Here is a 70690-nt window from a genome sequence, read left to right on the forward strand (position 1 = left end):
CCTTGGCCTATATGGGCCAAGGGCACCAGCCCCAAGAGGCCCATGCGCCAAGAGAGAAAAAAAAGGGAGAGTCCTAAAAGGGGAAGGCACCTCCGAGGTGCCTTGGGGAGGATGGACTCCTCCCCACCCTTGGCCGCACCCTTCCTTGGAGGAAGGGGCAAGGGCTGCGCCTCCCCCTCTCCCTTGGCCCTATATATAGTGGGGAAAAAGGAGAAGCAAACCAATCTAAGGCCTGGCGCCTCCCTCTCCCTCCCGTGATACATCTACCTCCTCCCGCAGCGCTTAGCGAAGCCCTGTTGGAATCCCGCTACTTCCACCACGCCGTCGTGCTGCTGGATCTCCATCAACCTCTCCCTCCTCCTTGCTGGATCAAGGCATGGGAGACGTCTCCGTTCCGTACGTGTGTTGAACGCGGAGGTGCCGTCCGTTCGGCGCTAGGATCATCGGTGATTTGAATCACGACGAGTACGACTCCATCAACCCCGTTCACTTGAACGCTTCCGCTTAGCGATCTACAAGGGTATGTAGATGCACTCTCCTTCCCTCGTTGCTAGTCTCTCCATAGATAGATCTTGGTGATACGTAGGAAAATTTTGAATTTCTGCTACGTTCCCCAACAAGGAGCTCACACCACCGCGCCCAGCCGGTAGCCGTACGGTGACCGGGGTCACCAGCAGCTGGATCCGTCGGCGGCAGAGGCCAGAGGAGGTGGACGGGCGCCATACTTCAGATCCAGGCACTGGAGGCCGACGGCGCGACCCCGGGCCACAGGAAACTTCTGTCGGAGCCTCGCCGCCCACGCGGCCGAGGAGCCGATCCAGCATCCGCGGGCGCCCCTGGCGAACAAGCGGGACCGCGCCACCACCCGAGGCCGCCGCCCCGGCGCACCAGAGACCCTCCGCCCGAACGACGAAGCAGCCGAGAGCCTCGCCGTCGCCCTCCTCGACGGCCGCACGGGCTTGCCCGGCGGTTGCCTCCGACAACGGCGAGGGAAAGGGGATCGATGAGGGTGGCGGCGCGGCGGAACCCTAGTCGCCCTCGTGTCGCCCGCGGGGCGACGCGAGGGGGGGGATCGCATCGGTATTATCTTAAAGAATGAATTAGTGACATTGGTGCTACCCTTAGAGAAAAAAGGAAATAAAACAAAACTTAAAACAAAATCAAAATAATGAAGTTTTCTAAAAAAGAATGAATAAGTGGCATTGGTGTTATCCTTAAAGAAGAAAGGAAATAAAACGAAAAGTAAAACGAAATCAAAATATTGAAGTTTTCTAAGAAAGAATGAATTAGTGGTTTTGGTATTACCCTTTAAAAAGAAAGAAAATAAAACAAAAACTAAAACAATCAAAATAATTAAGTTTATGAAAAAGGAATGAATTAATAATATATTGATATTATCTTTTAAGAAGAAGGAAAATATATTTTTCTAAAAGAAATAATGAGAAAATTGACGCACTATTTAGCCCGAAATTGCGCTTTTTTATAACATATGAAAGAATAAGCATAATATTGATTTTTCGTGTTGGGCACTGTGTCTGTTGGTGATGGCAACTGTGTGTGCTGGTTGTGGATGATGCATGGTTGCTCTTCATGTCAGTGGGTGGTCTGTATTAGTTGTGTAATATGTGTGTTGTTTTGGCAGGGCTGTAGGTTAGGATTTTTCGTCATATGACAGATTTGATGTCGGGTGTTTCAGATCTTTTCAAGGGTTCAACAACGATGAATGCGGCTCCAGGCGCTGGTCCTTATGGTCATGTGCATGAAGACTTTCCGGTTGTCATCGATAATGTCATGCCGACTCAAGTGATGACAGCGGCGTATCGACGGCTCGTTCTGGTGGCGGTAGTTGTAGTTCGATGGTCTTGAAGTCTTGATGTGATTTTTATTATGTTTAGGGTGTTTTTTACTACCAGTGAACTTTGATGATATATCGGAATCATTTTTGAAAGGAAAAAAAAACACAATGCCCAACACCAAAAATCAATATCTTGTCTTTCTGGCGTCGTCTTTAGACTTCCTTCTCGTCATGCGTTACACTGATCTGGAGACTATCCACGAACCTCGTCCCTTCAGCCAGTGCCGTGTAATTCCCCTCGAAATACTCAGCATACTCGATAGCTCTGTACCTCGCGTCGCCGAGCCCCGGGAGCGGCCTCACCATGCCGCCGACGCAAGCCTCCTGGAACACCACCGCGGTCGCCCGGCCTCTCTCGGCGTCCGCCAGCACCCTGTGCTCGGGGCTCTTGTATCTGCCGTTGGTGAGGATCTGGAGCATGTCGCCGACGTTGATGACGAGGGCGCCCGGCAGCGGGTCCAGCGGGAACCACCTGCCGTCCCTCCTCACCTGCAGGCCGGGGGTGTCGTCCACGTGCAGCAGCAGCGTCAGGCCGAGGCCGTCGTGGTGCGGCGTGATGCCCAGCACCTTGTCCGGGTGCTGGCACGGAGGGTAGTGATGCAGGGCCACGGTTTGCTTCTTGCCCCGGAAGGCCCCGGCGAGCGCCTCCGGCTCCACCCCGAGGTCGCTCGCCATGAACGCCAGGAGCCGGCTCGTGAGCTTGGACATCTCCAGCGAGTACTTGTCCAGTGAGGACCTAAATGCTGCCGGATCGGCCGGCCAGAACTCCATGCTCCTCTCCTCCATCAGCTGCGTCTTGAGGACCAGGCTCTCTGCCCAGTCCAGCTTCCCGCGGGATGCTCCGAGGAAGTGGTGCCCGAACCCTTCGAACCCGCCGGCCTTGGTGGCCACTGCTTTCTTCTTGTCCAGCGGCAGGCGGAAGAACTGCGTAGTGCTATCTTTCATGTCTTGTGCAACTGATTCCTCAACTCCGTGGTTTGTTAGCTGCAAACGAAGAATACTCTAGTAAATTCGATACACACAGTCCCGTAGACAGATCAACGGAGTATATCTTCCAGTGCAGATAGTTTTTGGGCGAGTGAATTGTAAAAAACATCGACACTTCAGGCTAGGTTTACAGGAACCATATATTTACGGAATTGTGTCAAAAAACACTACTTTCTCTGTTCATTTTTGTAAGACGTTTAAGACAGCTGAAATTGAACTGTTTTGGGTGTTGTCTTAAATGCCTAAAATGTCTTACAAAAGTGAACGGAGGGAATAATTTTTTTCATATTTTTTTTAAAAAAAACACTAGTCACTGGCTTAGACCGTTTTGAGCACGATTATGACAGGTGGGTCCTGCCAGAAGGGATGACGTGGCACAACATAACGGTTCGCAAATAGACAGAATAACAGGGACTGATTTGGAAAAGAGCCTGAGAGGATAAGGTCATCTCCTCAGCTGTGCGCACGAGCTCCCGGCCGGCGAGCTCGGCATGGACGACGGCTCCGCGACGCCCCGCCTCCTTCTCCTTCTCCTCCTCTATTCCCCCGCCCCCACCTTCCTCCCACTCCCCGGCCTCGGCCTCCCCTTGTTGCTCACATGCATCGGCTCCGGCGAGGAGAAGAGGATGCGCGACGGCGGCCCGCGTAGGCGTGAAGAGGAGGCGCGACAACGACGGCCATGGATGAGCTCCGGCCGGAGCTGTGCATCAGCGGGGCAAATCCACTAACGGTGGGCATGGAGGTGCGGTCCATGTCCCTCGACCGTGAGCTCCTCTGCCGGCGGTGCCCTCCCCTATCTCTCCCATCTCTCTCTCTGAGGTCGGTGCCTTCCTCAATCTCTCCCATCTCTCTCTGATGCGTGCCTGATGCTCAAGCCGACGGCGCCGGAGCTCAATCATGGCTGCTCGATGCCCAAGCTGGATCAGCCGGAGCTCATCCATGGCCGCTGATGCTCAAGCCGCCGCTGGAGCTCCGTTGCCTCGCCGTCCTAACCGACACCGCCGCTGGATCCACGCCCTCTTGCCCGTCCCAGACAACGCCGGACCTCCCCTGTGCCCCGCCGCCGGCGTCCACCACCGGGGCGGTGAGAGATGAAGGTCACGATCTCACGGAGAGGACCCGATTGCTTTTTTTTTTCTCAGGGTCCTTTTGCAAAAAAATTGTAACGGGATGTAATTGACTATTTTTTTGCCACGTCACCCCTTCTGGTGGGACCCACCTAATAATCGTGCTCAAAACGGCCTAAGCCAGCGACTAGTATTTTTTTGCAAAAAAATTATAAAAAAATTAATGTTTTTTGGCACAATTCCGTAAATTTGTGGCTCCTGCAAACCTAGCCTAAAGTGTTGATGTTTTTTGCAATTCACTCGTTTTTGAGCCCCCGCTTTCAGTGCCAAAACTTTGCAAAAATTCAGGGGAAATCCTTCCTTTTGCCCGACTGATTTTCTACCCGAAATCAACCGCCTCAAAGGATCGCCACGTGTCCCCGTGTGGGCGCAGGAATTGCTCAACCTCCTCTGCCTTATCTCATGCAGCGAAGCCCCTCCACTCGTTCTTCTTCCACCCACACGCGTTGACTACATCCTTTTGGACGTCGCCGGCATGTCTTCACACGCTCCTCCGCCACTACTCCCTCGCTCAAGCTGACTTGCGCTGCATGGACTACAACGAGAGCACCGTTGCTACAAAACCACGCTGCAGTGCTTTGAGTGGAGGAAAAACATTTTTACGAGCGCCTCGACACCAGTGCGAGTTGACGTTCGCCGGTGCTCGCGGGAGGTGACGGCAGGTGGTGAGATGTCGCGGCGGACGCTGCTGCGAACGAACGGGACTGCAACCAGGGGCTCTCCGGTGCTACCATGGAGCATCCTCCGGCCGCCGTTTGCTGTGACGGAGCATCGTCAGAACGCCAGAGCTTCACGGTGCTGCGATGGAGCATTTGTCGTGAGACCTTTTACGGTACATTAAGATAATATGAGCCGTTTATTTTTGTGCATGAAGGGTTTAGATGAAGTAATACTACACCTGAATATGAGTAGTATTTTTGAGACAGAAGGGTAAATTTGGCATGTTCAATTCCGCTGGCGGACATGGCAACCGGCGCCGCTGCTCCCGTACGTCGTTTCCTGGAGAGATGTGCACTGGTACTGGCTAGTACGTAGCAGATCAACTTAGCAGCTAGCTTCGTATGTGAGTTCATCAAGGATTCCTGGAGATCAATTTGTATGTTTGTCTGTATCTCGACTATTCCACCTGCCAGGTTGCTTTGGGAGATCAGCTTGTACGTTTGTGTGTGTCTCTCGATCAAAAGCATCGGCAAATCAAGTCGTACAAGTATATGCCGGAAGGTATTTCGTGTATGGGGTTGTGCTAACAGAGATTGATACACCAGGAGGGCTGAGCGAGACGCGAGCAGTCGAGCACGCCATGGTTAATCTCGCAGGGCTCCTCGAGGCGACATGCCATCTTGCCGTCGTGTTGGTGCTCCTTGTATCATGGGAGGTTGGTAGAGGGAGGCAGCTGCCTGATGGAGGCGGGCAGGCCGCGTCAGGATTTCGGCGAGGTCGCTCCAGTGCGTGGCGTTGTGAAATGACCAAGGGAAATTACATATCTGTCCTTCAGTTAAAATTAAAACTGCAGCATAATAACCGTTGGATCGACTTAATACTACCCACTAATTTCAGTAGTATGATGTACCGTAAAAAATCTCATCGTCGGGGGCCGCCGGAACATCGCCGTTGCAGGGATGGAGCTTTGCAGAGCATCACCGGAGCATTATCGAGGCCGCCGGAACACCATCATTGCTGCAATGAAGCATCTCCGAGCAGTCAGAGCATCGCCGCTGCTACAACAAAGCATCGCCGGTGTTGTTTTGGGGCATTGCCGGGCTGTCAGAGCATCACCGATGCTGCATCGAAGCATCAGCGGTGTTGTGTTGGAGCATTGCCGGGTCGTCGGAGTATCGTCGGTGTTGCAACGAAGCAGCACCGGTGTTGTGTTCGAGCATTGCCTGGCCGTCGGAGCATCGCCGGTGCTGCAACAAAGCATCACCGTTGTTGTGTTGGAGCATTGCCGGGCCGCCGGAGCATCGCAGGTTCTGCAACGAAGCATCACCGGTGTTGTGTTGGAGCATTGTCGGGCTGCCGGAACATCGCCGGTGCTTCAATGGATGGTTGCAGCAGCGTCGTTGTCGCAACCTGGCGCTGCACCTGTGGCCGTGCATGGCGACCTCGTGGGCGGTTTCCCGTGAGATGACCTGTGAGTCTGTGACGGGGCTGCCGCAACCTGGAGAAACGAGGATGCTGTGCACATAGCCGATAGCTAGCTGGTCTAGAGATCAAACGGCCCAAGTCAAACCAAATCAACGGCTGACAAGGCGGTTTATAAATCCCTAACATCAGCCGGTTTACTAGCTACTAGGAGCATGCCAAAATATTTGCATTTTCGTCAAATTAAACTTCGAAATAGGGATGACTGACCTGGAAGAAGCCCCAGTCTCGACACGCAGAGCCGAGCTTGGCCGTCTCCGCCTCCGAGGAGTCCGGGTCGAGCAGCCTCGCCATGTCTACCAGCGGCACCTCGTAGTTCTCGTCGTCGCCCACGACGACCCCGTCCCTGACCTCGTCCGGCCGGGCATACCTGTCGGGGAGCACAGTGGAGTCCGCGAACGTGGCCGCCGTGGCGTCCGTGATCTCGGCCCTGCTGAGGACGACCTCGTCGACGACGCGCTCCATCGGTCCTCCCTTGCTCGTCACCCACTGCAGAAATGCTGAACTGCGCTGTACTACTCTCCTGCGCTGTACTACTCTCGTTGATGTCCCATATACTACCTTCAATCATCAAAGAGTAAATAAAAGAGAGAGCCCCTACATAATGATGGTTTTCACCGGAGGAAGACTACATTTCCGGTGCGAGTTGTACAATGTTTTCCCTTTCCTGAATAAAGTCACATGTTGCGTGTCTCTGGAAGAGTTGACGATGTCTTGGCGTTGTCCATGACGTTTGGGAAACACGTGCGCTTCACGTTCGTGGAAAAGAATAGCACCGTGGGACGTAACAAAAGAAACGAACAGACAAAAATAGTTGTACCGCCGTTGCCGGGGATCGAACCCGGGTCACCCGCGTGACAGGCGGGAATACTTACCACTATACTACAACGACTTGATTGTGCTTGCATCGAACTGAAGCTAACTTGACTGTTATCAACTAGCTCCCTCAGGCCCCACCAAGCAGCTAAGCACGCTGGCTCTGTTCTTGCCTTCACTAGTAGATTCCGCCACAGACAAAGTCCCCCTTGTTTTCTAGCAGCACCGTGCTCCACGTGATCTGTGCCTTCTCCTTCATGAACTCCCCCATCATCAGAGAAATCTTTCTCGTCCGCACGCCGGGGACCAGTACACCACCACCGTAATAACCTTTTTTTTCAGATTCCGCAATATAACCCTACTCATGAACGCCAGGGACCGAGCACCCTGAGTTGTGGGAGCTATGGACGTCTACGCAGAGCTAAGCCAGACTCTCGGGATGTGGAGAAGAAGGTTGGACTTGGAGTTGGCCTAGAGATGCCATGCTCACTGCCACATACCAAGCGCTAGTAATCATATTATTAAGATACTGAAAATGGTGGCAGAGATTAACGATTACAGTGTTCTTGCCAGAGAGCTCCATTCTATATATGTCCTACACAGATCACATAATCTAAGCTTTTCAAGGTAGAATGGGCACTTTGTAGGCATCTGATTAGCTGGTATATACTCCCTCTATAACAAAATACTCCCTCCATCCTGAATTACTTGTCTTGCATTTGTCTACATAGGAATGTATCTAGACACATTTTAGTGTTAAAGCTACGACAAATTTTTGAGGGTAGAGGTAATACAAGACATGTTTGAAGTTCAAAATTAAAAAACATCTTATATCTAGTTGCAGAGATCGTACCTTGGAGGAATCTTGGTATTTTGATTCACCTACAACATCCTTCACCCAATCTGCCTTAGTAAAGACAAAGCAAAGCCAATCGAGCTTGTTGAGTGTGCTAAAAATTTGTTTATACTGGGCCTCCAGCTCTTCTTTCTTTCATTCATCCTTTGCATGTTGGAACCCACAAATGATCCTCAAAGCACTGCCAAACCTAATAGCCTGAGTTTGCACCAATTCTAACTTATCGTTTTGAAGGCAGACTGTCTAGACCACTAGGGATCTCCGGAACTGATAGAAAATGACAAAAATATGCAACTCAAACACAGAAATTGCTCAAAAGATACAAGCACATATACACAACTAAAAGATTTAACATACAAATAAGTAAACGCAGCTGTAACCAGACATATATACAAATTGAGCACTAGGAAAGGTTGGATAGTCAAACACCGAAACATGACAGCCGAGCTGGAGCTATGGTAGTAACTACTCGGAAGCTATATGCAGATGTAATCAGATCTACAGATGATCGGATGGTGGTTGTATGTTAAATCATGAATATACTCATTCCACTACTCAGTATGCCTCTTGGCTATCGTCTCCTTGAGACCTTTTACGATCTTGGAGAACCAAAGCACATTCATCAGAAAGATTATACAAGGCGCAATAAATACTAGAAAATAGCCAAAGGGGTTCATCTTCTTAATCTATCAATGAACAAGTATAACTTGGAATTATGTGTGCAGTACCTGTGGTGTATAGTGAACTCGGTTGAATCGTAGTGTACCTGATCATAATGTACAAACATGTGATGGAACAAGTACATGAACAGAATTATCCTTGCAACCTTCATGAAGACATTTGTTTCGAGATTAGGAACCAATTGGTGGTAATAAAAATATATAATATTTGTTTTTTAGACATACACATCATAATACTAATTTAGCAAATAGATTTGAGTAAATCTAAGTGTTTGCATCACTGGTCGTGTTACGGTTGTAAATTTGATAAATTTATCTCAAGTCCCCCAGGAGTTACAAAGGCCACGTTTGCCTTACAAACAATCCAATACTTATATGACCTATCAAAACTTATGTGATGTATGCTACCAATTTGAAAAGGTGAAATTCAGAAGATCCAACGGATAATTATTCCCTTTGTGGTGTGCAACAGCAAATTCCAGTTTCTAATGTAGGACAAAAAGACTTATGTATCAGTAATATACCCTCGAAGCCAGCCACTTGTCAGATTCAAAGTAGTCAACAGTCAACACAACTACACCGCGTTGTGAATCAGAAAATTGTAGGACTACTGCAGTCAACAATCTTGGATGCGGTTATACAAATTCAATGTTTTTCTAGACATGTATATGATGTGTCATTATAAGTGAATAGTGTCTTGTGCTTATCAGACAAGCAAGAACAATTACAAATAAATGTCATTTATAGCAACTAGTGTCGTGTGCTTACCAGCCAAGTAACAACCATTGCAACTCCGTTAACAAGTAAGCTTTGGAGTTTTTCATTCCAGCAACATCAAGGAACGTTGATGAGATCAGGAGACATAATATCAGTTTAGACGGATTGAAGTATGACAATATATAAACAACAATTGTGTAATTTGTTCACATATCCAAGTTACCATCTTAGACCGATTCCTCGTTGTAGTCTCACTGATGAGACCCATGTATATGTATACATGTGCTTCCCCAGAAAGCATAGCGTACATTGTAGACATAAGTGACAACATGTGGTGGATAACCTAACAAGTAAACAATAGAGACAGAAAAGACAGTTTAGAAGAGTCAAACGAGAGTAGTAGGCAAGACTAGTCAGTTCAAAATGCTAAACAGGAGGTAGAGAAGGGAAGGCATGGCAAAAACATATTTACTAACATACTCCATTCCACCAAGGGCAGGGTAAAGCCAATATATCATGGCATATATGTAATGAAATACCCAATAGAGACCTGGCAAACATGAGATTCAGCTCACAACGAGGCACGGGGAAGACACATGTGCCAAAGAAAAGCTTTTTGTGCATTCTCTCAAGAAAAGTAAATGAAGTAATAGCATACAGATACCCCTAACGTAAAACTGGAGAGGCTTGAACTTCTAACCGTTACTGGTCCATCCTGCCGGTCAGAAAACAAACCCAGGAAGAACACTAGGTATACTGACATAACTGTAATGAATATTGCATGGACATTGGACATGCCCCTAGATCCCGCAAAAAAAGTGAACATGCCCCTAGAACATAAAAGAGTCATAAAAATTATGCATAACAAAGGAGGGAGTTAGATATTACTCCCTCCGTCCCATAATATAAGAGCGTTTTTATATTATGGGACGGAGGGAGTAAGTTGTAAAATTAATCTGACCTGTTGTTCCATTAGATCTTTTGCATCTTGTTAAGAGAAGCATAACCTTTGAAGTTAAATGAACCGATAATGCGCGTGAAATCATAGGCCTGAGCTAGCAAACACAAATAGTGTTATGTGATAGTACATAAACTGTTACAATGATTGGAGTTCAGGTATGATAGATGTACTTAGGACTGTGATATTTGTCAACTGTGTGGCAGATTGCAAAACTACCACACGACCCCCTCCTCTCAAACGAATCACTCCCTTCGATCCTACCTCCTCTCGCGGGCTCCTCTTGATTCTGGACTGCCAGCCTTTGATCCCACCTCCCCTCGAACAAACCAACTCTTAGTTTGCGGGGTCCACCCGATTTTTTGGGCAGTCAGCTGTTTAAAAATAGGCGAAAAAATGGAACAAATGGGGATCGAACCTACACTATCACATATACAGAATGTAATGACATCCAGCTGTGCTAGCCACCTTTATTGATTAGGTTCAATCTACATGCTAGATGTATCTACTTGAGACGAGATTAAACAAAAAAAAGACAACCAACAGTAACTGAAAATCCAAAACACCAGCCTCATTTGGTTGGGTTTTAGGACTATGCATTCTAGTTCCATCTTTTTTTCTGCATGTTACATATCGATTCACACGGTTCACAAACCCGGAAGTCCCCTTCCTCCTTTTCAGATGCAAATTACCACGGTGTTTGCACTTAAGTTATCAGAAATGAGGGGCATATATTACCATACTATTTACATAGAAATTATCGGGGTATATTCGTAAACAACGTTTTCCCTTTGTCAAATGTTACTGTGGTGACTGTTACTGCAGTGTTTGTACTAAATTGTCAGATATGTGGTTCGTATATTACCGTGCTATTTTCACATAAATTACTGGGGTACAGTTTTCAGTAACTTTTTCCCCTTTGGACAAAGTTACCGCGATGCTTGTACATAAACTATCCACTATGCGGTTCTTATATTACCGTGTCATTTTCACATAAGTACCGGGGTATGGTTTTTCAATAACTTTTTTTCTTTGGTCAAAGTTACCGTAGTGTTTGTACATAAATAATCGGGTACGTATATTACTGTGCTATTTTCACATAAACTATGGGAATATTTTTCACCAACTTTGTTTTTCTTTGGTCAAAGTTACCATGGTGCCTGTATGTAAGTCATCGGGAATGCGGTGTTGTTTATCACATAAGTTACCGGGGGTGTATATTTTTCAACAACATTTTTCCCTTCGATCAAAATTATCGCGGTGTTTGTAATAAGTTAACGGGTATGCAGATAATATGGTACTGTGCTATTTTCACATAAGTTACCGGGGTATATTTTTAACAACTTTTTTTTCATTTGGTCAAAGTTACCGTGTTATTTGTGTCTAAATTATCACGTCTGCAGTGAATATATTATCATGCTATTTGCACAGAAGTTATTGGAGGAGGGTATGCTTTTTCAACATTTTTACCCGAGTCAAAAGTTACCGTGTTATTTGTATATGAGTTATCAGCTTTATTGTGTATATATTACCATGTTATTTTACACATGAGTTATTGGGGTATATTTTTCAATAAATTTTTTCTTGGTTCAAATTACCGTGGTGCTTGTATGTAATTTATCAGGTTATGGTGTGTATATTATTATGCTATTTGCAAAGAAGTTACAGAGGCATGTTTACAATAACTAATTTCCCCCGGTTCAAAAGTTACCACATTGTTTGATCATGAGTGATGTACACAAAAATTACCACGCTAATTTGGCTAAAAAGACCTGCTACTCTATTCTGCTCCCTCCCGATTAATTTTCATGAATACAAGTTCCCTGTTACCCTTGATCAGATCTTTCGCTTCAAATGGGTAAATGTTTTGTAATAGTTCTAAATAAATGTATTTTAGAATAAGCTTAATCAGCATGAACATAATTAGTGTTGCAGGACACACTCTCTATTGAAGCTCTTCCACATGAACTAAGCAAAATATACTGCTCACAGATGAGATGTAAAAGGTCAACAAAAGAGGTGCCTCATATCTCATAATTCATACTTGAATATAGGCTCTGAAAAGAAGCCCCAAAAATTCGTTCAAGGAAATTCCAAATGCTAATCACTAACACAAAAATGTGAGAATCCTCAAACCCAGTGACCAACTCATGTGCCCAAAGATTATAGATCATGGTAAACCTGATCCTGACCCCAACAAAATGGGGGAAAAGGAAGCCAAAAATCTGCCGATCAGTTTCTTTTGGTTATTGCTCGTCCACCTATCTGAGTATAACTTCTTGCTCGTCAGCATACTGATCCACTTGCTTCTTCTATCCTAGGTGATGTTAACAATTAAACTGAAGCAAGGCATGGGGAATTTGTTAAAAAACACATGCAAATATTTTTGCTTCGTTTTTTCCAGCAAAGTTTGCCTAAAATGTAATTCCTCCGTCCGGAAATACTTGTCCAAGAGATAGATGTATCTAGACGTATTTTAGTTCTAGTTACATCCTTTTTATCCATTTCAAAGACAAGTATTTCCGAACGGAGGTAGTAGTAAGTACTACTTGTATACTAACCATGTCTTCATCTCAATGAACCGTCTTGCAAAAAATAGAATTGTTCATTCAATCATCATCATCACCTTGCGGGATTCATCACGAGTGGTTAGTAGGCGCTGCTGGAACCAGCCACAGAACTAGTTCAGTAAGGTAAACTGAACCAAGGAGAACACACCATATTCACAGACGAATTCAATAGCAATAGTGGAGTGACGACGTTGTGTGCAGGAGCTGGTGGCTCGGGGCGTGAGTCCGTGGAGGCCATGGAGGCTCTCGTCGGCGGAGGTCTGTGGCTGCTTCGGGTATAGGAGCGACATGCCGCTGCCGATGGCCAGCGAGTAGGGCTGCTTCTGCGGCTCTGGCGCGTGCCTGGGCCCGTCCGCCGCTGAAGTGCTCCTTTTTCAGAATTGGATCGGCACGTGCGTCTGCAGCAGAAGCGCTTCTGTTCATGGTCCCCGATGTTGGATTATGGATGGGCTTAGGCCTATATAAGACAATAATCCCTGGTTAATTTTGAGGCCCATGCATGAGATGGCAGGTGGTGGGAAGTTTAGTCTCACCTTGCTAGTTGAGGAGAGTTGAGACCCCTTTATAAGGGCTGCTCTACCATTTGTCATTGGGAGCTTGGGAAGAGGAGTGGTACACGCGCGCTCCTCCTCCGCCGCCGCCCGCCTCGCCGCACGCGCGCGCGCACTGCGGGAATAAGCCGAAGCTTATTTTTGCCGCTTAGGAATGAATTAATTAATCAGGGATTAATTAACGAGTCGCTAACATGTGGGCCACTGTCCAAGGCGTTGGACTGTGGGCTGACTTGCGTTGCCGGGATTCGTCGACTCCCTTGCCGGGGGCGCGACCCTTGCCGGGACTCGCATATTCGTCGACTCCCTTGCCGGGAGTGCAACCCTTGCTGGGAACAACGACTCCCTTGCCGGGAGTGGGCTGACTCGGTCGTGGGCCTCGGCAAGGCCCACGACTTTCTTCCTTACGGACTATATAAGAAGGCTCTGGCCAGTGAAATAACCTAGTTCGGTTCACTCACTCCCTCTCGCGTGACCTAGCCGTCATCTACTGTTCCTCACTCCGTGCTGCCTCCGGCGATCCCATCCCGACGACCGCGTGCACGGCTGCTCGGGAGAGCAGGTGCCTCCAGAACCCTGTCGTTCGAGATCCTGCCCGAGAGAACAGCAATAAGGTTTTTGGGGAGCGTCTCGATGCGACTGCTCCCGATCCGTCCCCAACTCTGTTCGCCTCTGCTTCCACTACTTCCTCTGCAACGACACCATGGCCGACGATGCCGCCGCTAAGAAGAAGGCCACGGACGACGCCGAGGCTGCTGCTGCAGCCGCCGCGTTGGCCTGGCCAACCGGAGGGTATGATCTGTTCATCCCTCGTTTACTCGTACTTATGCTAGCCGTATATGTGCTGCTCATAGAAGGTTCGATTCTATGTTCTGTACGTGCTAGTATGCTTGGGTTTCGTAGTAATTTCAAAAAATTTCCTACGCACACGCAAGATCATGTGATGCATAGCAACGAGGGGGAGAGTGTTGTCTACGTACCCAACGCAGACCGACTGCGGAAGTGATGACACGACGTAGAGGAAGTAGTCGTACGTCTTCACGATCCAACCGATCAAGCACCGAAACTACGGCACCTCCGAGTTCGAGCACACGTTCAGCTCGATGACGATCCCCGGACTCCGATCCAACAAAGTGTCGGGGAAGAGTTCCGTCAGCACGATGGCGTGGTGACGATCTTGATGTACTACAACAGCAGGGCTTCGCCTAAACTCCGCTACAGTATTATCGAGGAATATGGTGGCAGGGGGCACCGCACACGGCTAAGGAATAGATCACGTGGATCAACTTGTGTGTTTCTGGGGTGCCTCTGCCTCAGTATATAAAGGAGCCAAGGGGGAGGGGGACGCCGGCCAGGGAGGAGGGCGCAGGAGGAGTCCTACTCCTTCCGGGAGTAGGACTCCCCCCCAATCCTATTCCAACTAGGATTCCCAAGGGGGGAAAGAGAGAGAGGGGGGCCGGCCACCTTCTCCTAGTCCTAATAGGACTAGGGGAGGGGGAAGGTGCGCAGCCACCTTGGGCTGCCCCTTTCTCCTTTCCACTAAGGCCCATGAAGGCCCATATGGCTCCCGGGGGGTTCCGGTAACCTCCCGGTAACCCGGTAAAATCCCGATTTCACCCGGAACACTTCCGATGTCCAAACATAGGCTTCCAATATATCAATCTTTTACGTCTCGACCATTTCGAGACTCCTCGTCATGTCCGTGATCACATCCGGGACTCCGAACAACCTTCGGTACATCAAAATGCATAAACTCATAATATACCTGTCATCGTAACCTTAAGCGTGCGGACCCTACGGGTTCGAGAACAATGTAGACATGACCGAGACATGTCTCCGGTCAATAACCAATAGCGGGACCTGGATGCCCATATTGGCTCCTACATATTCTACGAAGATCTTTATCGGTCAGACCGCATAACAACATACGTTGTTCCCTTTGTCATCGGTATGTTACTTGCCCGAGATTCGATCGTCGGTATCCAATACCTAGTTCAATCTCGTTACCGGCAAGTCTCTTTACTCGTTCCGTAAACATCATCTCACAACTAACATATTAGTTGTAATGCTTGCAAGGCTTATGTGATGTGTATTACCGAGAGGGCCCAGAGATACCTCTCCGACAATCGGAGTGACAAATCCTAATCTCGAAATACGCCAACCCAACATCTACCTTTGGAGACACCTGTAATGCTCCTTTATAATCACCAAGTTACGTTGTGACGTTTGGTAGCACCCAAAGTGTTCCTCCGGTAAACGGGAGTTGCATAATCTCATAGTCATAGGAACATGTATAAGTCATGAAGAAAGCAATAGCAACATACTAAACGATCGGGTGCTAAGCTAATGGAATGGGTCATGTCAATCAGATCATTCAACTAATGATGTGACCTCGTTAATCAAATAACAACTCATTGTTCATGGTCAGGAAACATAACCATCTTTGATTAACGAGCTAGTCAAGTAGAGGCATACTAGTGACACTTTGTTTGTCTATGTATTCACACATGTATTATGTTTCCGGTTAATACAATTCTAGCATGAATAATAAACATTTATCATGATTATAAGGAAATAAATAATAACTTTATTATTGCCTCTAGGGCATATTTCCTTCAATGAGATGCATACCTTTTATGCCATGCTTACTGTTTACTCGTGGATAAGTCTAATCGGAAAAGTGCTAATATTTCCAATAATCCTAAAACCTTATTTTAGGCACTTTTCGATTCAAGGCTTTGCTGCTACTGTGAAATCGAAAATTTTTACCGGGACGCATTTTAAGCGTTGGCAGACTAGGACCACGTTGTGGCTCACAGCGATGAACATGTTCTGGGTTGGTGGTGTGTCCCTCACAGAAACGATTGCTCCTGAATAGGAGAAGGCGTTTAGGGAGGCAACCACAATCTTTCTGGGAGCAGTTCTGAGTGTGAAGACAAGTTGGTTGACGCCTATATTCATATGGGCGTTGCCAAAAACTTGTGGGATGCGCTCGAAGTCAAATTCGGCGCAACTGATGCTGGCAGTGAGTTGTATGCCATGGAGCAGTTCCATGATTATAGGATGGTTGATAACCGTTCTGTATTGGACCAGGCTCATGAGATACAGTGCATTGCTAAGGAGCTGGAGCTGCTGAAGTGTGAGTTACCGGACAAGTTTGTCGCGGGTTACATTATTGCAAAACTCCCTCCTAGTTGGAGGAACTTTGCTACTTCTCTCAAGCACCTAAGACGTGAATTCTCTGTTGAGGATGGCATTGGTCATCTCAGTATTGAGCAGAACTCGAGAGCAAAGGACTCACACGTGAAAGGGGCAGAGGGTTCTTCTAGCGCCAATGTGGTGCAGAAGAACTTCCACAAGTTCAAGGGAAAGAACTCTGTCCAGCAGAATACTACCTTTAAGAAGAAGGGTAATAGGAAAGACAAAAACAGAGATGGCTGCTTTACTTGTGATTCAGATGAACATTGGGCAAACAAGTGCCCAAGCAAGTACAAGAAGCCAGCACAGGACTCCAAGTCTGTGAATGTCACTCTGAGCAACAATGATGCGGCATCTGGGTATGGTAATCTGTTTACCATACTTTCAGTTTGTCAGTCCACCGATGGGTGGATTGACACTGGGCCAATATTCATGTGTGTGTTGATGTGTCTTTGTTTTCTTCCTACCAGGTCACACGAGATTGTTCCGCCCTGATGAGGAATGGCTCGCATGCTTCTGTTCATGGTGTTGGCACGGTAGATCTGAAGTTTACTTTGGGAAAGATCGTGCAACTGAAGAACGTGCAACATGTCCCCGCCATAAAGAAGAATCTCGTTAGTGGCTCCATTCTATGTAAAGAAGGGTTTAAGTTAGTATTTGAGTCTAACAAAGTAGTCGTATCTCGGTATGGACTATTTGTTGGAAAAGGATATGATTGTGGTGGTTTGTTCGGCCTTTCCCTGGAGGATTTCTGTAATAAAGTCGTGAACCAAATTCATTCTAATGTGAACGAATCTGAGGTTTGGCACTCACGTCTTTGTCACATAAATTTCGGTTGTATGACGCGGCTAGCTAAGATGGATTTAATCCCGAGTTTCACTTTAGCCAAAGGCTCTAAGTGCCATGCGTGTGTGCAAGCTAAGCAACCTCGTAAGCCTCACAAGCCTGCGAAGGAGAGACACCTGGCACCTCTAGAGCTCATACATTCAGATCTCTGTGAGATGAATGGTGTGTTGACTAAAGGTGGAAAGAAATACTTCATGACTCTGACTGATGATTCCACTAGATTCTACTATGTGTATTTGTTAAATATGAAAGATGAGGCTCTACACTACTTTAAAGTCTATAAGGCTGAAGTTGAGAACCAACTTGAGAAGAAAATAAAACGAGTCCGGTCTGATCGTGGTGGAGAGTACTTTTCTAATGAGTTTGATTTATTCTGTGCGGAACATGGTATTATTCATGAGAGGACACCTCCCTACTCACCCCAGTCAAACGGGGTTGCCGAACGGAAAAACCGTACTCTAACTGATTTGGTTAACACCATGTTAGATACATCGGATTTATCCAAGGCATGGTGGGGGGAGGCTGTATTGACATCCTGTCATGTCCTGAATAAAGTTCTCACAAAGGATAATGAGACTACTCCCTATGAGCAATGGGAAAAGAAAAGAACTACAGTCTCTTACTTGCGCACTTGGAGCTGTTTGGCGAAAGTCAATGTGCTGATAATCAAAAAGCGCAAGTTGGGACCAAAGATCGTGGACTGTGTTTTTCTTGGCTATGCCAAGCATAGCGTTGGCTATAGATTTCTAGTGGTGAAATCTGAGGTACCTGACCAGAAGGTCGGTACAATTATAGAGTCTAGGGATGCTACATTCTTTGAGGATATTTTCCCCATGAGAGATGTGCAAGGCAATTCTAGACTGGAATCTGATGAGACTCCTGAACCTGCTATTTCGATGGAATATTATGAACATAAAAGTGATAAGAGTTCCACGGAGGATGACGAGGAAGCTCCTGTTAGGAGCAAGAGACAAAGGACTGCAAAGTCCTTTGGTGATGATTTCCTCGTGTACCTCGTGGATGATGATACTCCCAGCTCCATTTCAGAAGCTTATGCATCTCCGGGTGCTGACTACTGGAAGGATGCGGTACGTAGTGAGATGGATTCCATCTTGGCTAACGGGACATGGGAGATCACTGATCGTCCTTATGGTTGTCGACCATTAGGATGTAAGTGGGTGTTCAAAAGGAAGCTTAGGCCTGATGGTACTGTTGAGAAGTACAAGGCTAGGCTTGTGGCCAAGGGTTATACCCAGAAAGAAGAAGAGGATTTCTTTGACACTTATTCACCTGTGGCTAGACTGACAACCATTCAAGTGTTACTCGCTTTGGCTGCCTCGCATGGTCTTCTCGTTCATCGGATGGACGTTAAGACGGCTTTCCTTAACGGAGAGCTAGACGAGGAAATTTACATGCAACAGCCGGATGTCTTTGTAGTAAATGGTCAGGAAAGAAAAGTGTGTAAGCTAGTGAAATCTTTGTATGGCCTGAAACAAGCGCCTAAGCAATGGCATGAGAAGTTCAACACTACTCTGACATCTGCTGGCTTTGTTGTGAACGAAGCTGACAAATGTGTATACTATCGCTATGCTGGGGCAAAGGAGTTATACTGTGTCTATACGTCGATGACATACTGATATTTGGGACCCACCTCAAGGTCATTGAGGAGGTCAAGTCCTTTCTATCTCACAACTTTGAGATGAAGGACCTGGGTGTGGCTGATGTTATCCTGAACATCAAGCTACTGAAAATTCTGAGGGTGGAATTACACTTTTGCAATCCCACTATGTTGAGAAGATTTTGAGTCGTTTTGGATATTCGGACTGCAAACCTTCTGCAACACCATATGATCCTAGCGTGCGGATTCGAAAGTTCGAAGGCACAACTGTAGATCAATTGAGATATTCTCAAGTGGTTGGTTCACTAATGTACCTAGCATGTGCTACTCGTCCTGACATCTCATTTGCTGTGTGCAAACTGAGCCGGTTTGTTTCCAATCCGGGAGATGTGCACTGGCATGCTGTTGAGCGAGTGATGCGTTATTTGCAAGGTACTTCGAACTATGAAATTCACTATTCTGGGTACCCGACGGTACTTGAGGGGTATAGTGATTCGAATTGGATATCTGATGCTGATGAGATGAAAGCCACAAGTGGACATGTCTTCACACTTGGTGGTGGTGTTGTTTCCTGGAAGTCTTGCAAGCAGACGATCTTAACCAGATCGACTATGGAAGCAGAACTCACAACATTAGACACATCATGCGTCGAACCAGAATGGCTTCGAGAGCTTTTGATGGATTTGTCGGTGGTTGATAAACCAGTGCCGGCTGTCCTTATGAACTGTGACAATCAAACAGTGATTGCCAAGGCTAAGAGTTCAAAGGACAACATGAAATCCACAAAGCACATAAGAAGAAGATTGAAATCTGTCAGAAAATCAAGAAACTCCGAAGTAATAGCGTTGGATTACATCCAGACGGCTAAGAATATGGCAGACCCTTTTACGAAAGGGCTATCACGGATTGTGATAGAAAATGCATCGAGGAAAATGGGTATGATACCCACGTAAGTTGCCATGGGGGTAACCCAACCTATGTGATCGGAGATCCCGTGAATTAGGACATGAGAAAATAATCCAGCGGTCAACTAAGGAGAGTATCCTTAATTAACCCACTCCATTGGAGATACACAATACTCTCAATTTTGTAAGGCAGGCTGACTTTTGTCTTAATGTGTTCCAAAGCTTGTGTAAGCAAGATGCTAACCTACAGAGCATTCTTTGGAGGAACACACCTATGTAAGCCCGACTGCTGGTCACAGTCTATAAGATTGGATAATCTCTATTAAGCTCAAGAAGGTACGGAGTATGACTAATAAGCTCCACCCGTGGGGTTTAGCATTCGACAGCCATGTATCACCTGACAATAGGCGAAACTTCTGCACGCCAAACTAACAATTCAAGGCATAGTCCATTGTTTAGTTGTGAAGAAGTCTAATCCTGATGCTCTAGGTGGAAGTTCAACTTAACAGTCTCCACTGAAAATTCTGTTATATCAAACATTGTTTGGAATAGTTGACAAACTTATGTGCCTCGAGATCTGGTGGGGGATTGTTGGATTATGGATGGGCTTAGGCCCATATAAGACACTAATCTCTGGTTAATCTTGAGGCCCATGTATGAGATGGCACGTGGTGGGAAGTTTAGTCCCACCTTGCTAGTTGAGGAGAGTTCAGACCCTTTTATAAGGGCTGCTCTACCACTTGCCATTGGGAGTTTGGGAAGAGGAGTGGTACACGCGCGCTCCTCCTCCTCCGCCGCCCGCCCGCCTCGCCACGCCTCGCGCACACCGCTGGTTGTGGGAATGAGCCAAGCCGAAGCTTATTTTTGCCGCTCATGAATGAATTAATTAATCAGGGATTAATTAACGAGTCGCTAACATGTGGGTCACTGTCTAAGACGTTGGACTTTGGCGTTGCCGGGATTCGTCGACTCCCTTGTCGGGGGTGCGACCCTTGCCGGGACCCGCGTATTCGCCGACTTCCTTGCCGGGAGTGGGCCGACTCGGTCGTGGGCCTCGGCAAGGCCCACGACTTTCTTCCTTACGGACTATATAAGAAGGCTCTGGCCAGTGAAGTAACCTAGTTCGGTTGACTCACTCCCTCTCGCGTGACCTAGCCATCATCTACTGTTCCTCACTCTGTGCTGCCTCCGGCGATCCCATCCCGACGACCGCGTCACGGCTGGTCGGGAGAGCAGGTGCCTCCGCAACCCTGTCGTTCGAGATCCTGCCCGGGAGAATGGCAATAAGGTTTTTGGGGAGCGTCTCGACGCGACTGCTCCCGATCCGTCCCCAACTCTGTTCGCCTCTGCTTCCACTACTTCCTCTGCATTGACACAATGGCCGACGCCGCCGCCGCTAAGAAGAAGGCCACGGACGACGCCGAGGCTGCTGCTGCAGCCGCCGCGTTGGCCTGGCCAACCGGAGGGTATGATCTGTTCATCTCTCGTTTACTCGTACTTATGCTAGCCGTATATGTGCTGCTCATAGAAGGTTCGATTCTATGTTCTGTACGTGCTAGTATACTTAGGTATCGCTATGAGATGCATACCCTTTATGCCATGCTTACTGTTTATTCGTGGATAAGTCTAATCGGAAAAGTGCTAATATTTCCAACACCCGACGCCAAGGAGGTCCAGCCATGTCTGCCGCACTTCCAACCTATGCATATCGGCAGCGATGTCGGGAACTCGTGGCGCGCGCTCGGTCGCCGCCCTGGACGACCATGAACCCAATCGTTTCTTGTCGTCCTTGGGAACGACCTCCCCTGCCACCCTTGGACCGCACCTCGCTGCTGCAGCTCATCTCTGTCGGCGGCGCCATTCCCGCGGCTCGCCCTCCTTATCGTCGTCTTCCCCGGACAACGGCACCACGGTGATGTGGGGATGGTCAGCAGCATAATATGGATTGGAGCTTCATCGATGTAGGCGCGTGAGAAACAAGGAGGTGGCAGTGGGAAGAAGGGGATTCATGTTGGAGCACTCGCCGTGATTATTTATCAAAAGGAGCGGGCATGTTTTGAGGGAGATCGGGATCTGACAACGTTGGATGGATGTGATCGTTTTTGCAATCTGTCACACGGTTGCCATATACATATTTCGTTAAAAAATTCCAGTGAGAATTTAAGGTTCACAGAGACAACGCATGCCAGAAAGCATGTTCATTTCTAACACCATACTACTCTATTTCCGCGAGCTACTCAAAGAATACCTTTATATTGAGTTAGCTCAGCCAAAATTCGTTTGAGTTAGCTCAACCAAAATCCATTTGCGTTAGATCAGCAAGTGACGTAACAAAAAAATAGATCAGCAAGTTGTTCCTAGTGTATATGCGCACATACATATACAATACATGTAGTATAATTTTGCCGTTGACATCACTGGCTCCATGTCCTATAGCCGCCACTGTTTTGGACCGTTGTATCACGTACTACTACACCAACCCACTCACAACAACAACAATGACATGCACATGCCCACCCTCAAACCACCGGCAGCGATAAAAACTAGATTCCCGTCAGGGCGCACAACCCAACCAGCACAGTACCTAAAGTCCTGAGAGCAGGACGGAAGGACAGAAACCGGAGGACCGATGGAGATCGACGACGACGTCGTCGTCACCAGGGCCGAGATCACGGACGCCGCGGAGGCCACGTTCGCGGACTCCACCGTGATCCCCGACAGGTATGCCCGGCCGGACGAGGTCGGGGACGGGGTCGTCGTCGGCGGCGACGACGAGAGCCACGAGCTGCCGCTCGTTGACATGGCGAGGCTGCTCGACTCGGAGTCCTCGGAGGCGGAGACGGCCAAGCTTGGCTCCGCGTGTCGACACTGGGGCTTCTTCCAGGTCAGGCATCCTTAATACTACCCTTTTTCGTATAAGAGCGAATTTGCATTCGCATTATACTTCTCTGGGTATCCAATCTACACATTCTTCGGTTTTGCAGCTAACAAACCACGGAGTCGACGAATCGGTTGTGCAAGGCATGAAAGACAGCGCTATGCAGTTCTTCCGCTTGCCGCTGGAGAAGAAGAACGCACTGGCCGTCCACGCCGGCAGCTTGGGAGGGTTCGGGCACCACTTCACCGGATCATCCCGCAAGCTGGACTGGGCAGAGAGCCTCATCCTCGCCACGCAACAGAACGGGCAAACGAGCATGAACCTCTGGCCCGCCGACCCGCCAACATTTGGGTCATTTTTTCATTTAAACATTTGGGTCTTCTTTTCAAGCGTCACACGCCCATTACTGCTCTGTTTGCTTCGTCTCATTCGCCCGCCTGCTTATAACACCAGGGATGCGCTTGAGAAGTACTCGCTCGAGATGTCTGGCCTCACGAGGCGCCTCCTGGGGTTCATGGCGAGCGACCTCGGAGTGGAGCGGGAGGCGCTCGACGGGGCCTTCCGTGGCAAGACGCAGAGCGTCGCCATGCACCACTACCCTCCGTGCCGGCACCCGGACAAGGTGATAGGCATCACGCCGCACCATGACGGCCTCGGCCTGGCGCTCCTGCTGCACGTGGACGACACCCCCGGCCTGCAGGTGAAGAGGGACGGCAGGTGGTTCCCGCTGGACCCGCTGCCGGGCGCCCTCGTCGTCAACGTCGGCGACATCCTCCAGGTCCTCACCAACGGCGAGTACAGGAGCGCGGAGCATAGGGTGCTGGTGGACGCCGAGAGAGGCCGGGCGACCGTGGTGATGTTCCAGGACGCGTCCGTCGCCGGGACGGTGAAGCCGCTCCCGGGGCTCGGCGAGGCAAGGTACAGGGAGATCGAGTACGGTGAGTATGTCAAGGGGAATTTCAGGGGGCTCGCTGAAGGGACCAGGTTCGTGGATAGTCTCCAGACCAATCGGTTTTGCTAATGGGTATTCTGTTGGCTTTGTTTTAGCTGTGTTTTGTTTGCCTCGGCGTGTGCGTGTGTGTGGGTTGTGAACTTGTGGTTGTGTGTTCTTGCCCTAATGCCCTGTGTGTGTGCGCGCGCGCGCGCGCGCGTATATGTCTCCGTATGGAATTCATTTCTGTAAGTGATCTGCTTGAATCATAATAATATTAAAGTTGCACTACTATATGCTTGTTTCTTGCATTTTTGGAATAGTGGAAGTTCTATAAAATCTGCTATAAATTTAGTCTATCATTTTCTTGATATTTTTATTTGTTTGTTCTTCTTTTAGGTAATACCGGTACACTCATTTCATTATAGTAATAAATGTCCTTTTATTTTTTTATGATGTCTTTGTTTATTTATGCTTAGTCAAAAAAGTTTGTCCGTTGGATTTTCTCTAATATTTGTGCATGTGACAGTGTATTCGATGTCCAAATCATGTGTCACACATTAGTTTTGCGTTAGGAACTTGTATGTAATTTATTTTGTAAGTGATCTAATTCAATCATAATAATTGTTGAAGTTGCACTACTCTATGATTGTTATTGAAAAGGCTCAGGTAGAAGTTCTCCAAGGGTCACAGTCCCCTCCCGAGGCGCTCCCACGGGCGCCCCTGGGAGGGAACCCTAGCGCCGCCGCCCCCGTCCCTCCGCCCCTTCCCCCTTCCCTCGCCGCCGCCGGTGGCGTCGCCGGCCAAAGGCCGCGTGGCGCAGGCAGCGGCAGTGCGGCTCTCTCCCTCGCGCGGGTGGCGGACGTCGCGGGGCGGCCTCCCCTGCTCGGTGGCGTCGGGCGTCGGCTTGCCTCTGCTCCGGCTTCCCTCCTCCGCCTCGCTCCCTGGTGACCGGCCGGCGGCGCCTCCTCTCCTCCTCCCCCCTCCTCGCGGGGCTCTGGAGGCCCGGGGGTGTGCTGGCGGCGGATCTGGAGCCCCCTTCCCAGATCCGGCGGGTGCTGGCGGTTGGTGGCTGCAGGGGCGACCGGCGACCCCTTCTAAGGTGGTGGTGGTGCAGCCGGGGTTCTTCCTCTCCGGCGGGCTGGCTGGGCACCGGCTGGACCTGGCCAGGGCGTGGAGACGCGGGGGGGGTGTGCATGCGGCCGGTCTCTTGCTGGATCCGGCCGGATCTGGCGTTGGGGGCCTGCCTGCGGCGCGTGGTATCTGTGGTGCGTGCCCGGCGGCTCCGGCGCTTGGAGCTCGCCAGGCGACGCGGGTAGGGTAGCGGCCGGGCATGGCCGCTGCTTCGGCCGTGGGCCGCGGCGTGGGGAGGTCCGACGGTGGTACTCTCCCGGTGTCGTGGCGGCTTCACGGTGGTTGACGGATCTGCCCGCAGCGGCGGCCGGCTTCTCCGGCGTCGGCTCGTCTGTGTTCGGGCCGTCTCGGCCTTCGCCCCATCTCCTCGTCGCCCTGGCTTTACTCCCATGAAAGGGCTGGTCCTCTCCTAGCTGCGGTCTATCGCTCATCTCGCGCCCGGTGCTGCAGGACCGAGCTCGTCTCGCGCACGATGCAGCAAGACTGAGCTCGTCTCGCGCACGGTGCAGCAGGACTGCCCTCGTCCCCTTTTCGGTGCTGCAGGACCAAGCTCGCCTCGCGCACGGGGCAGCAGGACGGGCGGATGGATGCCAGTTCTGGCCGACCTATCGGGTCTCGGCGCTGGGGGTCGCCCAGGGGTGCGAAAGGTGGGACCTTTTCGCTCGTCTCTTTAGTTGGGGTTGCGGCGGGTCTCGGGTGAGGTGGTGTCAAGGTCTTGGATGCCGGGTGTAACACCCCATACGTAACATGCCATATTTGTATTCCAACCCTTGCCATTTGCGGCATTAAGTTATGATATTTCCTCGTTGTCGGGTTTTTTTCTTCGTGTTGCTTTTTTCTTTGTCATGCATCTCATATCATGTCATCATGTGCATTGCATTTGCATACGTGTTCGTCTCATGCATCCGAGCTTTTTCCCCGTTGTCTGTTTTGCATTCCGGCGCTCCTATGTCCTCCGATGCCCATTTCTACCTCTTTTCGTGTGCGGGTATTAAACGTTTTCGGATTGGACCGAGACTTGCCAAGCGGCCTTGGTTTACTACCGGTAGAGCGCATGTCAAGTTTCATGCCATTTGGACTTCGTTTGATACTCCAACGGTTAACCGAGGGGCCGAGAAGACCTTGTATGTGTTGCAGCCCAACACCTCTCCAAAGTGGCCCAAAACCCACCTTAACCTCCTCCATCATCTAGATCGTTCAATCACGATCGCGTGGCCGAAAACCGTGCTCAATTTGGAGCCCCCTAGCTCCTCCTACCTATAAATATAGCCTCTCCCCCGAAATTCCGGATCCCTACCTACCCTAACCCTAGCCCCCTTCCTCTCCGCGCGCTGGACAACGTCCGGGCCGCGCCGGACAACCGCACCGCCACCACTCCCCTCGCGCCACATGGCAGGCGCCCACATTGCCGCCGCTGGCCCGCCTGAGCCCGAGGGGAGCCCTCCCGGCCCGGCTCCCCCGCGCGCCGCCCGCACCTCCGCCCGAGACGCCGCGTCGCGCCTCGCCTCTCCTTTCCGCCGCGTCGCTGCCCGCCGGCGCCGCCCAGCTCGCCGCGCCGCCGCCCCGGTCCGCCCGGCACCGCATCGTCACCGGTGGTCGCCGCCCCGCGTCCACCGCCGCCTCGGGTGATGCCCTCCTCGACGTCCGCGCCTTCGCCGCCATCGTCCTCGCCGGCGCCTACCACAACCCGGCCGGCCTCATCCTCTCCCTCGTCTCCGGCGAGCCCCTCCTCTCCGTCGTCCCCGACTCCGGCCACCTCCTCTCCGGCGACTCCCGCTCTGGCCAGCTACAGTGAACTCCGGCGAGGACCTCGGTTTCCGTGCGATCCCGATCCAGATCTGGATCCAACCCTAGGGGTTGACTTTTTCCCTCTCTCCCAGTAATTTTGTGCATTTTCATCGCATCATAACTCTGCAACCGTGGCTCCGTTTTGGGCATGTAGCATATCATATTGTTCGTCTCGACGAGTACTTCATTTCATTCCATTGCACCATGTTCATTTGAGCTCATCTTGATGCCATAAATACTGTTGCAAGAGTGCTAGTTTCTGTTAGTTTCAGATTCATATCAGTAATTGGACATTTGTCATTTTTGCCATGATTGATGTGTGCCTCCTATGAACTTGAGCTCTACATGTGTTTTGAAGTATGCCATGCCATATTTACAGGGGTGTATGCCATGTATTTTTGTGATCTCTGTGGTGACTAGCACAAGCATGCAAAGTAGCCCTAGTAATGTTGCTGATTTCAGTGACTTAGAAATATTCTAAGTCTTTTGTCCTGTCAATATTTTTATGCCATGTATTCATGTTGCTACCGAGTGATCCGTGCCTCTTTTGAGCATGATCTGTAAGGATGTTTTGTAGATATTGTTGTGCTCTATCCATTCATGTATTTGTTTGTAATTATGGAGCACCCTAGCTTGAGTCAATCGAGCTCTACTTTTGCTATAAAATGTTCCTGGCAGAATGTTTACATGTTAAGCATTTTTGCTGAGCTTGTTGTAGTTGATCCATGCATGCTATGTTGTTGTTCTTGCCATGTTTAGCTTCTATGCCATGTCTACTTGTTGGGTGTATGCTTAGTTTGTCATGCAATGCCTTGTGGTGAGTGCATCGAGCTCGTAAACATGCCTACTTAATATCTGTTTTGCCATGCTTCAGTTTTCTACTAAGTCTGAATCTGTTAACGATAATTGCTATGTTCACATGGATGCCATTGTATTTTCTGATCCCTTTTGGCTTATGGTCAGTAAAGGAATTTTGTTGTATGCTTTGAGTAGCTTCATGCCATGCCCTGCTTTGCCATGATATGATCCTGTAGCATGTTGTTATATTGCTCTAAACATTGCTTCCGGATGTTAAATTCCTGGCATGTTGTTATTTTCACTAAGTCTGTAACCTGTAATCTTTTGCACTTTTGTCATGCTTGTTTGAACCTGCTATTGAGTGAATTAGACGTAGCTCAGTGTTTATCTTTTGTCAAGCATCTTGAGTGGATCCCTGCCATGTTTTTTGTTGCTATGTTAGAGTGCAGTAGCTTGTTGTTCTTGATGCATTTATATGGCCTCGTGCTGTTAATCGTGGATCGGTGCCATATTTGTTTTGCTTGCCATTTGCAAACCGTGTATCCGATTTCGATGATCTTTATATCGATTTTGACCGAAATCAACTCCTCTTTTCAGTGGAACTCTTGGTTTTCCAAGTTGAGGCCAGGTTCTATCTTTCCTTTCCAAAACATGCATATGCATTGCATATCACATCCCGCATATCATGTCATGTTTTGCATCATGTTGTTTGTGCATTGCACGTGGTTGATTGTGTCTCCCTTTGCTTGTGTTCTTGCTTGGGTAGAGCTGGGAGACGAGTACGTGATCGAGGAGCCCGTTGAGTACGTTTACGAGGATCAAGCTAACGTCAACTCGGAGAACCTTGCAGGCAAGATGACCATACCCTCGAAATCACTTCTATCTTTCCTTGCTAGATGCTCGCTCTTTTGCTATGCCTATGCTACGATACCTACCACTTGCTTATCATGCCTCCCATATTGCCATGTCAAACCTCTAACCCACCTTGTCCTAGCAAACCGTTGTTTGGCTATGTTACCGCTTTGCTCAGCCCTCTTATAGCGTTGCTAGTTGCAGGTGAAGATTGGAGTTTGTTCCTTGTTGGAACATGTATATTGTTGAGATATCATTATTATATCTTGTCTATCTTAATGCACCTATATACTTGGTAAAGGGTGGAAGGCTCGGCCTTATGCCTGGTGTTTTGTTCCACTCTTGCCGCCCAAGTTTCCGTCATACCGGTGTTATGTTCCTTAATTTTGCGTTCCTTGCACGGTTGGGTTATAATGGGAACCCCTTGACAGTTCGCCTTGAATAAAACTCTTCCATCAATGCCCAACATTGGTTTTACCATTCGCCACCTAGCCTTTTCCCTTGGGTTTCGCGGACTCAAGGGTCATCTTTATTTTAAACCCCCGGGCCAGTGCTTCTCTAAGTGTTGGTCCAACCTGAGCGATGTCCGGGGCTACCAGGGGCAACTCTGGGCTGGCCTACCCGACGTCTGGCTCATTCGATGTGCCCTGAGAACGAGATATGTGCAGCTCCTATCGGGATTTGTCGGCACATTCGGGTGGCTTTGCTGGTTTAGTTTTACCATTGTCGAGATGTCTTGTAACCGGGATTCCGAGTCTGATCGAATTGTCTTGGGAGAAGGAATATCCTTCGTTGACCGTGAGAGCTTGTGATGGGCTAAGTTGGAACACCCCTGCAGGGATTTGATCTTTCGAAAACCGTGCCCGCAGTTATGGGCAGATGGGAATTTGTTAATGTCCGGTTGTAGATAACCTAAAGCTTAACTTAATTAAAATGAATCAACTGAGTGTGTGGCCGTGATGGCCTCTTTTCGGCGGAGTCCGGGAAAAGAACACGGTCTCGTGTTATGCTTGACGTAGGCTGTTCTAGGATCACTTCTTGATCATAGTTCATCCTTCTCTTCTCGCTCTCATTTGCGTATGTTAGCCACCATATTGCTAGTGCTTGCTGCAGCTCCACCTCATACTTTTACCCTTTCTATAGGCTTAAATAGTCTTGATCGCGAGGATGTGAGATTGCTGAGTCCCCGTGACTCACAGATTACTTTCAAAACCAGATGCAGGGACCGATGATACCGCTCCAGGAGATTCGACTGAGCTCAAGTGGGAGTTCGATGAGGACTCAGGACTCAGGACGATACTACGTTTCTTTTCCAGACAATCAGTAGTGGTGCCCAGTTGGGGCGATCGGGGACTTTGTTGCATTTGGGGTTGTCTTTATTTTTGGTTCCGTAGTCGGACCTTGAGTGTATCTGGATGAATGTAATGATATTTATGTATTGTGTGACGTGGCGAGTGCAAGCCAACTATGTATCTCTTTTCCTTATTCATTACATGGGTTGTGTGAAGATTACCTCACTTGCGACAATGCTTACAATGCGGTTATGCCTCTAAGTCATGCTTCGACACGTGGGAGATATAGCCGCATCGTGGGCGTTACACCGGGGGGCGGCCCTGGTGGTGGTGGCGCGGTGCTCTTGGGCAAGGCCCGTGCCTTGGTGCTGCCCGGTCATCATGGCCGTGTGGGCGGCGTGGTTGCCGGGGTGTGGCGTTCGGTGGCGGTGAGTGTTGGCCGAGGTGAAAACCTGCTCTATCTTCGGACGGACCGGCGACGGCGGAGATCGTTCCCTTCTTGAAGGCGTCGTCGCGGCTCTCATTGCCCATCATGCGGCTCCAGGGGAAACTCTGATCCTTGGATCGGGCGGTGGTGGCGCTCCGGTGTCGTACCCTTCCTGAAGGCGCCGCCTTGGAGCACATGGTCCGTCATATGTAGCTTCATCTCTTCGTAGTGGTAGTGCTAGGGGTGGTGTTGCTGCGCTCAGCGCCTATGTATCCTGTTTTGGGTGTGTGTGTGTTGCGGTGGCGTGTGTTTGTCATGGGTGCTTGTTGTGATCGGTGCTTTATATATAAAGCGGGGCGAAAGCCTTTTTCGGTATGATTGTTATTGCATATTACGCAACAATGCAAGTTCTACAATATCTATTACAAAAAAAGCATTTACTTCTAGTTTTTTCCTTTATTTTCTTTCTTCTTTTAGCGTAATACCAATGCACTTCATTCATGCTACCACCAGAAAATATTTGTTTTTTTATTATGTCTTCTTTATTCATGCTTAGTCGGTTTTTGGCCTTAAGATTTTTCCAATATTTGTGCATGTGACAACGAATTTGATGCTGCAATAGTGTGCCACTACTTAGTTTTGTCTTAGAAACTTAAAATGGAATTCACTTTTAAGTGATCTACATTAGTTATAATAATTACTGAAGTTGCACTAATATATGCTTGTTATTGCTTAAGTGGGGTTTCCCTGCTCCCAACTCCCAAAAATGATTTAGGGGCCTCGGCATAGCCTTGCTAGGGATGCTTTGGGGGAAAACGCCTAACTACCACACAGAAGAGGCGATGGGATGTTGCATGGAGTCTACATATTCTGCTTAAATTGTGTGTGCAAAAACAAGAGGCGATGGCACGTTGCATGAAAAATAGCAGAACCAGTCACTTGGCAGTTTTGGTCAACTTTTGCTGCCCCTGCTAGAGTGGGGTTCCCCTGCCCCCAACTCCCTAAAACGGTCTAGGGGCATGTGCATACCCTTGTTTGCGATGCTCTTAGGGGGAAATGCCTAACTACCGCACACAAGAGGCGATGGGATATTGCAAGGAGCCTACATCTTCTGCTTGAATCGTGTGCCTGAAAGCAAGGGCCCATGTCACGTTGCATAATTTGAAATTTAGTGCATAATTTGAAGCCCTTTCAATCAGAAATCTAGAAACTTGTCAATCTAGAAAATTTGTATCATTTGAATCGACTATCCAATTTAAGATCCATTTGAACTATCATGGTATATGGTAGTTTGGTTCCAATATTCAAGGATACAATACGATTAAGTGATCCTAGAGTTATGAGGTGCAACTGCAACCATAGAATCTCGGAAGAAACATGCATGTCCATTATCCCTTACGAGTGCCTACTCTGGTGCCGCACGACTCAAACCCCCTTAGACACCTGGGCTGATAATAAGGTTTAGGTGCATATGTACTGTTTCTCTATCCTTTGGTTTTAGGTGCACCCTTTTTGTGGCAGCCAGTCGGTCCACGTCGGTTTGCATCTCAATGTTTGTAGCCTGATCTTGTAGAGATCGAGTGTTAAAAGCTAATGACTTGAGATCCTCCACCACCTTGCCCAGATGATACCTAGTCGCTATAAGAGTTTCAGTTGTTGGATTTTGGATGACAGTTTTATATGTTACTTCATCTCCGATCTTGCTTGACGCATTTCATCTCGAGAGGGGCGGCCCCAAGCTTATTGAGATTTTTTTTTTTTAATCTTGGCCTAGTCCCTCCTCGCCGACATGCCGACCATGCACATGAAGGGAAGGTTAGAGGTTGGGATTAAATCTGATACTTCTTTGGTCTTGGGGTGTATCCACGAGAATGTGGCCCCGAAGCCACAAACCAACGAGAGCTATCTATGGTGACGTAATTACGACATGTTTGCCTACATTTTTGGTGAGAGTTTTGACTTTTGATGAGGCACAAAGTAGGAACTTGCACAAACGATTTTACTTTCAATGCCGACTGTACAATGTTTGTACGAGGGACCATTATTCGATTCTTCAGGACTGATTGATGTCTTGGCGCTGAATAGAGCCACGGCGGTCGAAGAAAAGAAGAGCACCGCAGGACGGAGAAAAACGAAAAACATGCGCCGTTGCCGGGGATCGAACCCGGGTCACCCGCGTGACAGGCGGGAATACTTACCACTATACTACAACGACTTGATTGTGCTTAAACCGAATATAGAAGCTTACTTAATGCTAATAACTGGTTGCTTCAGGCCTGACGAAGCAGCCAGGCACGCTGGCTCTGTTCTTGCCTTCTATATTCCGCCACACACAAAGCCTCCTTATTTTTCATCACTGCAAAAAAGAAAAAAGTCGCCTTCCTTTTTTCATGCGTCGCAGAAGCAGTAGCAGCACCGCATTCCACGTGATATGTCGCTTCTTCGTCATGATTCATGAACGGACGCCCCCACTGGAAGCCATCTTTCTCGCACGCCAGGTCCAGGGACCTTCTCCATTCGCATCATCAACTCCCCGACTGGAGACACTTCCCTTTCTCGTAGGCCAGGGGCCCGTGCTCCACCACCGTAATAATAACCCTACTCCTGCACCGACGCAGGGACCGAGCACCACGACTTGTCGGGGCTATGGACGCCCACCGTCCACGCACAGCTTTGCCAGACTCGATCTTGGGATGTGGAGAAGAAGGCTGGAGCTGGCCTAGAGATGCAATGCTCACCGCCACACTCCAAGCGCATAATGCAGTAAAGCCTTCAAGGTAGAGGGGGCACTTTTTTTTTCTTTAATCATGGTAATGCAACAAAAAGTAGAAATAATTAAAATTACATCCAGATCCGTAGACCACCTAACGATGACTACAATCACTGAAGCGAGCCCAAGGCGCGCCGCTGTCATTGCCCCTCCCTCGCCGGAGCCGGACAAGCCTTGTTGTAGTAGAAAGTTGGAAAGTCGTCGTGCTAAGGCCCCATAGAACCAGAACAGCAATCGCCGCCGATGAAGAGTGTAGATAACAAGGAGAGGGGGCACTTTTCTAGGCATCTCATTAGCTGGTACTTCAACTTGGAGGGGTATTGGTGTTTTGACTCACTTACAAACACCCTTCACCCAATCTTCCCTTCTTTGTGTGTGGGAAATAACTTGTATATTACTCATGTAGCATAGCTACTATCAGAATTACAAAGTTCAACAAAAAAAAAATTGGGCCAGAAGCAAGCCACACAACCGTTCGGCCACTACCTCTACCATGACTAGCAAGATCACTATTCAGTCGAACATGAGCAATACAGGTATTTTGTTGTGCCACGAGCAATTTGATATCATGCACAAAGAAGCCAAAGCTTTGATATATCCACACCTTCTTTCCTCTGAAGATTAACAGCTTAGGACAGTCGGTCTCAATATGTATTGGGAGTTGGCTCCATTCCAAGGCCAGAGACGGCCCTTCCTTGATCGAAGATAACTCAGCTTCCAGGGCAAACGAGCAGTGTTGAAGGCATCTGCATGATGAAAAATAACTACCACTCCCAGCAAATCCTGTAGGCTGGACAAAGGAACCTCCGTATTTAACTGAACCCATCCGGCTTCAGGAACCCGCCACGACAAAACCTGAATTTCAGCTATCCTTAACTGCAGGGGCAAGAGGGTATTCAGCAACCACTGATTTGCCTTTGATGGGGTCTGCCTTCTTTGAGACAAGGCAATGCTAGTCCAACTTGCTGAGCGTGCTCGAAATTTGCTTATATTTGGCCTCCAGCCCTTCTTTCTTTTCTTCATCCTTTCCATTTTGGAACCCACAAATGATCCTCAAAGCATTGCCAAACCTAATAGCAGGCTGCGCCGAGTTTTCACGAATTCTAATTCAATTGCGTGGGAGCTAAAGAGGAAATATCCTTAAGGTGACCGTATTTTCGTTTCAAAGGCAGACTCCCTAGAGGGATCTCCAGAACTATGGAAAATGACAAAAATATATGCGGCTGAAACACAGAAAACAATTCACTCAAAGACAGGCTCAGAGATAAAAGCATATATACACAACTAAAAGATTTATTAACATGCAAATAGGTAAATGCAGCCGTAACCAAACATATATACAAATCGAGCATCTAGGAAAGGCTGGGTAGTCAAACACCGAAACGTGGCAGCCGAGCTGAAATCACCGATATGAGCTACGGTAGTGACTACTACTCAGAAGCTATAAGCAGATGTAACCAAATCTACAGATGATCGGGTGGTAGTTGTACGTTAAATCATGAATACTCATTCCACTACTCAGCATGCCTCTTGGCCATCGTCTTCTTGAGACCTTTTAGGATCTTGGAGAACCAAAGCACATTCATCACGAAGATTATGCAAGGCGCAATAAGTACCAGAAAATAGCCGAAGGTGTTCATCTTCTTAATCTGTCATCGATGAACAAGTATAAATCAGAATTATGTGTGCGGTAGCTGTGGTGTATAGTGACCTCGAATGAACCGTAGTGTACCTGATCATAATGTACAAACATGTGATAGAACAAGTACATGAACAGAATTATCCTTGCAACCTGCATGAAGGCATTTGTTTCGAGATTAGGAACCAATTGGTTGTAATAAAAATACATCATATTTGTTTTTTAGACCATACGCATCATAATACTGATTTAGCAAACAGATTTGAGTAAATCTGAGTACTATTAGTGGTCACGTTATGGCTGTAAATTTGATAATTTTATCTCAAGTCCCTCAGGAGTTACAAAGGCCACATTTGTCCTTACAAACAATCCAATACTTAAATGACCTAACAAAACTTATGTGATGTATGCTACCAATTTGAAAGGTGAAATTAAGATCCAATGGATAATTATTCCCTTTGTGGTGTGCAACAGCAAATTTCAGTTTCTAGTGTAGGACAAACAGGCTTATGTATCAGTAATATATCCTCGAAGCAAGCCACTTGTCGATTCAAAGTAGTCAACAGTCAACACAACTACACCGATTTGAAGGCTGGGACACGTTGTGAATCAGAAAATTGTAAGATTACTGCAGTCAACAATCTTGGATGTGGTTATACAAGTTCAATGTTTTTTTAAACATGTATACGCTGTGTCATTTTATAAGTGAATAGTGTCTTGTTCTTACCAGCCAAGTAAGAACCATTGCAAATTAGTGTCGTTTATAAGCAGATAGTGGTTGTGCTTACCAGCCAAGTAACAACCATTGCAACTCCGTTAACAAGGTAAGCTTTGGAGTTCTTCATTCCAGCAACATCAAGGAACCTTGATGGGACCAAGAGACATAATATCAGTTTAGGCAGATTGAAGTATGGCAATATATAAACAACAATTGTGAACTTGTTCACATATACTCCCTCCGTTCCCAAATATTTGTCTTTTTAGAGATTTCAACAAGTGACTACATACGGAGCAAAATGAGTGAATCTACAGTCTAAAATATGTCTACATGCATCCGTATGTTGTGTCCATTTGAAATGCCTAGAAAGACAAGTATTTGGGAACGGAGGGAGTACAAGTTACCATCTTAGATTGATTCCTGGTGTAGTAGTCTCAGTGATGAGACCCATGTATATGTATACATGTGCTTCCCCAGAAAGCATAGCGTACATTGTAGACATAAGTGAAAGCATGTGGTGGATAACCTAAAAGTAACAATAAAGACAGAAAGGCAGTTTAGAAGAGTCGAATGAGAGTAGCCGGCAAAGGTTAGTCGGTTAGAACGTGGAACAGGAGGAGAAGGGGAAGGCATGACAAAAGCATATTTACTTACATACTCCATTCCACCAAGGGCAGGGTAAAGCCAATATATCATGGCAATGTCTGTAATGAAATACCCAATAGAGACCTGGCAAACATGAGATTCAGCTCAGAACGAGGCAATGGAAAGATAGAGATGTTAAACAAGAAGCTTGTGGTGCATTCTCTCAAGAAAATAAAATGAAGTAATAGCATACACATACCCCTAATGTAAAACTGGAGAGGCTTGAACTTCTAACTGTTACTGGTCCATCCAGCTGGTCAGAAAACATGCCCGAGAAGAACACTAGGTATACTGACATAACTGTAATGAATATTGCATGGACAGTGGACATGCCCCTAGTAGAAGATAAAAAGTCATAAATATTATGTATACCAAAGGAGGGAGTTGGATACTAAGTTGTAAAATTAATCTCACCTGTTGTTCCATTCGATCTTCTGCATATCGTTAAGAGAAGCATAACCTTTGAAGTTAAATGAACTGATAATGCGCGTGAAATCGTAGGCCTGAGCCAGCAAACACAAATAATGTTATGTGATAGTCAAGAAACTTTAACAATGATTGAAGTTCAGGTATGATAGATGCATTTACGAAGTTCCATTGAGAATTAAGATTCACAGAGACAACACATGCTACAAATAATGTTCATTGCTAGCATCACACTACCCTATTGCAGCGAGCTACTAAACAAAATTCATTTGTGTTAGCTCAACCAAAAATACGGCTGAGTTAGCTCAACCAAAATACGTTTGAGTTAGCTCAACCAAAATACGTTTGAGTTAGCTCAACCAAAATCTGCTTGCGTTAGCTTAACCATAACATGGTGGGGCTTTGGGCTGTATCGCATTTGACCTTAGCTTATAAAGTCATAATGAATACTGAACTGAGGTGGAACAAATAAAATATATCTAGAAATAAATACCAAACCTTAATAAGCAAATATGTACTGCTAAGCAAAATTTCTTTGCTCAACTGGCGCCTGATCTACACTCTCATCAGTGTAATCATGGTTTGGAAGGGCGAATAAAATCAATACAAATTGACATGTTAAAGAAAAAAAACTCAAAATATAATGAGAACATTTTCTAATTAATAGATTAAAGTTAAGCGCCCACATGAAACTCAGTAAGTCAAACTACATGAGCATGAAAAGAAGTTTAACACATTTTTTGCCCAATCAACATGCTACACAAAAAGGTTATTGCACGGTTACTAGTAGAGTTGTCACAAGGCTTAAAAAGAACAAGGGTGAATGACATTACCAATTTGCACATCAGGATCCCCCCGAGCACAGCAGCGTATGGAGCATACGAGTCTGCCAGCAAGTAGTCCCTAACAAGAACCTCTTTGTACTTGTAGGCTTTAAATGCCATGGCTGGAGCCGCAGGCACATCCATATCGAGATTTCTGGCCACTCAACAGCCTAATGAAGAAACCAGACAGAGACATGTAAAGTACCAACAAGTTAGGAATTGACGATGCGCAAGCATGAAAAAACTCGATAGGATCAATGAGCATTTTAGGGTATCTACACTACTTATAGTGGCCGGTCCAATTATCTCCAGCCAGGTACAGCAAACAACCTTCCATCAAATGGGTAACGGATCAACGAATTCAGGAGACAAATCGCTATCAGAGAAGAAATGTTCTGTTTCTATTCTACCAGATAAAAAGTAGTAGTCCTATTAGAGAAGACGAAAAGTGGGACTAAACGCCAGCATTCAGCCCTGTCCCATGCAACCGATGGTAGTAAAAGTGAAATTCCGTTGCAATCAGGGTAAAACTAGGCTTGAACTGATAGAAAGTAGGTACAGTATCCATCCATCCAGAACGGTAACAATCAGCAGACGCACTGCCCGTGGACTGTGTGTGAGGTAGCCAAGCCAACGCGTGCCCAAACTACAACCAAGATCAGGCGCAGCAACATCTGTACCATCGACCCCCAGCATACCAGAGGTTAAAAAAAAAAAGAGGTTTAACCGAGCTCCCTAAATCCCCGCGGGAAACCGCCGCCAGGACCGGGTCTACCCTCTCCCAATCTCCGCGGATTGGACGACGTCCAAGCTTGCAGCCCTCCAAGCACGCGAGCAGAGCAAGCTGAAGCGCGGAAGGAGCGGGGCAGGGGGGAGGGAGGGGAAGCTCACCTGAGGGGAGCGGAGGAGCTTGCGGTCGCCGAGAAGGCTGCCTGGCTGGGGTTGGGGTGTTGGGCCGGAGGGGAAGCGATGGTGGTATTCCGTCCTCTTGGCAAGGCAAAGCTTTGCTTGTGTCCCGGTTCTTGCTTGGCTATTGGAGGGGAGGGGAAGGGTGGGGGGGGGTGGGAGCGAGGAGAAAGCGCTGGACTGGATGGAAGGAGGAATCCGCAGACGAGACGATGCCCACGGGCCACGGCGGGCGAGAGAAAATTCCGGGACAAGGATTTCGCTCCACGGCAGCAGGAGCATTATTGCGACGCGGCCGGAGCAATAAATAATGCAAAGTGCTGTCGCGGCCGGAGAAATTTTATTAATATTAATTAATTAAATACATAATAAACCAATAAATAAAGCAGATGATAGTACACGGCGACCGGAACGGTTCGTGCGCGTCCCGGGCCGCGACACGTGGCGTAACTTCGTTCCGCCGGTGCAAAAATACAACTTCTTAAATTAGTTTTCTCTAACACCGTATGCTTTTTTTTCGAGAAAACATAATCTTGCCACAACAGTACAACGAACACCAGAAATAATAAAAATTACATCCGGATCCGTAAACCACCTAGCGACGACTACAAGCACTAAAGCAAGCCGAAGGCGCGCCGCCGACCATTGGTTCTCCTTTACCGGAGCCGGGTAAAACTTATTGTAGTAGACAGTCGGGAAGTCGTCGTGGTAAGGCCTCATAGGACCAACGCAGAAGAATAGCAACCGACGCCAATGAAGAGTAGCGTAGATCGGAAGGATCCAACCTGAAACCACATGAACATAAGCGTACTACGACAAGATCCGAGAAAAATCCATCCACGACAGATTCGCCGGAGATACACCTCCACACGCCCACCGATGATGCTAGGCACAACATCAGAACGGGGGCTAGGGAGCCACCGTCATCTCGTCTTTCTGAGCAGGACACAAACCTTAACAAAACGCGAAGATATAAATGAAAGCAGAGCCCTCCCGCTGGCAAGTGCCGAGATCCACCGCGTCACCATGACGCTAAGGCCACCGGAGAAGACGCGGACCAACGGCGACGCCGGCAAGAAGCAGGGGAACCCTAGACTTTTCTTGGGAGGAGGCAGCCCGATTGTGTTGGAACCAGAACAGGAAACAGAAGGGTCCCTAACACGGTATACTTACAAACACGGATGCCCACATATCGAACACCTATTATCACGTTCAAAACACCGAGCCGACACAACATCTTGAAATCAATAAAATTGTCACAGGTGCCTTGCAGAGAATATCAACTCTCACTGAATAAAACATCACCTAAAAGACCAAAATAAACCCAAAAGATACAAGCATTACTGTCAAGTCTATAAATGTGTAGTACAGACGCACATGATTTTGTAAGCCATATGTGCATATAAAAGGGCTGCAAAATAAAAAGTTGAAACCAAACTAATATTTCAATTCGATGTCCGGACTTATGTACACATGATAGACAGTGAAAATACAAAAATTGCAGAAAAATAAAAAAAAATCTTTTTTGTGTGTGTGGTGTAAAATGCTCAAATACATACATGAGCATCTTGCATCATAAAATAATCAAAAAAATTCACACCTGGGCTCCTCTGATCCCGAGCGCAGAATAGTCGCGTCCATACAACATGAGTGGTACTTGCAATAGTTGAGCTACAAAAATGTGATCTTGTTTCTCTGAATGACGCGGCCAGAACAGCGGGCAGATATCTTTGGTCACCGGCATCTGCGAAAATGTGCATGATTTGATTGACTAGCTGCTTTGGGGGCATGAACCGGTGCACATCACGCCGATTGGATGTACTATGGTGCTGATTTTATTTTCGTGATGCCCACTGTTTATCCTTTGCTTTCTCCCTGCTTGGAACGGACGGGTTGCATATCAGTGGCTTCGTAAATCTCAAGATGATATACCGGCTCAGTCTCTCGAAGGTGCTCGTAGGGGTAGGGTATGCGTGTGTGCGTTCATAGGGGTGAGTGTATGCACGTGTATATGAGCGCTTGTGTCTGTACTGGTGCTTAAAAAAAAAAGATGCTACACTGAGGAATATTTTTTGGGTCACAAACTTCTCAGGAATCTTGCAGATAAGGTCATATCTGTGTCGACAAAGTTGCAGAAGATCCTAGACACAAAATATAGTACACTACAACATGTGTACTTGGAAAAGTTGCAGTGCAAAAAAATGTGGGTTTTCGTTTCCTGAATGATGCAGCCACGACATATTCGTCGTCTGCATCCGCAGAGATGCAAGAGTTGTTTTTTTTTTAAACAAGAAAAAAATTGAAACAAGGTGCAAGAGTTGATTGACTTGCTGACAAATGCTCGTCGGCTGGTTTCTTCCTGTTGGATTGAGGAGGAGGAGGATAATTTCAGGCACTGAGGCACAAACATTTTCAGAAACTGAACCTGTGGATAGACAAGGAGTTCAGCCCCAACTCAGTCGTCAAAATGAAGGCTCGGCTCATCTGCTCGCGCACGGAAATAACATCCCTCGTACAAACCGCATGTTCGCATGCACTTTGCACCAGTTTGTGTCAACCAAATAGTACTTCCGACATGCTTGCAACACAGGAATTTCACAAGATTTTCTATGCAAGACATGCATAAATAGAATCTGAATTTAAGGAAAACTGAACGGAAGCACCAACTGATCATAGGTGCTACGTAGTACATTCCATTGCTCAACATATATCTGCAACTACATTATGGTTGTTGACCTAAGAGCATTTGATATTTCCAGCCCGTCATTGTTCTTCGTCCACGTGATCTCTTCCAAGGGGGAGGTCTCCCAGCGCCCTCCCGCAAGAGGGAACCGAGCCATCATCTTCTGGGCGATCCTGCCAATGCGATCCTTCAGCTGTGCAAATGATGATATAGATATCCCCTCGAGCGCCGACCGCTCGGCTCCAATTCCGAACAGAAGATCGGCGAGCTCCATCTCAGCATCCGTTCCGGCAAAGCCACTGATTCTTATCTTTCGAAGAGAGCCTAGTTGCAATTGATATTTGTGTGCTTTAGGCGGATCATATTCACGGTCTTGACATGGCTTTGCAGCTTTAGTTTCAGCATCATCATCCTGACAGTTCAGTTGGGAGTGAAACATAAATGATATGGGTTAAAAATCAAATTGACAGAAAGAATCCCAAAGACACATACAGATGCAATTACGTTTATCACAATTCCAAATAATCTCATCATATAAAGTTTCAACTTCAATTTCAGTTTACGATGCTATATGTGAAAAGGAGAATCTTGATCGGTCATATATAAACCAAGAAGATCTAAGCAGTTTTATAGTATGTTCAAATCACAAGCTCTATATGTTGCTAGGAGCCTAGGACTACATGTTATTTCTAGTATTTCTTCAGTTAGGTTCACGTCAAATATGTGTTCACCAGACTAACGCCCAACAGCTAGAAATGCACATTCATCCAAGCACATCCAATGTCAAATAAAGTTAGCTAACTCTTACAAATATTCAACCAGATAATTAGTTACTCAAAGTTTGTTGCTCACAATAAACTCGCATGTGTCATCCTGTACCACCATCTGAGTTTGAAGCTGACATTTTATAAAGAATTCTTCTATATCAACGCTATGAGCTACCTGTTTTGATATAGAATTCTATATAACTGACCATGCTTAATGAGTAATAAATAGACTAACATGGTCAGTTTATGAATAAAAGTCATTAAGCATTGAGAAATCTCAGGTGCATACTTACCGGAAACACAAGATAATGCGGCTCCTGCCTTGTAAACTGGTGCAGCGTCGATAGGTCGATGTGAAGCAGAGTTAGGTTCGGGCATCGCCTAAGGAAGCAGAAGACAATTTCACCAATTGGAGAGCGGAGCATTCGGAGAATCGTGACGATCGTCAGGGAGAGTGCCCTGATGTTGGGAAGGTGTGGCATGCGTTCCATGAAATCCTGCACACAAGCAAAAACAAAAAACATGAAAACACATGTGCATTTGTGATGATTTATATAGTTTGCAATCTGCAGAGCTAGCTACTAAGCTTGAATTTGTGTTCCTACCTGTTTTGATACCATGGATGGAACCCATCCATCATAGATGTCGACACAAAGATCTAGCCGGTCAGCTCCAGAGCATGTCTCGAGCAACTGCATGACACCCGGCAAACAGTAGTCAGCCCACGATATGCTGGGCCAGTTGACGATGATGCCGGACAGTCGACGGACACATTGCGCGTCGGGTAGGAAGTTCAGCTGCTTCGGGAACCAGCCGGTCCAGCTGATCGCCTCCAGCCCCGGCGCGGAGACCTTGAACACGATGTCGGCGCGGAGCACTGCCAGACTCTCGAAGCAGTGTCTCACGATCAGCAGCCGGAGTTTGGCAGCCACCACCTGCAGCATCGTTAGTTGGTGGATGCTGTCGACCTCTAGCTCCTCGAGCATGTCCATGTCGAGCATCAGTGGCCACAGTCTCGGCTCTGCGGCCACATTGCAAACTTTGCGAAGGCGCAGCTTCCTCAGCTGCGGGAAGCATGATGACAAGAACTCGCCAAGCCTGTCTGGCTGCACCTGCAGACGCACATTCGAGAGGCTCAGCTCTGTCATCCGCCGGAAAGCGGCAGGTTCGGCAGGCTCCGGGAGGACGAGCACGCCTTTGGAGAGGACGTCGCCGCTCAAGTCCAGGGTCATGGCCGTGGCTCGCAGGCTGCGTGGCAGAACCAGCTGATCCAGCGGAGGGGTGTGCCGGTCCACCTGGACGCGGATGGATCCGACGACGTGCTCCATGGCGCCGCGGAGCCAAGCGGCCGTGGCGGGGCCGAGACTGGACCGGCGACCGATGGTCACGGCGAGCGACGGGATGTCGGGCTGGCCGTACCGCGCGAGCGCCGCGCCGGCGAACTCGAGGAACCGGTCGGGATGCTGCTTATCGGAGATGTTGAGGACGGGGGCGTGGGCCCAGGCGCCCCGCCACCGCCTGGAGAGCGCGGACAAGCGCACGGCGTCCCAGACGGGCATGAAGGAGAGGATGTGCCCGAGCAGGTCGTCCGTGAGGCCGCTGATCCGGTCGATGCCGCCGGGAAGTCGCGGGTCCCCGGCCATGGCGCGTCTCTTGCTGGATCGGCTTTGTTCCGTGATGGAGAGCTCCACCAGTTTCGTCTGGGCGAATGCGGATTATATGTTCAGGGATGGTTCCTCAGGGATGTATTTACGCGTGATATGTAAGTGCGACCGAGGAGGAGCGACGGCGGCGGCCGCGCGTGAAGTGGAGCGGCGACGTCGGCGGATAAGTGCGGCGGGCGATTTCGGGGCGCGGCGTTAGGGCTTTTTTTTCCCGAGAGTACCCAATAACGTATCTTATACGTAGAAGCGATAAAACATGATTACAAGAGACCGTGACGGATGCGAACATTGTCACGGAACACCAACTCCAAACGAACATGAATCCTGGTTGGCTGGGAATATGACTGTCCCTCTAACCATCTCGTATTATTTTTAGACTTATTTCAGAATTTCCGGCGATGCGTTTTCAGTGAGAGAAGACGTTCCCGTCGACGACGAGGCGCCTACAATGACTTCATAAATCTCAAGATGATATGCCGACTCAATCTCTCGGAGGTGTTCATATGGATAGGATGCACGTGTGTACATTCATAAGAGTGAATGTATGCACGTATGTATGAGCGTTTTGCGTCTGTACTATGTTAAAAAAAACTCCAAATAAAAAAAAAACTACTCTCTTATGAATCTAATTAAGCCCACCACTCCCGCACCGGCAAGTTTCCACAACTTTATCTCGCCGAAGATTTGATGCACTAGACTAGCCGGCGTTCTAATTTGGTTGATCTGATTGAACACTCTCGCATTCCTCTGCTTCCATAGCTGCCATACGGTCGCAATGATAAAGGAGTCGAACCCTCTCTTGTCCAATCCTTTCAAAGTACCACAAGTCCTTCCCCACCACTTCATAAAGGATTCACCTTGGCTCGGGATGTGTATGTTGACTCACAAATACTCAAAACATCCATGCCGCACTTGCCACACAAAAATACATTGTGCCAAGATATGATCCATGTTGTCCTCCTCCTGACAGCACGTGTAACACGCCGAGGGAGCGTCTTACAACCCATGGCGTGCCCTTCGATTAGACGTCCATAGTCGATATTGCGAAGTCAACCAAGCAAAAAAAATTGCACTTGAGGGGTGCCCAGCTGCGCCAAATGCGCTAGGGCTTTGGTTCGCCGGATTTGGGGGGCATCCGGATGCGAACTGGTCTTTTTGTTTAGCAAATTTCAGAGAATCACAAATTTACCGAAACTTATGTAAAAGAACTAAAAATACAATATGAACAAAGCTAGCTCGAATGCATTGCTAGTTAGCATGAAACACAAATTCATTGCATTATTACATTTTTAAATTCAGCATCATACACATATGGATCTTCGACGTTCTTCAAACCAAATAATACAAGAAACTACAACATGTAGGTTTTGAATTCTTACCGATTTTTGAGGGGTCTTCAATCAACGTGGTAGCGGCAGCTGTTTTTCTACGTTGCTGATTCGCTACAGTTTTTACCTCCCGCTAGACATCCGGTTTTTCTGGCTGGCATGTTGGTTCACCGCTTTGTCTCTCCACTGTTTGCTCGTCTAGAAAAATCTTCCTCACGCCTACCTCTCTCTCTAATCTAGAAAAATCACCCCAGGCCCCGCACATGTTCCCTCCTCGTGCACCGCCACTGTCGGCCTCATCTCGCTCTGTCATCTCCACTTCCCCTACTACGCCGTCGCCGTTTACACCTCCATGATTCAAGCGACCACACCATGGAGAACTATCTCCTCCCCCTCTATGGCTCTCTTCCTGTTCCTCCACTCCTTTTCCTCCCTCAGATCGACCGTGGCCTGGAGGAAGGGTTCCAGCAGGGCCAACAACCACGGACGCGTGCCTCAGAGCGTCACCTCCGGGCTTAGTGTCAGGACAGTGAAAGTGCAACTAATCCCAGTGTGATTTTGCTAATCCATAACAACATATACATAATTGAACTAATACATATTCAAAGAATATTTTAGGAAATTTCATTTAGGTATGGCAATGATATGTGAATGTGGATCCCTCAAATGCAAAGAACAAAAACATTGGCAAAAGCTCCAAGACTCTATACTTTTTGTTTTCTTTATTTCTGTTTTTATTGGTTTTCTTTGTTTCTCTCTCTAGTTTTCTTTATTCCTTTCTTTTTATTTATTTTTTCAGCACATTTCTACATTTTGCACATTATACATTTCTAGTGTACGCCAAGAATATATTTTAATACATCATTTTTTTGTAAAAAAATGTTTCGATGTCTATTGTTTTCGTATACATTGCACGTTTTTGCTATACATACATGAAAAAAATTATACATATTTAACATTTTTAGATAAATTATTAACATATTCTTAATATATGTTTTGACATCTATTGTTTTCATACACATTGTACATTTTCTGTATACATCCAAATTTTTTTATATGGGTTTACATTATTCGTATACATGATTTTTTGCAAATAAATGTTTTGATCTCTACTTTTTTTCATACACATCGTAAATTTTTGTTATACATCTTTAATATCTTTTTTATACAAGTTTAACCATTTATTTAATAAAGCGAACACCTTTTTACACTGTATAAACATTTTTCTAAAAATTACATGTACAATTTTTTGAAAAGCGTGTACATTTTTAAATGTCACAAACTTTTTAAAAAGCTATGAATTTTTTTTGAAGTTATGCTAACAAAAACTTACACTGCATTGGCATTTTTCAAATTCTCAATCTTAAGTTTTTGAAATAAATATAAAGTTTTTATTTTAAAATGTGAATACAAATAAAAGTTATAAAAGAACCTAATAAAAAAAGAATAACGACTTTCGCAAAAAATAAAAAATAAAAAAAAGAATAACGAGTGACGTTAGCAAATGCAAAGAAAATATAACTGGGTCGGCACACTACTAGTTCTCTTCACACGATTGCGACCACATCTCGTTATAAGCGAGCTATAGACGCTGCCCTGTAGTGACACCAGATTTAGTTGTTTTTGTAACTTCAAACACTTTTTAAAATACTAAATATTTATAAAGTGAAACATTTTTGCAAATTACAAATTGTTTTCGAAATTTATACATTTTTTTAGAAGCGTGAACTTTGTAATTCTGAAAATTGGAATATCAGACATTTTCTGAAAAGGCGTGCAAATGTGAATAAAATTAAAAACGTGAACATTTTTCTGAAATTATAAGTACTTTTTTTAGACTAGGAAATTATAAGTACTTTTGATCGTGAATATTTTTTAAAATTTCAAACAAAAGAAAATAGGAAAACAGATCAAAAACCTTTTAGAATGTTTCTAAAAATGATAAAAAAAAGGGGCTAGAGCCTTCCCAAAACTGGCTCCAGTGTCCATGGCAGAGTTTAACGTTAAATGGCCCGGTCGAAATTGGTCTGCTCGTTTGCTCCCTGTGCGAAGAGGCGAAATCATTAGTTGAGGAGTACTTGTTACAAAGATCACATCCACCTCTCAGGTTGTGACAAGTGGCGCACTGCATGTGCTTCATTTGTCGCAACCTGGAAGATTTCTCTTTTTTCGTAGATTCATTTATTTAAAATATTTTATCTTTTAAATCGTGCGTCTAAATCTTGAACCGCTTTTATCGTCAGATTTCTTGCGTCAAGATCTTCAAAACTAGATCCTATGTTAATATGTTATGACGAACTTTTTTCACGAAAAAACTGGACGAAAAAACCGACCCGGGAGCACAGATTTTTTTCTCTTTTCGAAAGAGGCACGCCCGTGCCTCTTGCGAAGGCACAACCGTACCTCTCGCTAAAGAAAAAAAAAACTTTTTTTCGTTTTCAAGAGGCACGGTCTTGACTCTCGTGCAAGCAAAACCATGCCTCTCGCGAAAAAAAACAGAAAACACGTTTTTTTTTTATTTTCGAGAGGCACGGCCGTGACTCTCACGAAAGCACAACCGTGCCTTTCGCGGAAGGAAAAAAAAACTGAAAACACGTTTTCTTTCCTTTTCCGAAAGGCATGACCGTGACTCTCACGAAAGCACAACCGTGCCTCTCGCGGAAGGAAAAAATAGAAAACATGTTTTTTTTATTCTGTTTCTGAAAGGCACGGCCGTGACTCTCGCGAAATCACAACCGTGCCTCTCGCGGAAGGAAAAAACGCGTTTTTTATTCCGTTTCTGAAAGGCAGGGCCGTGACTCTCGAGAAAGCACAACCGTGTCTTTCACGGAAGCAAAACCGTGACTCTCGTGAAAGGAAAAAAAAATATTTTTTCATGTCAAAAAATCAAAAAAATTGACCCAAAAGCTAAGAAAGACCGGTAGAAAACCGAAACGTCGAAAAAACTAGGAGAAAAACCGTTTAAAAAGCCGAAAACACGTGCGGAAAAATAAAAAAAACAAAAGAAGCATCCAGAGCGTGACACGTGGCAAATGGCTAAAAGGGCGCCAAGTGCAGCTCGAGGTTTTTGAAGGAGCGCTCGTTAGTTAGTTGCTCCCGCGAATAGGCTACTCTTTGACGAGAGGTCCTGTCAGACGCTCGCGAGCGGCAAACAGTCTAGCATTCGCTAAGGACGCGCAAAACTGGCCGGCCCATTCACAGGCATTGAATGGGAAAACTTCACGAAAAATAAGATCTTGCGCCTGGAATAGAACTCCCGACCGCACGCAACAAAGCAACGTTCGTAGCCGGTCGAGCTAGCAACTCTACTAGACTAAAATGCAACTCGAGAGCTGTAATAAAATACAACGGCAGATCCGTTTTTTTCTTATAAAAACAATATTTCTTGGGAAAATGTGAACAAATTTCCTTTATAATAATACGAATAATGTTTGAAAATGTAAAAAATATCCAACCACTTTTAAAACGTGAACAATTTTTGAAAAAAGTGAACAATTTCTTATATAGGATGAACAATATTTAAATGTACATTGAATATTTTCATAATATACGCTGAACAATTCCTAAAACACACATTGAACATTTTTGTGATATATGCAGAACAATTTTCTGAAATACACCATGAACATTTTGTAGTATATGTTGAACTATTTATTCATATATGCGGTACAAGTTTCAAATAAAGGTGAACAATTTCTTAAATACGATGAACATTTTTGTGATATATGCAGAATAATTTTCTGAAATACACCATGAACATTTTGTAGTATATGTTGAACTATTTCTTATTATACGCTGAACAAGTTTCAAATAAAGGTGAACAATTTCTTAAATATGATCAATATTTTTGTAATAAACCATGAATATTTTTATAATGCATGGTTGACTTTTTCATAATATACGGTGAATATTTTCTTAATGAACAATTTTTTAATACACAATGAAATTTATACTGTAAGGTTTTCCACTGTTTCTTCTCTGTTTCCCACTGTTTCATAATATCAGTAGGGTGGGATCACTTACGAGAAACCTGGCTCGTTCGGACCCCGGTTTTTCTCTGTTTTCATTTGGTTTTTCTTTTCTTTATTTTGGTTGTTTTCTTTGGTTTTATTTATTGTTTTTCATTTTCTTTATTTGGTTTTGATTTTGTTTCTTTTTTCATTAGTTTTGTTTATTTATTTAGTGTCTATCTTTATTCTACCCTGATTTTTTCATTCTTTTGCATTTATTTCTTCGGTTTTATTTTTCATTTTCTTTTTTATTTGCTTTGTTTTGTTTGTACTGCGGTTTTAATTATTTTGCTTTCTCTTTTCTTTTGGTTTTCATTCTAATTTCTTTTGTATATGTCAACAACATTTTCGTAATACACGTTTAACAATTTTCCAATACAGATTTAACAATGTTTTAATACATGGTCAACATATTTTCTAGAAACATTTTTAAGTTCCTGATTAACATTTTTCAAATACAAGATTTACATTTTTTGAATACTTCGTCAACATGCTTCCTATACACACTTTTAATCTTGTTCAAATGCTTGATTATTACTTTTCAAATATAATATTAACATTTTCTAATGCATGGTCAATACTTTTTTATGGATATTAATATTTTCTAAATGCCATATTATCATTTTTTGAACACGTGGGGAAGATTTTTTGTAAACACATTTAACCTTTTTCATATGCTTGATTAACATTTAATATTATTCAAATGCTTGATTAGCATTTTTCAAATATAAGATTAACATTTTCTAATGCATGGTCAATACTTTTTTATGCATATTAACATTTTTCTAAATGCCATATTATCATTTTTTGAACACCTTTGAAGATTTTCTGTAAACACATTTAACATTTTTCATATGTTTGGTTAACATTTTTATCAAAGAGAAAGTTGTCCTTCAAAATTTCCAGAGCTATGTATTGTCTACCACAAGCTCTTTTTTTTTTACCAAAATATGCCAATGACACCGCGGAACGGTTTCTTGAAAGAAAGGCGCTAAAGCTTGCCAAACATGCCATACGCCTAGGTCAATTATGCAAACCACGATGATAGGTGGAGTTGTCTAACATTGATCGGTTGGGCTCAACTTTTCTACAGTACACTCTTCCTAGTCCACTCAATGGGGTAGTTTTGGACGAAGCTAGCAACTCATTTCTTAGTTATTTTTAGTGATGTTTAATTAGCCATGGAGATTGATACATCTCCAACGTATATATAATTTTTGATTGCTCCATGCTATATTATCTATTGTTTTGGACATTATTGGGCTTTATTATCCATTTTTATATTATTTTTGCGACTAACCTATTAATCGGAGGCCCAGCCCAGAATTGTTGTTTTTGCCTGTTTTAGGGTTTCGAAGAAAAGGAATATCAAACGGAGTCCAAACAGAATGAAACCTTCGGGAACGTGATTTTTAGGAAAATTATGATCCGGGAGACTTTGACCCTACGCCAAGAAAAGAAACAGGAGGCCACGAGGTAGGGGGCGCGCCCACCCCCACCAGGCGGCCCTCCACCCTTGTGGGCCCCCTGTTGCTCCACCGACGTACTCCTTCCTCCTATATATATCCACGTACACCCAAACGATCAGATACGGAGCCAAAACCCTAATTCCACCGCCGCAAATTTCTGTATACACGAGATCCCATCTTAGGGCATGTTCCGGAGCTCCGCCGGAGGGGGCATCGATCACGGAGGGCTTCTACATCAACACCATAGCCTCTCCGATGAAGTGTGAGTAGTTTACCTCAGACCTACGGGTCCATAGTTAGTAGCTAGATGGCTTCTTCTCTCTTTTTGATCTCAATACAATGTTCTCCCCCTCTCTTGTGGAGATCTATTCGATGTAATCTTCTTTTTGCGGTGTGTTTGTTGAGACCGATGAATTGTGGGTTTATGATCAAGTCTATCTATGAACAATATTTGAATCTTCTCCGAATTCTTTTATGTATGATTGGTTATCTTTGCAAGTCTCTTCGAATTATCAGTTTGGTTTGGCCTACTAGATTGATCTTTCTTGCAATGGGAGAAGTGCTTAGCTTTGGGTTCAATCTTGCGGTGTCCTTTCCCGGTGACAGTAAGGGCAGCAAGGCACGTATTGTATTGTTGCCATCGAGGATAACAAGATGGGGTTTTCTTCATATTGCATGAGTCTATCCCTCTACATCATGTCATCTTGCTTAAGGCGTTACCCTGTTTTTAACTTAATACTCTAGATGCATGCTGGATAGCGGTCGATAAGTGGAGTAATAGTAGTAGATGCAGGCAGGAGTCGGTCTACTTGTCTCGGACGTGATGCCTATATACATGATCATACCTAGATATTCTCATAATTATGCTCAATTCTGTCAATTGCTCAACAGTAATTTGTTCACCCACCGTAGAATACTTATGCTCTCGAGAGAAGCCACTAGTGAAACCTATGGCCCCCGGGTCTATCTTTATCATATTGATCTCCTACTACTTAGTTATTTCCTTTGCTATTTCCTTTGCCTTTATTTTACTTTGCATCTTTATCATAAAAATACCAAAAATATTATCTTATCATATCTATCAGATCTCACTCTCGTAAGTGGCCTTATAGGGATTGACAACCCCTATTTGCATTGGTTGCGAGGATTTATTTGTTTTGTGCAGGTACGAGGGACTCGTGCGTAGCCTCCTACTGGATTGATACCTTGGTTCTCAAAAACTGAGGGAAATACTTATGCTACTTTGCTGCATCATCCCTTCCTCTTCGGGGAAAACCAACGCGGTGCTCAAGAGGTAGCAGAGATCAACCATGTGAGCTAACCATGGAAGCAGGCAGCCATGCATGCATGTTACTAGGCAAGGCTGGCTGTACAAGGTCCCATTTAGTCCATGAGGATGGAGTTCCAATCATTGGGCCATATTGCATGAACTGTGTTGGTTAGGTGCATCATGTTGATCTTGGTACATAACTGAAATTGCAATACAAATCTTCCTCTTAAAGACCCAGCAAATTCAACATTTGTTTAAATAATTGATAAAGCTCCTATATCCATGGACCTACCCGAGGACTAAACTCATTACCAAGAGATATTTCGCTACTGGCCTACTGGAGGACCGATGGCTTTATGTCACTCCATACCATTCCGACCTTTTATAAGCAGTAAGCCTTCCCTAAGCAAAGGTGGGATAGTTTATTTTTCATCCTATTCACTTCTCCGTCTTAGAACCACGTAGTCTCATTTCATATGTTGATCGTCGTGCTTCTATGCACCATGGATATGGATTTGGTATATATAGGCATATGAGGCATTATGAACTAATGATTAATCATCGGAATTGCAGCATGCATTCCCCGGTGCAAGCTACCACCTTGAATGTTCCTCTCAGGCATGACCGGCTCAGCTTAGCCATTCGTCACCGCGTCCCTTACCTCCATGTCCTAATGTTCTAGCCATCCCATATTCCATGTTCTCGTGCCACCTTTATGAAGCGGCGCGATGATATTTGATCAACCAAGATCGAAGAAGATTGGTTCGAGTTGAAATATGCTATGGTGTAATGGTGGACTGAGACGAAGGAGCCAGTGTAGTAGAGGGATAGGTAGACGCAGTGAGTGAAAAATTACTCATAAATGTAGCTCATTTTTTTGGTAACAATTCTTTCCCTTTTTGTTTTTGAGAAACAGGAAAGTGTAGTTTTCCCCCTCAAATCCTTCCTCATGGATCAACATCCCCTAAACTCTAAAGCCAGATTATCCCCCACCCCACCCCCAAAAAAACTCTGCAAACGCGGGTGAATGTGGCCCTGGGTGGTTTTGGGGAGGAATTAGGGTGGTTTTGCCCACTTGGTGACTTATCAAAAATCCCCACAACCTCCCCACGCAGCGCCGCCGTGCCGGCTCCCCTCTCCGCGACCTCCTTCCTCCATGTATTATAAGGTGTACACGTACTCCGGGCAACACAGCGCCACCGTGTACGTCAATTCCATCTGCCAGCTGGTCAAGATCGAGTTCGCTGATGTCAGTGCGCGCCGCAGTAGCTGACCAGGGCGGAGAGGACGTACGTGCAACAACTGTACGTGGAGGTGTTCGAGCAGATGGAGAACCTCACGAGGTCGAGCCCGCCACTATGCTCGGCCACGCCAGCCACAATAGGAACAACCTTCCAATGCTGCAGAGAAAAGCATCCTACCTTCAGACCACTTACGCCACGCCCATTTTTATGAATTCTAGCGTCTCATGTTCAAAACCGTCTTCTTTCAGATGCAGCGTCGGCCGCACCGCCGCCTCTTCCGGTGACCCAGAGATGAAGTTCCAGGTCGTTGATGAGCTCTCTGTCCGAATGGCAACTTTGCCTTTCAGATGTTCAGGTCCTTCTCATGAATGATAAAGATGCTATAGGAGCAGAGTTTCAGCGGGGGCGGCGACAAGGGGCGATCGATTTGAGTGAAATTGTTTGGTTTAATCCATATCCTTTGTTGTAGTTCTATTTCTCCTACAAAGTTGTGAAATGAGTGATCTATAAAGGCCAGACTCTAAAAACTGATTATGCCGGCTGCTCCTCATGGCACTTGTATTGTTGGAGCACATGAAGACCAGTCTCACTAGTCAGATGGTGGGGTTCGACATGGCGGCCAAGACCTTCCAGCGGATGCCTCCTCCCTCCTTCGGCCGTCACCTACAAGGAGCACTTGCAGCTGCTCGTCAATGACAGGTCACTAGAGGCTTCCGATGCCACCTATGCGTGGACCTCTGGGTTCTCGAGGACTACGACGGCGGTGCGGCTACTAAGTCCACGATTCCGAGGGCGGTAGCTTCATTGCATCCATCGGGCTGGTGATTCAATTCACTGGCGATCAATTCCGACGGGCAGCACAGTGGCACTGTGCGGGGAGGTTTGTGGAGATTTTTGAAGTCAGCAAGCTAGGTGTAAAACCGCCCTAAATCCTCCCCAAAACCACACCAGGCCACATGTATCCAGTTTTGTAGAATTCAGGGGTTAAAAAATCTAGTTTTACAGTTTAGGGGAATAATGATCCATGAGGAAGGATTTATGGGGAAAACTATACTTTCCTCTTTGTGAAAACCACACATTTGCTTGTTTTTAGCCCGGCCTGCCTTGTGGCCCGTACACACGTTGACCGGGCCGGTTCCTCTAGCGAGGTGTGCGGCCCTTAACTACTTTCCTGGGTTGTCTAAAAAAAACTAGTTTCCTGGGCGGCCACTGCTGATTCTCGTACGTATTCCTCTATGATTTCTCAAAACAATACACTTATTCGTCTGGGCATTCTGCCTTCTGTTTGTGTGTCAATTTTCTCAAAAACAATTTAACATTTTTGGAGTTAGACGACCATTTTTAAAATTTAGAGACAATTTTCTAAAGTTCGTGATATTTTTTTGAAAATGCAGAACATTTTTCAAAATACACAAAACTATTTTTAAAATATGTGAACATTCTTTAGAATTGATGAGCTTTTTATGAAATAAACACAAAAAATGAGAATATTTTTCAAAAATACGTGATCATTTTTATAAAAGACGAGTAGATTTTTTTCAAATTCTTCAATTTTTTAAAAAATATACTGATATTTTTATATTTGAGAAAAAAAATAAAATTCTTGAACCTTTTAATAATATTTTTTTGGTAAATTTTATGAAAACAATCTTAGGATAAACTTTAACAAAAGTTTAGTATTGTGTTAACACCCAAATCAAGATCGTCTTACGAGAAACTGATTTATGTGGGAGTTCTTTGCTTACATTCCGATTGATCCGACTAGTGTCATATTTCTTTCTATAGACCAATGGGCGCTTTTGTTACACGTTTGGGAGTTGTAACGATGTTGTTATGTCTTTCAACCCAATGTTATCAATTTTTCCTTTGTCATAAACTTATGTAGTTAGCTTTTGTATCATTGGATGGTTCCACTAATGAACTCAAAGATGAACACCCTTTTGTCAAAGGCAAAGTTGTGCTCCACATTTTTCCACAGTATGCATTGTCTATCACAAGTTCATTTGCTTACCAAACTTTGAGAAAGATACCACGATGGTTTCTTGAAAAAGGGTCCTAAAGCTTGCCAAACAGGCCATACACCTCGATGATAAGTGGGGTCATCTACGTTGTTGGGCCCAACTTTTCTATAGTACACGCTCTTCCTAGTTCACTGACTGGACTGGTTTTGGATGAACCTAGCAACTCATTTCTTAGTTGTTTTTACTGATGTTTAATTAGCCATGCAAATGACTATGTGAGTTGCTAACCATTGATGCAAGCATCCATGCATGCATCTTACTAGTTGAGATTGGGCGCACAAGCTCCCATTTTCTCCATGAGGACGGAGTGATAACATTGGGCTCTATTTTCATGAACTATGTTGGTTAGGTGCATCATGTTGATCTTGTACGTAACTGGAAGTGCAATACATATCTTCCTCTTAAAAAATAAGAAAACTCATCACTTATCTAAAGAACTGATAAAAGCTCCCATATACAGTGAGCTACCCAAGGACTAAACTCATTACCAAGAGATATTTCACTACTGACCTACTGGAGGACCGATGGCCTTATGTCACTTCCTACGATCCAAACCTTTTATAAGGAGCAAGGCTTCCTTGCCTAAGGAAAGCAAAGAAGGAATCATTCACTTCTTCGTCTTAGAATCAGTTAGCCTCATTTCATGCACTGTACGTTGTGTGCCTGCAAGATTTGATATATATAGGCATATGAGGCATCAGGAATTACCGATGGAGTTCCGGAATGAGATCATGCATTCACTGGCACGTGCCACCATGTCTGACCCTCATGGGACGCAGTCATGCCGCTGCTTAATCTCCCTGCACCTCGTCGCTTGCTGCTAGGCCCTGCAGCTCCAGCCATCCCATGCTCCATGCTCTCATGCCATCTCCAGAAAGCACCGCGTTGTTTTCTTGTTGGCTGTAGTGGTGTAGGGATAGAAGGATATTGATTCAGCCTGGTATGCAGTTTTTGCTGAGTAAATAGACAATTTTTCGACTAATTTAATCCATAAATAAATCACTAGCATGACATTGATAGAATTAACGACATACTGGTTCTGATCTAGACAAGCATGTACAATGCAAACAGTAGATACATTTACACATAATGCTAATACTGTTAATACGAAAATAAACATGAGCGGGATAAATGTGTTATACCCTCCAGTAGGCCAGGAAGAAGCCGCGGCGGCGGTGGCAGTAGCGGCATCCTCGGCGGCCTTCTTGTCGGCCTTGAGCTTCTCGGCGGCGAGACGTCGGCGTTGGACTGAGATGTGGTGGTGATGAAGATGATGTGGATGTAGAGGATGTAGACGAACAGCGAGCAGTCGCGTCCCAAAAACCTATTCGCCCATCTCCCGTACAGGATCCGGAGAGGCGGGGTTTCGGAGACCTGCTCTCCCGTCGACAGTGTACGCGGCGGACGGGATGGAGTCACCGGCGGCAGCAGCAACAAAGGAACGACGGTGGGCGATTCGCGTGGAGCAGATATTTGTTCGTGGCGGCTAGGGTTAGGAGACGCCTGACACTTATATAGGTGCAGCCACGTGGAGAGATGTGGGTTTGACCCACGTCCAATTCGGTGATAGCCCACGATCCGACGTCTCAGATTGTGGCCCAGCTGTTCAAAAACTCTCCGTTACTGGCCGGCAAAAATAAGCGCGTAGCTATAAGCTTGGCTCGGCTCATTCCCGCGGCGCGGGCGGCGGCGGCGGAGTGCGCGAGGCCCTCTTCTATTCTCAAGTTTCAATAGCATGCGGAAGAGAAAGCCTTATAAGGAGGTCCAACTCCTCTCAGAGTTTCGGGGTGGGACTAAACTCCACCTAGTGTCAACTAAACCCACATGAGCCCTTAGAGATTTTGAGAAATTGATAGATGGGCCTAAAGCCCATCCCATATTTCAGCAGTTTTGTTGAGGGGTAGGCAGACACTTGATCTAATGCAATACAGTGAGCCACTTCTTTCAGGGTAAAAGACAAAAAAAATCACATTTTTTGTGGGAAAGAACATATATTTGAGTTGTGAAAAACATCTAATTTGCTTGTTATTAGCTCGGCCTGCCTTTGTAGCCCGTACACTGGCCAGGCTAGCTGGTGCATCGGCGAGGTTTGCGACCCACCCTAATGCCTGCCACAGGTCTCGGGTCTAAATGGCCCTTACCTGCTTTCCTTGGTGCTATTGAAAATCAATCAGCAGGGTCATTAACAACTTGCGATACTAAGCAAAAGCAGAGCAACACTGCTTTGCTCCATCCTCACTCCTGCTTATTTCAATCCATCTTGATCTTGGTCAGAACAAGAAGGGATGCCATTTGCCACTCGTCCCGATCGAGATGAGATCGCTCAGCCAACGACGGGACGGCCTCATGCATGCTCTGCAGTCCGTAAAGTCATAAGCCGGCCATACGCACGCAGGCTTTGCACGCACGGAAGGTTTCCGAGCTCTGACACGGCGGCCGGCGCGGCAAGCAATCTTCCCCGTCAGACAAATACAATAGAGAATTCAGTCCCGCCCCAGGGACAACGACTTTCTCCTCCCGCTCTGTTGAGTTAATGAGGCGATTAAACAAAGGCAAAGATGGTTCCACTAATGAACTCAAAGAAGAACACCCTTTTGTCAAAGGCAAAGTTGTGCTCCACATTTTTCCACGGTATGCATTGTCTACCACGAGCTCATTTTCTTACCAAACGAAAGATACCACGAGGGTTTTTTGAAAAAGGGTCCTAAAGCTTGCCAAACAGGCCATACACCTCGATCATAAGTGGGGTCGTCTATGTTGTTGGGCCCAACTTTTCTATTGTACACGCTCTTCCTAGTTCACTGTTTGGACTGGTTTTGGACGAACCTAGCAACTCATTTCTTAGTTGTTTTTACTGATGTTTAACTAGCCATGCAAATGACCATGTGTGTTGCTAACCATTGATGCAGGGAGCCATGCATGCATCTTACTAGCCGAGATTGGGTGCACAAGATCCCATTTTCTCCATGTGGACGGAGTGACAACCATTGGGCTTTTATTTTTGTGAACTGTGTTGGTTAGGTGCATCGTGTTGATCTTGGTACGTAACTGAAAGTGCAATTATCTTCCTATTGAAAAACAAGAAAACTCATCACTTATCTAAATAACTAACAAATGATAGATTCTTTAGATTGTGTAGGCTTAGGAATTTGAAGTAGTTCTACCTTCTCCTTGTCTCGAGGAGCTCCCGGTGCCGGTGGTGAACGGAGGGGAGCTCGGCGTAGAGGTCGACGGTGAAGTGGCTGGTGGCGCTTCCCATCGCTTCAGTGCCTCCCTCTCGATTGAACTAGGGTTAGGAGTGGGGAACAGTGGCTGCGGCGAACCTCGTACCTTGTGCCCTAGTCCCCACCTCCTCTATATGGCACTGCGCGACAGGGGCCCACCAGCCTTGCTTGGGCTGGACGCCCCCGATCAGGGCGTGGGTCAAGGGTCCAATGGGCCGTTGGGCCCATTGGGGAAGAGATCAATCTAACATTCTCCCCCTTGATCTCATCATATACTTTTAACTTTATACTTTGAAATAACTCTTTTTGAAGTACTTGTTCCATCACAGATTTGCATGTAGAGCATGTCTCATCATCACGGTCTATCCCCATAGAATAAACACCTACAACACACTCCTATGTTTTGAAACAGATTCTTTAACATTGGGCCTTTTTATTGTCTAGAAATCTTAGACTATACCATAAAACCCATGTCGATTGTGTGTTCTCCGAACACACTGGGCGGTAAGCCTTTAATAAGCAGATCTGCAAACACTTGTCCGTTGTTTTTATGCTTCAAGCATTTCTACATAATTCCGGAGTTTCTCCTTTACAACGCATAACTCGGTGTCACTGTGTTTGGCATCAACACTTGACTCGTTGTCATAGGAGTGAAAAACTTAAAATGGTTATCGCTGTTGCCAACCATTATCAGCTCCGGGTACAGGTCTCCTTAACCATTTTGCTTGTCCCTCAGCCTCATATCAAGCTATAACATGTTTTTGCATCACATTGATGATTATTGTTTCACTCTTTGGAGCTTTTCCACACAAAAAAATGCAAATGTGAAAGTTAGCGACAATTGTGGATTTCTCTATACATTTAACAAGTCCTATCTTTGTACTCACAATCTTTTTAGAGCACTTATTTCTTTCAGCATGAGGCCGATATCTTTGACTCCATTCCAGTGATCTATATATGGACTGGACATTGCCAAAACAACCTGGATATGTGAACTGTGTAATATATATTGAGCTTCCAACAGCTGAAGCATATGGCACCATATCCATTTTCAATATTTTCTCATTAACTTTTGGAACACCAAAGTTTCCATTTCCATTACCCTTGACTATAATAACAGGCGTAGGTTTTCTCGCATGCATACTTTAGAGACCTTTCTTAGCATGCCCATGCGACATTCCTAATACCCCATTTTATTTTTTTCTTGGTGAATCTCGATAATTATAATGATAGACACTCTACCGAGAACATTCTTTTGAACTTTGAGGACCAGAACTTCTTTTCTCCTCCTGCAGTAGATTGACATGACCACTAGCAAGTAGGACGTCATCCACATGCACAGGATTATAATGAACTTCCTATTCTATAACTTTGCATGAATACAATTGTCCTCTCATTTTCTTTAACCCAAAATAACACCTGATTCTTTTAACTTTAAATGCCACTGTCTAGAGACCTGCTCTAGTCCATAAAAAACTTCTTGAAGCAATATCCCTTGTGTTCTTTACTTTCATCTGATATAACTCAGATCATGATGTCAGTCATGATGTGCCACTAACACTCATTGTAATCTATTCATGCACAAAATCTTTCGATTTAAGTCGCGCTTTACACCTTTACAAATTTCCTTTGGAGTCACATTGGCCTTGTAGACTCTTTATAGCCTAATGTTTTGGCTCCGTTGGAAATTACTTATGAGTCCCATACATCATCGGGATTCACCAATTTTATTTCATCTCACATAGTCTCTTATCATTAGACAAAAAACAGACACTTCTTAAAACTCGATTGAGTGCTTTAAATGAGGTGGGATCAACCTCCATTTGAATTTCACTAACATAGACTTTATAGTAATCAGAAGTATCTGATTTTCTCATTCCTTGAGACCACTATGTATCAGGTACTGGCACTTCTTTCATATGGGGTTGTTGTTGCTCTGTCATTGCCAAGAGGTAAATTAATTATATGGTCTTTCATTTCCAAGAGGCAATAGGTTTTACAGGGACCTGTATCACAAGATCCATATTTACTCATGCATCCTTTATAGAGCTAACAACAGGTGTTGTATAGGTCATACAACATGCTCCCCCAAATTACTCCATCTTCACTAAAATTGGCATATCTTTAAAATTTATTATTTGGGTTTATTCTTTTAAAACTTTCTTATTTATGGCACTTTAAGCGCCATCTTAGTATTCCTTAGTCTGCTTTCGGAACTGTAAAAGATCCAGGAATACAACTATTTCTATTCTTTAGGGGTATTATTATGACCGTCATACTCCCCCAGGCGATCACATTCTTTATTAATGGATCAATTTAGATGCATTATGTGCATCACATTATCTAAAGTATAGGGGACTTTCAACATTCTTAATTTATCTTATATTTCTTTCTCCCCCTCGAAATGTGGCAAGAACTTTTCTGCTACAATTTCGAAAAACCATTCATAACTCTTGTGAATTGAGGAAACTTCATTTATCTGATTACTTCATACGAAATGAAGTTACCTGTTAACTGGTATGGGAGTACTTTTTCCTCATTCCATTTCAGAAACTCAACAGAGTTCTTTGTCATTAGTACTTTTGCAAGTCACACTTGCATATCATTCTTATATTTAGGTTTGTCTGTAATTTTTATTCTCTTTGGATCTATTGAGTGCTTAATGACTGTTACACATAAGGTGTACTGTTGATACAAGGAAAGCATAATAGCTACTCCATACTTTTCTCCTAGAGGTGGACACATTAAAAGCACATGAGTCATCATATCTTTCTCCTATCATACAGGATAAGTCCTTTTGCCAGAATTTCTCCCGCCATACGGGATTTTTGACATAATATTATGTTAACTTTACCCCGTTACGCAGGTATTTTCCCAGACTTTTCCCGCCATGCGGGTAATTCCATGTAAGGGGCATAAATGCCATAATTGGCTCTTTTGACTGCATATTCAATCATCAAATTTAGGAATAAATCCGAATGCTCGTTGACACACATGCTTGATCCAACGTTGGTCAAATTAAACACGCATGTTGCTTGTTTCATCTCAAATCATGTTGACTGAATAATCTTCTTCATAGAGAGTACATGAAAGACATTCGTCAACAAAGACTTCTTAATGATCTATCTCTTTTCTTTTGAAGCCATTCTTTAGAGAGAACATACTCCCTCATGTTATGACCTTTCTTGGTAATCTTTCGGGTCACAAGTACCCAACCATTCTCTTTCATGAATGAAAGCATGAAAAACTTTTAGTCTGAGAAAAATTAGCCAATAATCAACAATAATGAGCATAAAAATAACCCCATGTTGATCTGGTTAAAAGAATATGCACATTAAACTCTTAAATTTTCTTTGATATTCTAAATCACCGTTGTGTAGAATTAGAATAAAACATCATCCTTCTACATTAATTACATATCATCGTTGGGCGGAAATAGAAATAATGCATATAACTCATAAACAACATGTATGTTTATTAAACAACTTTGCTAAGAAATAATAATCATCATCAACTTTATTGCAACGGGAACAAGAAATATACATTTCTCTAGTTCAAGAGCATTTCTCGATCTTTATCTGTTCTTTGATCACTTTGATACAAAATTTATCATAGATTTAAGCTTTGAACATAAGACTCATAGAATTATAGTCATGTTATCATCAACATTGTTCAGAAAATAACAATACCATATTTTTACTTTAAAACAAATATCTTTCTTTTGTCATAGTGGAAACAATCTCCATCTTATTTCACCCACAGGGAAAAACCATTGCTAAGAACAATTCTTCCAATTAAATTTTCCCATTGGTTCCAATTTAATTGGAGGATAAAACTTTTACATTGCAGCGGAAGCTTTACAATATTCTATTCAGAAACAATTCTGTACTCTTTTACTCTCTAAGTAATTTTAACCGGTTGGTTCAAAATTGCATTAGAGAAACAACAATTTAATCTTTTACTTTAGTTCTATACACTTTTAAAAGAGCACTTTTATTTTTATTCACAGCGGAAAACATGAATAAAAATTTCATGAACTTTTTATTCTTTACGGAAACTTTTCTTTGACCAAATAAAAATTCATGAACTTTATTATTTTCTTTGTAAAATTCATGAACATTTATTTTTCAGAAAATTTTCTTTTTTCATTTTCAGAAACTTTTTCTGTTTACTTTCCTATTTTCTAAACAAAAAATTTTGTTGGAAAAAATTGCATAGAAAAAGGAATCAAGACTACATATTGTTTTTTTTCTAAAACAGAAACTGTTGGAGCTCTGTGGGCCGAAAACGGCCTGCTCCCTCGCAGCTCCTGGCCTAGGGCGCGGGCCCACCCCCTCTTGGCCCAGCCGCAGCCTGTGGGGAGCCAGAGCTCACCCAGCCGCCCCATGTGGGCAGGCGAGATTCGACGCCCGAGCGGGCTTCTCGCGGGGTCAAAACGGATCGGTTTGCAGCGGGGGGGGGGGGGGGGGGAACCCTAGTTCATTTCCCCTCCCCCGCGCGCCTCTCTACTCTATTCCTCTCCTCCATCGCGGTCAAATCCAACCAGCGGAGCCATCACGCCGGCGGCAAGCCGGTCTCGGCGTCGGACGCTGTCGCGCCTCACGAGCTACCTCTTACTTCCCCTTCCCTTCACCTGCTTTTCCTCCTCACCACTCATGGCAGAGAGAGAGAGAGAGGGACGGCTGCGCCTCCTCTGCTCCCCTTCGCCTCTCCCCCTTGCCGGCGTGCACCATTGCCGGCCCCTTCACCGGTCGCGCGCTCCCTTTGCGGTGAGCGCGCCGCCGTCGAACGGTCTGGCCGCGGTGCTCTTTGCCCCTTTTGAGGTAGTTCTTCTTCCCTGTCGCCTCGGCTTGCCGATGCGCGACGGGATCGAGAGGAACACGCACGATGGGATCGATAAAAACAAGAAAACTCATCACTTATCTAAAATAACTAATAAAATCTCCAATATCCAGTGAGCTACCCAAGGACTAAACTCATTACCAAGAGATATTTCACTACTGACCTACCGGAGGACCGATGGCGCCCTTATGTCACCTACCATCCAAACATCTCAACCTTTTATAAGGAGCAAGCAGGCTTCCTTCCCTAAGCAAGGCAAAGAAGGAATCGTTCACTTCTCTGTCTTAGAATCAGTTAGCCTCATTTCATGCATTGTATGTTGTGTGCCTACACATCACGGACATAGATTTGATATATATATATATATATATATATAGGCATATGAGGCATCAAGAATTACCGATGGAGTTCCGGAATGAGATCATGCATTCGGTGGCACGTGCCACCATGTCTGACCCTCATGGGATGCACTAATGCAGTTGCTTAATCTCCCTGCACCTCATCGCTTGCCACTAGGTCCTCTGCTGCTCTATCCATCCCGTGCTCCATGCTCTCATGCCATCTAGAAAACACCGCGGTGATCTCTTGTTAGCTTGTGTGGTGTACGGATAGGAGGATGTTGGTTCAAGGTGGTATGCGATTTTGTTGAGGGGTAGGTAGGTATTCTATCTAGTGGAGTACGGTGAACCACTTCTTTTCAGGGTAAAAAACAAAAAAGAATATATTTTTTGCGGGGAAAAACATATAATTGAGCTGTAAAAACACCTAATTTGCTTGTTATCAGCCTGGCCTGCCTTTGTAGCCCGTGAAAGTGCGTTATATCGACTAGAGGGGGGGGGGTGAATAGGCGATTTTTATGAAAGTCTTCAGAACATAGAAGTTTTGAAGACAAACAATAAAATTAAACCTATTACCATGCAGCGGAAGGTAGACTACACTAGGCAAATCATAGTCAAGTATTCAATGAGGTGAAAGCACAAAGACTAATAGCAGCTAGGTAGTAAGGATCAGGTAGGAAGATATTGTGAAGCCAAACAGAACACGCAGTCACTCAGTGAAGACAAATGATAGTGCAAACATACAATGACTTCACAAGGAGTAACAGTAAGTAAAGGGAAGTGAAGATGAAACCAGTGACTCGTTGAAGACAATGATTTGTTGGACCAGTTCCAGTTGCTGTGACAACTGTACGTCTGGTTGGAGCAGCTAGGTATTTAAACCTTAGGACACACAGTCCTAGACACCCAGTCCTGAACACGCAGCTCAGGACACCCAGTCCTCACCGTATTCTCCTTGAGCTAAGGTCACATAGACCTCGCCCAATCACTCTGGTAAGTCTTCAAGGTAGACTCCCAAACCTTCACAGACTTCGTTCACTGGCAATCCACAATGTCTCTTGGATGCTCAGAACGCGACGCCTAACCGTCTGGAGGATGCACAGTCCTCAAGTGTAATAAGTCTTCAGATCACACAGACACGAAGACTTAAGTGATGCCCAATTTACTCTGGCTCTGGGTGGTTAGGGCTTTTCTCCTCACTAGGAATTTTTCTCTCAAAGGCTTCGAGGTGGGTTGCTCTCAAACGACAAAAGTCGTACTTTCAATTGAGCAGCCAACCCTTTTATGGTTGTGGGGGGTGGGCTATTTATAGCCACTTGGCAACCCGACCTGATTTGTCCGAAATGACCCTGGGTCACTAAGGAACTGACACGTGTTCCAACGGTCAGATTTCAAACTCACACGGCAACTTTACTTGGGCTACAAGCAAAGCTGACTTGTCCGACTCTGGACAAGATTCGCTCTCATAGTCTTCACTCGAAGACATAGGTGTTTTTGGTTAGGCATCACTTCAGTCATTCTGACTGGTTCTCTTGGACCCCACTTAAGAGTACGGTGGTTCCTATGACTCAACACAAAAGAAAAAGAACTACGAAAGATCTAAGTCTTCGAGCTCCATAGGCTTCATGTGGTGTCTTCTCTTGTCATAGTCTTCAATGTGAATATCTTCATATACCACCTTTGACTTCAATGTCTTCATACATTTTCAGGGGTCATCTCTGGTAGGAAAACCGAATCAATGAGGGACTTTTACCTGTGTTATCCTACAATTCTCACAAACACATTAGTCCCTCAACTAGGTTTGTCATCAATACTCCAAAACCAACTAGGGGTGGCACTAGATGCACTTACAATCTCCCCCTTTTTGGTGATTGATGACAAACTAGTTGAAGTTTTCAACGGGGAATATAATCTGTGAAATTGTAAAGGATAAGGAATTGTCTTCATAAGTTGCAAGGGCTCCCCCTAAAGATGTGCATATAGGTAATTTGCTTTTGGAATGCAAACGCACATGGCAGGTTGTACTTGTGGAGATCCACTTCAACTTATAATGACAATCCACTATGCATGTGAAAGTATATGAAGATAATGACATGCATAATGGAAAATGGACGTCTGCAGAATGATCTAAGTGCGGAATTTATCGTCGCACATGCGGAATTTATCATCGCAAAACAAAGTGGCAGATAAGTAGCAGACGACCATCGAGTTTAAGTGTTACAACTCAAAGAACCAAATGTAGCAAAACGAGAGTTGTAAGCACGAAGCAAAATATAAAGCACCCGCCCATATGGACCCGCTTGAAGACTATCAACCTCATATGCTTCTCCCCCTTTTGTTAGTAAGGACCAAAAAGGTTTGAAGACATAGAGCATCTACTCGTTCCCAGGCGGAGTAGGTGAAGTAGCAGGGTCGTTGGTGGTGTTTGGCGGTACTGAAGAGCTTGGAGCAGAGTTGACGCATGCTGAAGGAGGTGGTGGTGAAGTAGCATCATCTTCATCCTCGATAACTCTGGCAGTCACTATTGCAGCAGATGAAGAGAACTCAGAGTCTTCAAGGGATGGAGTTCCTAGCAGCACAGCTCTTCGAGGAGGTGTGGAGTCAAACTTGAATCGCCCAGTGAAGCCATCCTCTTGGAGATCATCTTCAGAACACATCATCGTTAGCCCTTTCCATGTACAGCAACAGGTTTCATGGGCAACGAAAGCATTCTTGGTGGCAAGATTGCGAATGCGATTAACTTCCACCAAGAGGCTTTTCATCTGACGCTTCAGCCAGTCATGATGCCTATCCTGTTTCTGATGAAGAGCCACAAGAAGCTCTCGGTCGTTGAGAACACGAGTGCGCTTCTTGGGTCTTGGAGCAGTTGTACTATAAGTGGCTTCAACAGACGCAGGGTGTGGTGCACGTGTAGTGCCAGCCAAAGGATACACCCGAGTGACTGCTTCAACTCCTTTAATGTTCTGTGAGAAACTCTGATGCTCTGCATTCTGAAGACTTAGAGGTTCCTTTGCAGGCTCAGGATAGATGGCTTCAGTAGAGATATCCACATCAGGCAGAAAAATTCTTTGATTGCGAGCAGATGGCTGATATGAGATATCGGAGTGAAGTTTAATTAGTCGCATTACCCATGGGGCGTAGAACTTCAAGCCAAACAAATCAGAGCCCGAGGCAGCAAGTTGGCGGATGAATAAGTCCTGTGCATTGAAGCATTTTCCATGAAGAATATAGAAGACCAAAGTCTTCATTGCACCCTCAAGCTTGGCATTTGGAGAGTGCCCTTTGATGGGCCAGAGAGTTCGCCTGATGATGTGATAGATGGTTCGTGGCAGATACTCAAGATCTTCAACGAAGAACTCTGTTGGATAAGCAACATCTTGGGGAAATGGCTTCATCATGCTGAGCATCTGACTCATATTAGGTTCCGGCCTCTTAAAGATGCTCTCAATAGCTTCACTATGCAGCTGACAGCCATGCTCGTAGAGATCACCAGGAGTGGGCAAACCAGTGAGCTCAATGATGTCAAATGCATTGGCTTCGTGATGAACATTTTCGGTCATCCACTCCATGACCCAAGTCTTCGGATCTCTGCTGTACCCGCGGATATGAAGTGTGGCATAGAATTGGAGCAGCAACTCTGCATTCCAATGCTCTTGGTCAGTAACGAACGGCAGCAGTCCAACTTCCTTGAAGCAATCCAAAGCTTCTTCCAGACAAGGCAGACCAGCTATGGCTTCAATGTCAAGGCGCTTGTGTGGGAAGATGCGACCTTGGTTGTAAAGAATGCATGAGTAATAGCTTCGCTGAGGATAGCTCCAGAACCGATCAGATGATATCCTTTCCCTTGAGTAGGGGTTCCTGGAGCTATCGAAGAATGTGTTGTCTGCCCTGAAGCTATTGATATTGAAGGAGCCAGGTGCTGATGCAGGACCTGGGAACCTTGGCAATCTTGGGATTGGTTTCTGTACCTGAGGCCTGTGCTCAACATGATAGTCGAACTGTGGACCGGCAGCAGACTCAGGAACAGAAGTGACGGGATCAGTGGCTTCGCTGTCTTCTTTTTCCGTTGGGGAGGGCTCCACATTAGCTTCATTGGTGGTTGTGGCAGCCGCAAGATTTTCAAGCACGTTCTCCTTGAGAACTGCTTCTTGGTGGGACAGTGGAGTGGCAACTTGTGGGACTTCATCTTCCGCGGCTGATGCAGCCGGATTGTCTTCAGCAGAGACTTGAGGCCTTGGACCTTTGCGAAGCCTGCGCAACGCAGGCGACGCCTATGGAGTTGGAGTGGGTTGGGCCTCATAGTCTTCTTCCTCTTGTGGGTGATCTGCCCATGAAGCATCCTGTGCAATTGGCGTCAGTGGACGACCAATGCTGATGAGTTCGCTGTTCTGAGGAAGGACTGCACCATCTTCTACATTGTCATATTGACCAATGTCTTCAGCAGCGATGGGATCAGCTGCTGGAAAGTCTTCAACTTCATGAGCCTCTGTGGAAGCAGGCTCATGGATAGTCAGTTGGCGTTCATGGCATTCAGCTTCAGGATAGACCATAGAAACGGGTTCAACTATCAAGGGCTCTGTGGGAGCTGCCCGATCTTTCTTGGTCTTCCTCTTCTTCTTAGAGGGGGCAGTTGGAGAGGCTTCAGAATGTTTCCTCTTTCTGGCTTCAGCCTCAGCAGTCCTTGTCTTCCTGAGCTCTGAAGCTGTTGACCGGCTTTTTGGCTTCGAGCCAGTCATTTTAGTTGTGAAGACAATAGGAACTGCTTCCTGCCTTGGTGCGTCAGGTTCAGCCGTAGCAGGCTTCTTCTTCTTCTTTGCGGCCATCCTGGGGTCGATGCCAGGACGCCCAAGGGCCTTGCGCTTCTCAGCCTCATTGTAGGCTTGCACACATCTGTCAGCCAGAGTCTTCATGCGCTCACGCGAACCCTGAGCTTCTGCACGTTTCTTTACAAAGGCTTCCTTGAGCTCGTGCATCATACTCTTGAAGTTCTTCACTTCCTGCACGCTGAGCTTGGCCATATGCTTCTTGAACTGAGCCTTTTCATAGTCAATCTTTTGCTTCAGTTCAACAATGCGCTGGGCAATAGCGAGTTCTGAAGCAATGGCGCCTTGGAAGGCGACACTGAGGCCAATTGGTAGCTGCAGATCTTCAAAGCTGATGTTTGGCGTGTCAAACCACTCGTCAATGAAGTTGTGGATGATGGTCACATCAAAGAGAGGCAGATCATTGAAGATTTCTGCTTCTTCTTTGCTCTTGATGAGTTGCTCAAGAGCGTCATCTGCTAGATCTTCATCACTTGACAGATCAATGTCGTCATTGCGCAGAATGGCAGCAGCAGTTAGCTCTTGTCCGGTGTGAGGCAGAGGCATCTTGACTTTCTAGGGCTTGGAGACGCGAGATAAGTCTTCGGACTGCACACTGTCTTTAGGAGGTGCAGTTGCCAGTGGCTTCGCCCTTGAGATTTTTGGTGAGGGGGCAGGCTTTGAAGCTTTAGGCTTCTCCATCTTCTTTGTCTTCGGCGCTGCAGGAGCTTCTTCTGATTCAGCGTCAGCTGCAGGCTCATTCACTGCAGTCCCTTAAACTAAGATGCGGGTGATGAGGCCTTCAAGGTTGGAGAAAGGACCGATGACATTGGGTTCTGCATCTCGTGTGCCATCTGCCCTTGGTGCTGAGGGACCAGGGTTGAAGTCTAACCCCAAAGTCTTCTTTTTCTGCTTCGCTGAGTTCTGGGCAAACTGGAAGTTGCGCTTGAACATATTGTCGTCACGACACCATAGTAGTGACGATGGGTGTGTATCAGCTGGCTGTGGCCCACGGACCATGCAGGGATAGAAGCCTTGAGCAATGGCTTCATCTCTGGACCTGGGTAGAAGATTCTTGTATTGGATGTCTCCCCACTGTCTCTTGATGGCATTTTTCTCAGCATATTCTTGGGTTACAAATCAGTATTTGAACCATTGTTCTGCCCAATATCTTCGAATCCATTGGATTCGGGTCTTGCGCTGATTGTAATCCTCTTCAGGATCTGTCTTGTACAGTTCTGAGAGTTCATCTGGCAGATCTCTGGATGTTTCTCCACGACGCTTTCTGCCACCCTTCCTTGCTGCTTTCTCTGAAGCCATAAATTTTAACTTGAAAGGCTTCAACACGTTCAAAGGCTTCAAAGGTTTTCGCTTGCTGGACCAACAAGAACTGGCTTTGAGAGAATTAATGTGATGCTGTAAGAATTCTGCAAATGAATGTAGACTATGAGAACCAAAGGATTCTCCCACGGACATGTACCTGTGACAGCATTAAGGTGCGAGGGAAGGGGAAGAGGTCATATGCATTCTCAGAAGATTTTGAAGATAAATCAGTTTAGAAGACATTGACCTCATTTTGCGAAGACATTCACTCATAGATAAGGAGTTGGTTCCAGATTTGTATGAATCCACAGATCTGTACAAGTGAGGAATCTAACTACTTTGTGAAGCATAAGTGAATATACTAGGCATGTTATGAGATGCAGTATGAGAGAGATCTAACTTGTGTGAATAGAAACTGCTTGTGGTAGAAAGTGACAAATCCATAGGATCAGCGGTGCTGTAAAAAGGAAGTTTTATTTACCACACTAAGAACTGCTAGACGAAGTGGAAGATGAGGCCGAGCAGTTCGATCTTCCGTGCCCTAACTTGGCAATGGAGGACACCTACAGCGACGGCGGAGAGGACGATGTCCGTGGTCGACGTGAAGACGGCGTCGGAGAGGTTGCGGCAGCGAAGCGCTTCGTCGCCGGCGTCGTCGAGGGCTAGCGGTGGCGGTAGGGTTCGTGCGAGAGTGGAAGAAGAGATAATGACCGCTGTGAAGTGTGTATTTATAGGTACATGGGCGGCACTGCGCTATTACACAGGTGCCCCTGGCGATTCGCATCTGAGGAACACATGGCCATTATGCGGAATTTTGGGGTTTGTTCCACGTCCCACGCACACCTTGATTGTCGGGTGGTCGTTCCTACTTCATGTGGAGGAATGAGCATTGAAAACGGACTTAATGGTTGTCTCTGTATCTTCTGCTGACAAGGACACAGAGAAGACATTCGACAGTTTCAATAGAATGCATATGATTTGGAGAGATAGAATTTGAGATAGAAAGCATAGAGAGGTTAGGGTCCGATCACATTCACTTAGTTCAAAAGATTCAACAATGAAGACATAGCTATAAGTGAATGTTGTAGAGGACAGAACACTAATATATATATATATATATATATATAATCAACATAGTGAAGATAATCATGAAGATATGTTGAGATCGAAGCCAAACCAAATGTGAAGACATTGAAGGTAACGCCATGAGTGAAACACTTCAAAATAGAACATTTGGTGGTGGCGTTACCCACCGTATAGGAAGTATTAGACCCAGACACGGCGCACAATTATCGTGGCGCTCCGAAGTCAAATTCCACATTAATGTATTCACACTTAGAATGTATGTCTTCATTGATTGAAGATATACTTTACTTCGTGTGTTGCACATCTAAGTCATCAATATGCATAAGGGTTAGGATGTGTGCCTGATCACAGGACATTTGAGGATTCCAGGATATTTAGCTCACACCGTAACTTGCAAAATCTCTTCTCATCCAAGGGCTTGGTGAAGATATCTGCCAATTGCTCTTCAGTGTTGACGTGTATGATATCAATGTCTTCCTTCACAACATGATCTCTGAGAAAGTGATGACGAATTTCAATGTGCTTTGTCTTCGAGTGCTGAACTGGGTTGTTGGCGATCTTGATGGCGCTTTCATTGTCGCAGTAAAGTGGCACTTCCTTCAGATGAATGCCATAGTCCTTGAGTGTTTGCTTCATCCACAGAAACTGAGCGCAGCAAGATCCAGTAGCAATGTATTCAGATTCAGCAGTGGAGAGAGATACACAGTTCTGCTTCTTTGAAGACCAACAAGTGATCGTCCCAAAAAGTGACATGTGCCTGATGTA

General features: G+C 45.7%; 4 protein-coding genes, 1 long non-coding RNA gene, 2 other non-coding genes and 1 pseudogene across 8 annotated transcripts; 2 read left to right on the top strand and 6 right to left on the bottom strand.

Moving 5' to 3' along the window:
- Positions 1-1986: 1986 nt before the first annotated feature.
- On the bottom strand, positions 1987-6687 carry LOC125524506 (2-oxoglutarate-dependent dioxygenase 11-like). The gene is made up of 2 exons (XM_048689548.1): positions 6322-6687; positions 1987-2839 (listed from the first exon to the last, which is right to left on the bottom strand). The coding sequence occupies exons 1-2, from the start codon at positions 6574-6576 to the stop codon at positions 2009-2011; spliced, it is 1086 nt and encodes a 361-aa protein (XP_048545505.1). The 5' UTR covers positions 6577-6687; the 3' UTR covers positions 1987-2008.
- Positions 2806-5179, top strand: LOC125524510. Its single transcript, XR_007290791.1, has 2 exons — positions 2806-4801; positions 4882-5179. It is a non-coding gene; the product is annotated as an uncharacterized LOC125524510 (long non-coding RNA).
- Positions 6688-6931: 244 nt separating the features above from the next.
- TRNAD-GUC lies at positions 6932-7003 on the bottom strand. The gene has a single exon. It is a non-coding gene; the product is annotated as a tRNA-Asp (tRNA).
- A 1331-nt stretch (positions 7004-8334) lies between these two features.
- LOC125533021 lies at positions 8335-12998 on the bottom strand (annotated as a pseudogene).
- Positions 12999-22353: 9355 nt separating this feature from the next.
- LOC125537191 (protein SRG1-like) lies at positions 22354-23929 on the top strand. Of its 2 annotated transcripts, XM_048700501.1 has the most exons (3): positions 22355-22710; positions 22811-23055; positions 23158-23929. In XM_048700501.1, the coding sequence occupies exons 1-3, from the start codon at positions 22456-22458 to the stop codon at positions 23723-23725; spliced, it is 1068 nt and encodes a 355-aa protein (XP_048556458.1). In that variant the 5' UTR covers positions 22355-22455; the 3' UTR covers positions 23726-23929. The 2 variants fall into 2 exon arrangements, with proteins under 2 accessions (XP_048556455.1, XP_048556458.1); XM_048700498.1 differs by having other exon boundaries at positions 22354-22710; positions 22811-23929.
- Positions 23930-32069: 8140 nt separating this feature from the next.
- Positions 32070-32141, bottom strand: TRNAD-GUC. Its single transcript has one exon. It is a non-coding gene; the product is annotated as a tRNA-Asp (tRNA).
- A 1816-nt stretch (positions 32142-33957) lies between these two features.
- LOC125524515 (TLC domain-containing protein 4-like) lies at positions 33958-38118 on the bottom strand. Its single transcript, XM_048689561.1, has 9 exons — positions 37840-38118; positions 36958-37118; positions 36113-36201; positions 35898-36033; positions 35708-35782; positions 35458-35579; positions 35124-35199; positions 34429-34488; positions 33958-34345 (listed from the first exon to the last, which is right to left on the bottom strand). Exons 2-9 carry the CDS (start codon positions 37090-37092, stop codon positions 34211-34213), a joined length of 828 nt encoding a protein of 275 aa, XP_048545518.1. The 5' UTR covers positions 37093-37118; positions 37840-38118; the 3' UTR covers positions 33958-34210.
- A 2441-nt stretch (positions 38119-40559) lies between these two features.
- On the bottom strand, positions 40560-42947 carry LOC125537204 (putative F-box/FBD/LRR-repeat protein At4g03220). The gene is made up of 3 exons (XM_048700504.1): positions 41910-42947; positions 41598-41801; positions 40560-40949 (listed from the first exon to the last, which is right to left on the bottom strand). Exons 1-3 carry the CDS (start codon positions 42945-42947, stop codon positions 40572-40574), a joined length of 1620 nt encoding a protein of 539 aa, XP_048556461.1. The 3' UTR covers positions 40560-40571.
- Positions 42948-70690: the final 27743 nt, after the last annotated feature.

The sequence above is a fragment of the Triticum urartu genome, chromosome 1 (assembly GCF_003073215.2).
Source record: "Triticum urartu cultivar G1812 chromosome 1, Tu2.1, whole genome shotgun sequence".
Classification (NCBI taxonomy): Eukaryota; Viridiplantae; Streptophyta; class Magnoliopsida; order Poales; family Poaceae; genus Triticum; species Triticum urartu.

Bases quoted from the DNA above. Each gene is read 5' to 3' on its own strand.
- LOC125537204 (XM_048700504.1), bottom strand. From the start codon at position 42,947: ATGGCCGGGGACCCGCGACTTCCCGGCGGCATCGACCGGATCAGCGGC. The intron at 41,802-41,909 runs GTAGGAACACAA...GCTTGTGTGCAG, and splicing joins CATCCATGGTATCAAAACAG to GATTTCATGGAACGCATGCC. The intron at 40,950-41,597 runs GTAAGTATGCAC...CTGAACTGTCAG, and splicing joins CGCATTATCTTGTGTTTCCG to GATGATGATGCTGAAACTAA.
- LOC125537191 (XM_048700498.1), top strand. From the start codon at position 22,456: ATGGAGATCGACGACGACGTCGTCGTCACCAGGGCCGAGATCACGGAC. The intron at 22,711-22,810 runs GTCAGGCATCCT...TCGGTTTTGCAG, and splicing joins GACACTGGGGCTTCTTCCAG to CTAACAAACCACGGAGTCGA.
- LOC125524506 (XM_048689548.1), bottom strand. From the start codon at position 6,576: ATGGAGCGCGTCGTCGACGAGGTCGTCCTCAGCAGGGCCGAGATCACG. The intron at 2,840-6,321 runs GTCAGTCATCCC...CTTCGTTTGCAG, and splicing joins GAGACTGGGGCTTCTTCCAG to CTAACAAACCACGGAGTTGA.
- LOC125524515 (XM_048689561.1), bottom strand. From the start codon at position 37,092: ATGGATGTGCCTGCGGCTCCAGCCATGGCATTTAAAGCCTACAAGTAC. The intron at 35,200-35,457 runs GTAACTTGTACT...GGTCCCATCAAG, and splicing joins CCAGGAATCAATCTAAGATG to GTTCCTTGATGTTGCTGGAA. The intron at 34,489-35,123 runs GTAAGCACAACC...GCCTTCATGCAG, and splicing joins CAATGGTTGTTACTTGGCTG to GTTGCAAGGATAATTCTGTT.